Genomic DNA, 72,089 nt, shown 5'->3' with positions numbered 1-72,089 from the left:
AAACAGTGGAAACAGTGTCAGACTTTATTTTTCTGGGCTCCAAAATCACTACAGATGGTGACTGCAGCCATGAAATTAAAAGATGCTTACTCCTTGGAAGGAAAGTTATGACCAACCTAGATAGCATATTGAAAAGCAGAGACATTACTTTGTGAACAAAGGTCTGTCTAGTCAAAGCTATGGTTTTTCCTGTGGTCATGTATGGATGTGAGAGTTGGGACTGTGAAGAAGGCTGAGCGCTGAAGAATTGATGCTTTTGAACTGTGGTGTTGGAGAAGACTCTTGAGAGTCCCTTGGACTGCAAGGAGATCCAACCAGTCCATTCTGAAGGAGATCAGCCCTGGGATTTCTTTGGAAGGAATGATGCTAAAGCTGAAACTCCAGTACTTTGGCCAACTCACGTGAAGAGTTGACTCATTGGAAAAGACTCTGATGCTGGGAGGGATGGGGGGCAGGAGGAGAAGGGGACGACAGAGGATGAGATGGCTGGATGGCATCACTGACTCGATGGACGTGAGTCTGAGTGAACTCCGGGAGTTGGTGATGGACAGGGAGGCCTGGCGTGCTGCGATTCATGGGGTCGCAAAGAGTCGGACACGACTGAGCGACTGATCTCATCTGATCTGATCTGGGACTTTAAGAAAACTGTCTCTCTTCAGATCACCTGTCCTTTCAGGGCCGCCCTGCAGCCAATGACTAATAAATCTGGAGCATACAGACTCTTTCTCCCCAGCTTTGGATAACTCTGAAGGGCCATCAAGCTACAGGATAACTTTGCGTGGCCCACTGACGCCCTTGTTGGACCTGAGTATCTGCTAGATTTCCCAATCTCGCTTTCCACCTTCCTTTCCTCAGGTGTTGATCCTGAGAGCACTCCCTAATGGAAATCACATGCTAACTTCTGCCACAGAGTCTATTTCTGAGAAACCCAGCTTGAAAAAGTTCCATGTCAATTAGCTACTATTATCTTGTAAATTTACTGCTGTTCATTCAGACAACAGACACGTCAAATCCACATTAATTATGCTTATTTTGTAACATAAATTCAGTGAAAGAGTAAAAAGAAGGAAAGATGAAAACATAGAGTGGGAAAATAGGTAGTGATTACTGAATTGTAAAAGAACATAAATTAGTGTCACGAATTTAAAATTGTTTATTACTGTTTTGTTCCATAAAATAACTTGGTGTGTCAGTGATCATTTCAATAAAATTAACATTGTGTTCAGCAAAATTTACAGAGCATTCTAACAGTTGTGCCATTTGCTTTATGTTTCTCTCCTCAATTTTCTCCAATCGACAGCTCTTTGCCATGAAAATTGGGGTTTGGTTTGTTCCGGGAGCATCCTGGCCAAACATCTTTGGGGGAAAAAAATTAAGTGAATTCCCTTTCAGTAGCTTCATCTCTAAATGTGCTTGACAAACATAAGGAAGAAGACTCATCTATGTCAAGCAAGTGGGCAACAAAGATGCTGGCAAGATTCTTCTACCCTGTTTTGCTCTTGACTGTGAGCAGTAAGTAAGAGCAGAGGGAACGTGAAGGTGGCCCCCTAGGCTAATGGTGAGCTGGGATGTGCCAAAGGCCAGCAATGAGAGGCCGTGGAGCTACAGGAGGTGGACAGCACAGGAGAGGTCAGGGTGCCAACAGGAAGACTGAAAGCTCTTCATTATTAACATTTAAGGGTACAGGTTCTAGATTAGTCTGCTTGGATACAGAATCCTGGTTCTGTCTCTAGCTGTGTGACCTTGAACAAGGTCACTTAACTCCTTTGAACTAGTTTCCTGAAACTTAAAATAAGGATAAGGACAAGTCTTACTCTGTAAATTAGTCAGGATGAGTAAATGAGTTGTTACCACTAAAGCACCTGAAGCAATGCCCAGCTATGAAATTGCTTAATGAATGTTAGTGAAAGTGTTAATTGCTCAGTCATGTCTCACTCTTTGCGACCCCATGGACTGTAGTCTGCCCTGCTACTCTGTCCATGGAATTCTCCAGGCAAGAATACTAGAGTGGGTAGCCATTCCTTTTTCCAGGGGATCTTCCTCATCCAGGGATCAAACCCACGTCTCTCACATTTTACGCAGATTCTTTCCATCTGAGAAGCCCCAAATGAATGTTAGGCCTGGCCCTTCTAGACTGGGAGTTGGAGGCTGACCTCCCCAAGCCCCCAGGAATGAGCAAAGTGCATAGGAAACAGCATCAGCAATAGCAGAAGATGGCCTATCTTTTATTATATTATTTAATTCAACTGACATTAATTAGCGCCTAATAAATGGGGTGACCTGTGGGGACCCAAAGATAATTCAGACTGAGACCCTCTGTCCCAAAAGTCTAATGGCAGGTAAGGAGCATATGGTCACCTGGCTCCTGGTGCGCGGAGACCCATCCTTTGAGATTCACAGGGAAGTAAGGGTCAGGGTGACACTTCACCGGTGCATAGTCATTCTGTGCAGAAAGCCCGCCTTGCAGAGGCCACTGCTATAGGGCAAAGGGCATGGCTGTTGGAGTAAGACTGGCCTGACTTTGAATTTCATCTGCTTTGGGCAAGTTTGAGCATTGCTGAACCTCAAGTATTAGGAGCTTCATCTGTAAAATGGAATGGCATTTACCTTATAGGATTTTTGAGATAATGCAGATTAAATGCCTGCACAGATACTCAGTGAGCATTAATTCACTGAACAAACATTTGTTGAGTACCTATTCTTTAAGGTACTGTGCTAAATGATGGTGGTGGTTGTTGTTCAGTAGTTAAGTTACATCTGACTCTTTGTGACGCAATGGACTGAAGCAATAGTCTCCTCTGTCCTCCACTATCTCCCAGAGTTTGCTCAACTTCCTGTCCACTGAGTCACTGATGCTATCTAACCATCTAATCCTCTGTCACCCACTTGTCCTTTTGCTTTCAATAGTTCCTAGCATCAGGGTCTTTTCCAATGAGTCGGTTCTTTCCATCAGGTGGCCAAAGTACTGGAGCTTCAGCATGGTGGTCATATCAATCAAAGCAAAACATAACAAAACAAAAAGAAAAAAAGATCTGTATCCTAGGGTATTTTGGAAGAAACAAAAATTCAGAGAGTATGTCCAGAAAAGTTTGCTGATAATATATTAGAGTGCTTATTGTTGCCAAGAACTGTGGCAAGTTGAATGCTTTATACAGGTTAACTGGCTTAATTCTTGTATGATATGATTGTGTGTGTGTGTGTGTGTTGGTCACTCAGTCGTGTCTGACCCTTTGTGATCCCATGGACTGTAGCCTGCCAGGCTTGTATGATTAGCAGTCATGAATTGGTCACTGTGATAGCTTGTTATTGGCTTCCCAGGTGACTCAGTGGTAAAGAATCTGTCTGCCAGTACTGGAGACGCAGGAGACTCAGGTCCAACGCCTGGGTCAGGAAGATCCCCTGGAGGAAGAAACGGCAACCACTCCAGTATTCTTGCCTGAAGAATCCCATGGACAGAGGAGCCTGGTGGGCTACGGTCCACGAGGTCACAAAGAGTCGGACAGGACTGAGCGACTAACATACATGCACACATCCCTTGTCATCCGCATTTGACAGGCCAGAAGAGGCAAGACAAATAGATGGTATTCAGATGGAAACCAAGCAGGGCCCTGTGGGGCTCCCAGGCATGGAGGCCTTTCTGCCCCCCATTTCTTGTAGGCAAGACTTCAGCCTCCATGACCTTCCTTGAGTTCCAAAGGGCAGGTCTGAACAGTTGTCAATCAAGAGAAGGACAGCCAAGAAACCACCTGTGGCAAGATTGGAGGGACCAGAGAAGCACATCAAGATCTGAAGACCAACCACCTGAGATGCTGGGTCATCTTTGGGTTTCCCTTGTGGCTCAGCTGGTAAAGAGTCCGCCTGCAATGTGGGAGACCTGGGTTCGATCCCTGAGTTGGGAAGATCCTTGTGGAAGGGAAAGGCTACCCACTCCAGTGTTCTGGCCTAGAAGAACTCCATGGACCCTATAGTCCATGAGGTCACAAAGAGTCAGACAGGACTGAATGACTTTCACTTTCACCTGAGATGAGATTAAAGGAGTCCAAGCCCTGATCTTGTCGGAGATCCCACCTTTGACCCATTGTTACAAAAACCCTCATCAAGTTCTTTGGAGGTGAGACACAGTTTTACAAAGCAGAAGCCCCCGTGTCTCCCTTTGCCTGGCAAAGCAATAAAACTGTCCTTTTCTACTTCACCCAAAATTCTGTCTCTTAGGATTTAGTTCCACACCAGTATACAGAGAGGCTGAGCTTTCAGTAACAAGATTGCAGTGAACCTCATAACATAGGTCATGCTAAAGGCTTGACGCCTGTGCTGGATACTGTGCTTGTACCTCTCAATGCTCTCTCCACCCTGCTCAGTGCCCAGGAGGCAGACCCGTGAGGCCTGTACTATGGGCTCTGTGCCTGTTTTTCACTGGGCTTCAGCCACTGGTTACCCCAAAGAGGACAAAAGGATGAGCTGGGGTCAAGGCACTGATTCCCTTGATTTCCCCGCAGTGAGCTGACTGTGCTCCTCACTAAAGGTCATTGCTTTTCTAAAGGAGGCCAACTTCACATGACTCTCCGCTCTGGCTCCCAGTTAATGCTGCCTCCTCTCAAATCTCCATACATAAGGGACCCGCCTCCAGGCTGCCACCAGCACTACACTATCCCTTGTGGGTTTTCCCACATCCACAACTTTGTAAACAGTACTGTCAATGAAAAAGCTAATCAGTCCAAGAAATGGAAAATTTTATTTGAGTTAAAGTTAAGATGGAGAAACAGTGGAAACAGTGGCAGACTTTATTTTGGGGGGCTCCAAAATCACTGCAGATGGTGACTGCAGCCAGGAAATAAAAAGACGCTTACTCCTTGGAAGAAAAGTTATAACCAACCTAGACAGCATGTTAAAAAGCAGAGACATTAATTTGCCAACAAAGGTCCGTCTAGTCAAGGCTATGGTTTTTCCAGTAGTCATGTATGGATGTGAGAGTTGGACTATAAAGAAAGCTGAGCGCCGAAGAACTGATGCTTTTGAACTGTGGTGTTGAAGAAGACTCTTGAGAGTCCCTTGGACTGCAAGGAGATCCAACCAGTCCATCCTCAAGGAAACCAGTCCTGAATGTTCATTGGAAGGATTGATGTTGAAGCTAAAACTCCAATGTTTTGGTCACCTGATGTGAAGAACTGACTCATTGGAAAATACCTTGATGCTGGGAAAAGATTGAAGGCGAGAGGAGAAGGGGACGACAGAGGATGAGATGGTTGGATGGCATCACCTGCCTGATTGATATGAGTTTGAGCAAGCTCCAGGAGTTGGTGATGCAGAGAGAAGCCTGGTGTGCTGCAGTCCATGGGGTTGCAAAGAGTTGGACATGACTGAGCGACTGAACTGAACTACGATTATATCTGGGAACAGCCTCTCAGAAACCTCCAAGAATTGCTCAGGCCTGTTAGAGGTCAAAGCACAGTTGTGTAAGTTTTTGAGACACAGGGCTGTACATTAAATGATGTATTTTTGACAGTTTATATAATCCAGGTCTATAGTACAAAGCGGGTAGTGGGTCACGGGTCATCATGGCCCTTTAGAAGATTAAGAAGGAAGGTTATCTTCTAAGGAATTGTGACCCTGGATGAGATTAAGAAGGAATGTTATCTCCTAGGGAGCTCTGGTTAATGCGGATGCAGAATACACACTGACAGGAAGAGAGGACAAAACAGGCAAAGAAAATTTTTATCTCTAAATTTTTCTTATCTTGTCATGAAATATGAATTCTATTTCATCAGTCCCTTTAAAAATAAACCTATGCATTTTCCACTGCCACTCCCCCAGTCCAGGCTGTCCCTTCACTCGATGACGATATTGGTGTTCTAATTTGCTTTACTGTGTCTACTCTTTGAGGGAAGAGCATAAAAATGAAATGTTACCTTCACTCTGCTCTTGATACCCTGCAAGCTAGTCTCCAGATAACATCCAAGTGACTTTTAAAAATATGTAAATCAGATATCACCACCCACTACACTACTTCTGCAATGCTTCAAAACCCTCAGGTGTGTCCTGTGGCTGTAAATCCAGAGATCAAAAAACCATGAACATGGTGTGCAGAAAACTGCTTTTCCATTTTAGTCCATTTTCATTTCATTACGTTCACTGTGTTCCACCCACACTGACCGTCTCTCCATCTTTCAGTCATAGGCTCCTTCCTTACTCAAGGCTCCACAGCTTGGTATTTCCTCTGACTGGGACATTCTTCCTTTTCCTCTTTGTTTAATTCACGTCTACTTCTTCAGATCTCAGATCACCTTCGTTCCTCTGGAAGCCATCCTTGACTACCCAGTTAGGAGTCTTCACTTATTCAGTTCCAAGTGACAAAAAAAGAAAAAGAAATGAAGGAAGGAAAGAAGAAAGAAAAAGAGAGAGAGAAAGAAAGAAAAAAAGAAAGAGCAGTCACTCAGTGAAACTGGCGTAAGCAGGAAGAAGGCAATGAGTTGGCTGACACCTCTAAACTGCTTATTGTTTTATTGGTAGTTGATGTGATGCGAGGTCCATGTGTTTAACTGGTATCTTTGGACTCTCTCTTTCTTGGCTCTGCTCTCCTCAGTTAGCTTCATCCTCAGGTCTAGGCCTCATGTCTCAGGTTTCTTGCCTCATGCGGTGGCCACAGACGTCCCCGAATGCCTTGTTTTAACATTGCTGGTCGTTGAAGAAGTCTCGTTCTTAATGGTTCCAGAGAAAGTCCCAGTGCTCTTGTTGGTCTGAGTTGCATGAAGCATTTTTTAAAAAATTATATTTATTTTTAATTGATTGATGATTGCTTTACAATATTGATTTGTCATACATCAACATAAATTAGCCATAGGTATACATATGTCCTTTTCCTATTCAGAACCAATCTGTTGTTCCATGTCCAGTTCTAACTGTTGCTTCCTGACCTGAATACAGATTTCTCAAGAGGCTGGTCACGTGGTCTGGTACTCACATCTCTTTCAGAATTTTCCACAGTTTATTGTGATCCACACAGTAAAAGGCTTTGGCATAATCAATAAAGCAGAAATAGATGTTTTTCTAGAACTCTCTTGCTTTATCGATGATCCAGCAGATGTTGGCAATTTGATCTCCGGTTCCCCTGCCTTTTCTAAATCCAGCTTGAACATCTGGAAGTTCACGGTTCATGTATTGTTGAAACCTGGCTTGGAGAACTTTGAGCATTATTTTACTAGCATGTGAGATGAGTGCAATTGTGCAGTAGTTTGAGCATTCTTTGGCATTGCCTTTCTTAGGGATTGGAATGAAAACTGACCATTTCCAGTCCTGTGGCCACTGCCGAGTTTTTCAAATTTTCTGGTATATTGAGTGCAGCACTTTCATGGCATCATCTTTCAGGATTTGAAATAGCTCAACTGGAATTCCATCACCTCCCCTATATTTGTTCATAGTGATGCTTCCTAAGGCCCCCTTAACTTCACATTCCAGGATGTCTGGCTCTAGGTGAGTGATCACACCATCGTGATTATCTGGGTTGTAAAGATCTTTTTCATACAGTTCTGTGTATTCATGCCATCTCTTAATATCTTCTGCTTCTGTTAGGTCCATACCATTTCTGTCCTTTATCGAGCCCATCTTTGCATAAAATGTTCCTTTGGTATCTCTAATTTTCTTGAAGAGAGCTCTAGTCTTTACCATTCTATTGTTTTCCTCTATTTCTTTGCACTGATCACTGAGGAAGGCTTTCTTATCTCTCCTTGCTATTCTTCTGAACTCTGCATTCAAATGCCTATATTTTTCCTTTTCTCCTTTGCTTTTTGTTTCTCTTCTTTTCACAGCTATCTGTAAGGCCTCCTCAGACAGCCATTTTGCTTTTTTGCATTTCTTTTTCTTGGGGATGGTCTTACTCCATGCCTCCTGTACAATGTCACGAACCTCCGTCCATAGTTCTTCAGGCACTCTGTCTATCAGATCTAGGCCCTTAAATCTATTTCTCACTTCCACTGTATAATCGTAAAGGAATTGATTTAGGTCATACCTGAATGGTCTAGTGGTTTTCCCTACTTTCTTCAATTTCAGTCTGAATTTGGCAATAAGGAGTTCATGATCTGAGCCACAGTCAACTCCTGGTCTTGTTTTTGCTGACTGTATAGAGCTTCTCCAACTTTGGCTGCAAAGAATATAATCAATCTGATTTCGGTGTTCATCATTTGATGATGTCCACATGTAAAGTCTTCTCTTGTGTTGTTGAAAGAGGGTGTTTGCTATGACCAGTGTGTTCTCTTGGCAGAACTCTATTAGCCTTTGCCCTGCTTCATTCTGTACACCAAGGCCAAATTTGCCTGTTACTCCAGGTGTTTCTTGACTTCATACTTTTGCATTCCAGTCCCCTATAATGAAAAGGACATCTTTTTTGGGTGTTCTAAAAGGTCTTGTAGGTCTTCATAGAACCGTTCAACTTCAGCTTCTTCAGCGTTACCGATTGGGGCATAGACTTGGATTACTGTGACACTGAATCACAGTAATCTGTGACACTGTTTGCATTGGAAATAAACAGAGATCATTCTGTCGTTTTTGAGAATGTACCCAAGAGCTGCATTTTGGACTCTTTTGCTGACTATGATGGCTACTCCATTTCTTCTAAGGGATTCTTGCCCATAGTAGTAGATACAATGGTCATCTGAATTAAATTTGCCCATTCCAGTCCATTTTGCTGATTCCTAAAATGTCGATGTTCACTCTTGCCATCTCCTGTTTGACCACTTCCTAGCCAGCAGCCTAAGGAGCAAGGGACTGGCAGTAGTTAGTCACCAATTCCTGTCTGTCACCGGCTGAGGTCTGCTCCTGGGGTGTGCTCTTTCTCTGTTACATTTGACTTTCCCTGATGGTGCTTGCAGCCATGAAATTAAAAGATGCTTACTCCTTGGAAGGAAAGTTATGACCAACCTAGACAGCATATTAAAAAGCAAAGACATCACTTTGTCAACAAAGGTCCGTCTAGTTAAGGCTATGGTTTTTCCAGTAGTCATGTATGGATGTGAGAGTTGGACTATAAAGACAGCTGAGCGCCAAAGAATTGATGCTTTTGAACTGTGGTGTTGGAGAAGACTCTTGAGAGTCCCTTGGACTGCAAGGAGATCCAACCAGTCCATCCTAAGGGAGATCAGTCCTGGGTGTTCATTGAAAGGACTGATGTTGAAGCTGAAACTCCAATACTTTGGTCATCTGATGCAAAGAGCTGACTCATTTGAAAAGTCTCTGATTCTTGGAAAGAATGAAGGCAGGAGGAGAAGGGGATGACAGAGGATAAGATGGTTGGATGGCATCACCAACTCAACAGACATGAGTTTGAGTAAACTCTGGGAGTTGGTGATGGACAGGGAGGCCTGGCGTGCTGCAGTCCATGGAGTCACAAAGAGCTGGACACGACTGAGTGACTGAACTGAACTGATACATACGTCCCCTCTCCTTTAGGTTGTCACAGAGCCCCAGTTTGAGTTCCTTGAATCATACAACAAATTTCCACTGGCTTTCTATTTTACATATGTTAGTGTATATGCTTCCATGTTACTCTCTGCACTCCTCTCAGCCTCTCCTTCCTCTCCCCTGCCCTTGTCCGTTAGTCTGTTCTCTATGTCTGTGTTTCTGCAAATTGCTGCTCTGAAAATAGGTTCATAAGTACCATCTTTCTAGATTCCATATATATGTTTTAATATACAGTACTTGTTTTTCTCTTTCTGACTTACTTCACTCTGTATAATAGCCTCTAGGTTCACACACCTCATTAGATCTGACTCAAATGTGTTTTTTATAGCTGAGTAGTATTCCATTGTATATATGAACCACAGCTCACATGTAGCATTTTTGAACAAGTCACCATGGCCATGCTGCAGTACAGGCATTCCTGAAAGACACTGCAGGTCTGGTTCTAGACTTCCACAATAAAGCAAATATTGCAATAAAGCAACTTGTTAATTTTTGGATTTCTTAGTGCATATAAAAGTTATGTTTATACCATACTTTGGCCACCTGATGTGAAGAACTGACTCCTTGGGAAAGACCCTGATGCTGGGAATGATTGAAGGCAGGAGAAGAAGGGGTCGACAGAGGATGAGATGGCTGGGTAGCATCACCAACTCAATGGACATGAGTTTGAGCAAGCTCTGGGAGATGGTGATGGACAGGGAAGCCTGGCATGCTGCAGTCCATGGGGTTGCAGAGTCAGACACACTGAGAGACTGAACTGCACTGAACTGATACCATACCGTAGGCTACTAAGTGTGCAATAGCATTATGTCTAAAAAAATGTACATACCTTAATTTAAAAATACTTTATTGCTGAAAAATGCTAACCATCATCTGACAATGCTGAGTTCCCACAAGCTTTCAGTTTATTAAAAATGCAATATCTGGAAGCACTATAAAGTGAAGTGCATTAAAATGTGATATACCTCCACTTTCATTAGTCAGGACCAGGTCATGTGACCATTAGTGAAGTCAGTGTTGAGGTCAGTTCCACCTGAAGTGCCATTGGAAGATGAGGAAGAGAGTTTCTCTAGAAGAAAATTGAAGGGTAGTTTCTAGAAGAGGGAATGCTGAAGGGGTGAAGATAAACATTTACTCTGTTAGGTTAGAATCTTACTACACACTCTTATAGCATTATGGACTTTTCCCTCTGGTACTATTCACAGCTGTAATTTTATAGTTTTATTTGTGTGATGATTTGATTAATGTGTATTCTTTCACTAGGCTGTAAGATTCATTTGGACAAGTATGATTTTGTTTTGTTTTACCTTATTATTAAATCCCCAGTGTGTACCTGCTGCCAGTGGGAGCACAACAAATATCTTTTGAATAAATGAATAAACTCTGTTTGGATATGTGTTCTGGATATGTTTGGATAAACTATGTTTGGATATGTATTACATCATGGTGATTTTGGAGTTAGATGAATCTGAATTTCAGTGTTGACTCTATCACGAATTTGCTGTTAGAATAATTAATAAGTTGGCCTAAGATTTACTTCCCACATCTGTGAAATCAAAATAATTCATGGTTCATTGGACTATTTTGAGGATTCAATCAGGTCATGAATGCAAAGGGTTGGTATACTATAAGAACTGATTATTCTTTTCTTCCATCTGTTGCCAAGAAAACTGGTTATCCATACACCCATGGCAGAATTGCCGTATAGTTTACTCCCCAAACCAGACACTCCTTTAACTGTAACCATGGCATACATCCCAGTATTTTCTATTCCATAGGGCTCCACCCTTTAATCTGTTTCTGGAGAAAACTCAAGCTGTACTATAAGGTTCAGGGACCATCCTCCGAGTGACTGCAAGAGACAGCAAGGGACAAGTCTAGTCCAAGCAACAGGCAGTGGTGGGGTGGGAGGGTGGCGTGGGGTGGGGGTGATGGGCTGGTATGGCTCTTGTCTCTTCCAGTCGGCAGTGGCTCATGCTTGCGCTTGGTCGTGTCCAACTCTTTGTGACCCATGGACTGAAGCCCACCAGGCTCCTCTGTGCATGGGATTTTTCAGGCAAGAAAACTGGAGTGGGTTGCCATTTCCTATTCCAGGGTACCTTCCTGTCCCAGGGATTGATCCAGTCTCATGCTTGGCTTTGTACATACTCAGCAATCAAACTGATTACACAACGGTCTTTTACTTACAGTTTCTACTTCTCTTTGCATTTCTGCGCTTGTTTATAGCTTCATCTAACTGAGGGGGTCCATCCCACACCGAGTATCCAATCTGCTGTAATAAGCAGGGAAATGGGTAGGTTTCACACCAGCTTGGGTGCTAAGCACCACAGACAGCTGGTGCAATAGTCAGCGAACCGTGAGAACCTTCAGGCTGAGCGATGCTAAAGGAAAGTGTACCACACGCCGGGGAGGTTCCCACTACCTGGAGTGATGGAGTTATACTTGTTTCTCCCTCACTTTAAGGATATGGAGGTCAGTAGCTAGTAAAACGCCAGATCTGGATAAGAAGAGAACAAATTCCCTGAAAAGGACTGGTATAGATATTGAAGTGGGCAAGACAAAACACTGGAAAGCTGGCATTGTATCAGTATAAGGACAGAGCTATGAGAGGTTAAAGGTGCTGTAGGAGAGGAATAGAAATGACCTGAACAATTGCTTTGACCCAGTCTGGGCCTTGAAAGAGTTATCAAAGGAGACAGACATGAAAAATTACAATAATACAAAATAAAATTTTAATAAAAGTTTGTATAAAATTTTGTATGAGAGAGTCAACCTCTGTTTGGAAGAATTAGAAAAATGTTTAGTAAAGATTTCAAGAGCAGGGGACTTCTCTGGCAGTTCCATGATTAAGATTCTGCACTTTCAATGTAGGGGATATGGATTTGATCCATGGTTGAGGAACTAAGATCCCATGTGCCACACTGTGGGGCCAATAAAAAATTAAAATAAGCCAAATAAAAATAAAAAAGTATTTCAAAGACAGAAAAGTATTTGGGATAAACTTCAAGCAAAATGAGGTTTCTTGCATATCTGGTGGACAAGGGTGATCCAGTAGAAGTAAGAGTATGGGAGTAAGAGTATGGGGCCATACACGGCTAAGTGTTGGGCAGGGTATTTAGATATGGCTGAAAGTTAAGCTATGTTTGCAGGGATAGTAGGCATAGAGATTAGACATAGGGCAGAGTTCAAAGCCGGGTTATTCAGAGTTTGAATGTGGCAGCAGAACATTTAAGCTTTAGACTTGAGCTTTAGAGAAACTCAAATGCAGTGTCAGGATGACACATTGTCATTCCAGTCCCACATCTTAGAAAGTGACTCTCTGTGCAGGTAGTTGTTGAAGGCCTCAGATTCACAAAACAGGTGCTTTTCTCATGGGTCAGCCCCACGAGAGCTGATCTCTAGTCAATGGTTCAATGATTCACGGGTGCTATATTATTAGCAAGGTTGTCTGCCTAGAAAATCCCATGGACGGAGGAGCCTGGTAGGCTGCAGTCCATGGGGTCGCTAAGAGTCGGACACGACTGAACGACTTCACTTTCACTTTTCACTTTCATGCATTGGAGAAGGAAATGGCACCCCACTCCAGTGTTCTTGCCTGGAGAATCCCAGGGACGGGGGAGCCTGATGGGCTGCTGTCTATGGGGTCACACAGAGTCTGGACACGACTGAAGCAACTTAGCAGCTGCTCTGGTTTCTTTAAGACATAAAGCCAGTTGACCCTATATGTTAGATACACCCTTTTATATACCCTTTTATACCCTGCAGAAGGAAATGGCAACCCACTCCAGTGTTCTTGCCTGGAGAATCCCAGGGACAGAGGAGCCTGGTGGGCTACCATCTATGCAGTCACACAGAGTTGGACACGACTGAAGTGACTTAGCAGTAACAGTAGCAGTATACCCTTTTAAGATTTTACTTCTTAGTGTCAAAGATTCGAAAAAATTCAGAAAGCAGAAAGTTGGGTTGCAATGGTGAATGGATGCAACAGGAAGTGGAAGGCAGTGTTGCAACAGACAATATCTGCTACTTCTGCCTTTATTTTATTCTTCTAAGCTTTACTTTGGTAAGCACTTACTTGGCAAATCCTTTTGTTCTTCCACAGAACTTTGGCTCATGGGACCCCAACATCCTCATTTAGGCCAGGAAAAGCCTTCTGGTATACCTCTGACTTTACAGCTTACATTGATCTGGCACTAGACCTCAGATCTTCATTGCATTTGCCATGAGTGAGAGCTTTGAACACACTGCCTGACACAAGACATTTGGGCACTAAGTAGTTTGTGATTAGTTAATGTTTCACCCATGTTGCCAAGTACTTACACACACCTAAGATACCCTTTTCTATTTCATTCCTTTTTTATTCCAATTATTATTATTTTGTTAGAAATATGAGAGTAAGTTGCTGAGATCATGGCCTGTCACTCAGCTGGTAAATATTCATAAATTTTTTTATTAAAATGTAGTTGATTTACAATGTTGTATTAGTTTCAAGTATATAGCAAAGTGATTCAGCTACATATATATTCTTTTAATACATTAATATATATATATATTTTTAGATTCTTTTCCATTATAGGTTATTACTGGATACTGATATAGGTTACTACATGATACTGAGTATAGTTCCTGTGCTATACAGTAGGTCCTTGTCAGTTATCTACACTATGGAGTAGTGTGTATATTTTAAACCCAAACTCCTGACTTATCTCCTCCTCCCACTGATAGTAAATCTCAAGAACAAGAATATTCAGATAGAAAACTGCAGAGTGGGGACTTCCCTGGTGGTTCAGTGATTGAGAATCTGCCTTACAATGCCAGGGACATGGATTAGATTCCTGGTTGGGGAACTAAGATCCTGCACGCCTTGGAGCATCTAAGCCCTTGACTTGCAACTACTGAGCCCTTGTGCCGCAACTAGAGAGTCTGTCCAGCAACCAAAGATCTGGCATGACCAACAAAGATCCTGTGTGTTGCAGTTAATAAATTAATTAACTTGGGAAAAAAATCTAAACACTTAAAAATAACTGCAGGGTGATGATCTAACTCAAGAAATTTAATGTTGATAAAATACTATTATCTAATATATGTCCATATTCACTTTATGCTGATTGCTTCAATATTATCCTTAATAGCAACTCCCCTCTCCCCCTAATCTAGAATTCTGTCCTGTCTCATTACTCTGGAACACTTCTTCAACTTTTCATTGAAATCAAGGTATATTAATAATTTTTATGAATAAACACAACACAAATAATATAAGTAATGAGATGTGCTGGGGAGAATATTTTTGGTATCATTTCATAATAGGAGACCTTTGCAAGAGTCCATGAAAGAGATGATGAAGTTAAACCAACTAAAAAGATACAGTTTCTAAAATAGCCACAAAAGGACTCCATTTAGTGGGAGAGGTAAATGAGAAAGATTTGTGAAGACTCCCCAAAGTTTCTAACATGGTAGTCAGTGTGGACAATGATGCTGCACACTGCTAGAAAGAATACTGGGAGAAATCATATTGAAGAGGAAGAAGATCAATGAATTTCAACTATGTTGAGTATTAGGTGCCTCCAAAGTCATTCGAGTTATTTAATAGTAAGGTGACCAACTTATCTTAGTTTGCTTGGATCTTGCCTAGTTTTACCAATGAAAATTCATGTCCTGGAAGTCCCCTCATTCCTGGGCAAAATGAGACAGTTGGTCACCCTATAATCAGGAGGTTATTTGTGACATTAAGTCTATAGCTCAGAGAGTAGATGAAGTTAGTGACTTCATAGAGAGGGGCATATCCATGTAAAGGTTACAGTTGGAAACATTGGCAGGACTGAGACAATTCAGGGAGAAAAGACAGATGAGAAGGCTTCAAAGCCTAGACTGGAAGCTGAGACCCAGAGCGTCTCTCTTTCCAGACAGGCAATTTCCTTAGCCAAGCAATCATAAAACAAGCACGGATTTCCTTACTGTGTACAGGTTTCTCTTGCTATCCACAAGTAGAGTTCCTATGAAGCTTTTCCTAAATTGAAACGGCATAGAGCGAAGCAGCAATTACCTTACTTCACATCTTGCTAAGGGATGCACAAAATAAATGGAGAAAAAGCAAGGATGCTCACAGACAGTTCAAAGCTAGGGCGGCTTGATGCTGAGATATGAATGTAAGCTCCTGGGAATGAGTTTGGCGGTGTCACTCTAGCTGCTGAGGGCGCCCTGCTTGCCACAAAGCAAACGCTGAATGCTATTTTTGCTTTTTTTTTTTTCATGTAAAAGGAAATTGTCATCGGATTTCTTTCAGTTATTGAAAATCTGTACTAAGTGGCATAAACTGAAGGATAACTATATCGCATTATTTCTCATACCACTGCAAACTGTTCATAAACTTGCCATCAGGAACAGAAATGAAATCAAATTCATTATGCATCAAGGTGGTTATCATCACCCCTTCAATCTTTGACTTCTTTACTAGACTCAGTAGCAATTTGGGAGATGTCACTCCCTTTTTAGTATCACTCATTTTTCATTCATTCACTCATTTTCCCACATAATAAATATCCCAGCCCCTGGACTTCTTGGAGGAGAATTGAAGTTTAAACGCTTCCATGCCCAGTGCGGCTCACCTTCATGCCCCCGCCCAGTCAGGTCTACTTGCTCCGGGATTGCGCGCTCACCTGGCTCTCCCGGTCGTGTGCTTCCCCGGTCTCTAGGTCATGTGCACACACACGCCTATCCCCAGGTCACGTACCCCTGGGGTCTGTGTTACGTGATTCCAATCTCCAGGAGTTGTGTACTTCCACACTCCTATATCCGGGTCACAGGCCCCTTGGCCTCCAGATTACTCCTCCACCCCCAACTTCTGGCTCACGTGCTCCCCTACGCCTATCTCGGGATTACATTCCACGTAGCATCCCGGTCACGTGCGCCACCCCTGCCTCTAGGTCATATACCCTCCACCCTTCTCCAAGGGTCACGTGCCTCCCTGGCCTTGGGGCACACGCCATCCCCTCTCACGCCCCCCTACACACACATGCACATGTGCGCCCGAGCACACTTTCCCTGCTTCCAAGGTCACAAGCTCGCCTGGCCTCCAATCTCAGGGTCTCATGCTTCCTCCCCCACAACCCCTGTTAAGTGTTTCCGGGCACAAGGTCAAGTGCCCCTCCACACCCCATCTCTGGCTCACCGACTCCACATCAGTGTGGCCCAGCTCTGGTCAAAGGCATCTCCCCTGCTGACACCTGCATGCTGATATGTGCACCCTGGCTGCGGAGTCACCTGAAGGAAAAAGGCATATCTCTCACCCTGTTCTTAAATATTTTGCAGTTTTGAACTCAAAGACAGGCATTGCTGCCTGATGGGAGGGACGCTTGAGCCAGGATTGCAGGTCCCACCAGGACAACTGCCTAGGTTCCAGGGGATGGCTGGGTCTGCCACCATGTGGATCCCCAATTTTGAATTGCTAGCAAAACCCTTTGAATGACTCTTCTAAAGAAGAGACCATGACCCTCTAGACTGAAACCTTCGAGGATAAACATCCGGAAGACCAGTTCCATCCCTGCTGGATGGGACCTTGTGACAAACGCTAGTGAGAATGGAAAATGCGCTGCTAAAGAAAAACTGTGACTACGATCATCCAGAACTGGGCTAGTTCCGGAATCCAATGCTGACCTCTCACAGGGGGCAGATGAACCCTGACGGATTATAAGTTGCTTTCCTGAAACTGTGAGAAAGGCGCCAAGGTGAGTGGGTTTGCTGCAGTGTTGGATTTGCTCAAGTCAGACTCTTAAGAAGGCAATTTCAATTGCTTGCTGGGGTATAAGAAAGTCTGGTGTTTTGTTAGTCCTTTTTTTTTTTTTTTAAGATTTATTTATTTAATTAAAATTTTTGTTGCACTGGGTCTTCACCGCTGCGTGTGGGCTTTCTCTAGTTCCTTGCGGTTCACAGGCTTCTCATTGCAGTGGCTTTTCTTGTTGCGGAGCATGAGCTACAGAGTGCAGGCTCAGTAGTCGTGGCCCTTGGGCTTAGCTGCTCCTTGGCCTGTGGAATCTTAGTTCCCCAATCAGAGATTGAACCCAAGTCCCCTGCATTGGCAGGCAGATTCTTAACGACTGGACCATGAGGGAAGTCCTCTATTTGAGTTTCTCAGTATAGCCTTTTCTACAACATGGTCCATTTTTTGCATTAAGAAGTTCAGCAGAGTGGAACTTTGGTTGAATACAATGAAAATACATTTAAAAGCTTGCTGAGCTCTGTACCTTATAAAAATCATAAGAGCTATGATTTTTTATTATTTTTCAAAAAGAGTGCATATACCTGGACCTCGGTCTACCTCTAGATTCACTGTATTAATATATTAAACACAGCTTTGTCGTTTGTTAGTTGACTCACACTTCGGCAAAACTGTTTTGATTTATGTCAGGCATAAGTAATTTGTTGGTTCAGGGCCTCAGTTACAGATATGACAGGGCCTCAAAGGTCACATATATTGCATTCCCATTCAAAGCTGCTCCTGCTTTTGCTTCTGTACTTTAACCCTCTGAAGAAAACAGATGCTCAACTTGACACTTTGGTGTAGCACTGGAAAACCTTATATTTCCACAGCAGTTTCTCATACTTAACCTTATTTGATTCCTCCAGCTGTCGGGCGAATAGGTCAAGGGTTGCAATCATTCTCATTTCAAAAAGGAGGCACTTGAGACCCAATGTCACCAAGTGTCACAGGATGAATCAGTGGAGATATCAGCAGTGTTTATGAGACAGGTGCTGCTCACCATGCAAAGAGGGCTGCCTCCAGCCACATTTACACGTGTTCAAGTCTCTCCCACCACTCTCAGCCCTCTGTGCCTTTTCACACTTGAATTACTTTACTTTTTATTATTTTTAACTTTAAAAAGTTAACATATACCCAAGAGTAATGAAAATATATGTCGACACAAAGATGTGTAAAAAGGTTCAGAGAATCTTGATTTATAATATCTCCAAACCGGAAATAAATGTCTGTCAATAAATCAAAAGATCAATGAATTGTGGTACATCCATACAACGGAATACTACCCAGAGGTGAAAAGGACCAAACTGCTGAAAAATGCTATCACATGGGATTATCTCAAAAACATTATACTAAGTGAAAGAAGCCAGACACGAAAGAGTACATGGTGTATGCTTGCATTTCCATAAAACTAAAACTAATCTATCTCATGTCAGTTGTTGCCCAGGGCTAAGGAGCAGGTGGGGTTGATAGAAGCTTTTGAGAGTGATGGATATGTTTTATATCTTGATTTTGTAATGGTAGTTACTCAGCTTGTATGTATTTCTTGAAACTCAAGGAACTGAGTCTTAGAATGGTACATTCTATTGTATGCTAATGATTTCTTAATGAAGTTGCTTTTAAAAATTAAAAATATTTTGAAATAATAAATACAGAAAAATGTACAAGCCATCAGAGAACAGTGTTGGATTATCACAAAATAAAGTTGACCATCTTCCAGGTCAAAAACGTGAATATTGCTAACAGCCAAGAAGCCCCTCTCATATTCCTTCCCAGTTACCCCCCAAAGTAATCTCTTGACTTTAACACCACAGCTTAGCTATGCCTGTTTAAACTTTATATGAAACAAAACTCATATTTTGTGGCATGACAAGAAAAAATTTAAACATAAAGTTCTCTGCCCTTTGGCCTCCTTTCTCCCACTATGCAGTGTGTATCTGCATTTTAAGTATCAACCAGACCTTCTTTCCCACCAGCAAGAATACCTGCTCAACCATAAAGAGCAACATTCTCCCAGTTCCAACAAAATAACTCCTTAGAAGATAACATTCCTTCTTGATCTTATAAGGGACACATGACCCACCATGATGGCGATTAGATCTGAATTATGTAAACTGTCAATAATATGCCATTTGATGTACAGCCCTCTGTGTCAAGGAATTTATATAACTGTGTCTTGACTTCTTTAAAGTGGAACAGTTCTCAGAGCTTTCTGAGATGCTCTTCCAGGGTAATAATCCTTAAATTTAGTTCAAATAAAAATTTCCTTTCCTTTCTTAGTTCAACTGATTAATTTTTCATCAATATTTATGTAAGCAGAATTATGCAGTACGTAATCAATGTCTGACTTTTCTTGTTACTCATGTTTGTAAGATTCATCCATATTGATTCATGTAGCTTTCTATGTAGTATTTCACTGTATGTACATTCCACACTTTATTTATACATTACATTTTTGATGGGCATTGTGTTATTTTTTGAATATCAAAATATATTGCTATAGACAATTCAGTACATGTCTCGGTTAATTTTCTATTAGATATGTATCTGGGAATGGAATTGCTGGGACATAGGTATGTACATGTTTGGCTTTAATGCTATGCTATGCTATGCTATGCTAAGTCACTTCAGTCGTGTCCGACTCTGTGTGACCCCATAGACGGCAGCCCAGCAGGCTCCCCTGTCCCTGGGATTCTCCAGGCAAGAACACTGGAGTGGGTAGAGAATGCCAAATATTTCCCATATTTCTACCATTGTGCACTCCCACTAGGAGCAGATGAGTTTTCTTTGCTTCACATCCTTGTTAAAACTTTTGTTGTTGTTCAGTTGCTAAGTCATGTCCGACTCTTTGTAACCCAATGGACCACAGCATGCCAGGCTCCAACTCTTCTGTCCTTCGCTATCTCCTGGAGTTTTCTCAGATTCATGTCCCTTGAATCAGTGATGCTTTCTAACCATCTCATCCTCTGCTGCCCCATTCTCCTTTTGCCTTCAATCTTTCCCAGCATCAGGGTCTTTTCAAATGAGTTGGCTCTTTGTGTCCGGTGGCCAAAGTACTAGAGCTTCAGCTTCAGCAAGTTTGTCTGTTAGAGTTAAGTTTGTTGAAACGTAATACTGTGAATCATTTTAATTTTAAGCTGAATTTAAAGGTGTAGTCTAATGTTGGAACTTTACAGGTGGCTCAGTGGGTAAAGAATCTGCCTGCAATACAGGAGACACAGGTTTGATCCCTGGGTTGGGAAGATACTCTGCAGGAGGAAATGGCAACCCATTTCAGTATTCTTGCCTGGGAAATCCCACGGACAGAGGAGCTTGGCAGACTACAGTCCAATGGGTCACAAAGAGTCTGATATGACTGAGCAACTAAACACAACGAGTATATCACTAGAGCTTTAATTTGGATTTCTTTATTAATGAGTTCCAGCATATTTTCATATGTCACTGGCCATTTGTGTATCTTTTTATGTGAGGTGACTTTCAAGTCTCCTGCCCATTTTTTCATGGATATAAATTTTTAAAAATTGAGCTTTTTAATGGGAGTTTTTTTTTTCTTTAACATACCTGAGATATGACAACAAGCTTAATTGTTCTGTGGCACGTGGAATCTTCTTGCACCAGGGATAGAGCCCTTGTACCCTGCTTTGGCAGGCAGATTCCTATCCACTGTACCACCAGGGAAGTCCCTCCAATCTTCTTAAAAGGTTTTTGACTATTCTTAGCCATTTGCAATTTCATGTAAATTTTAGTATTACCTTCTCAAGTGACAAAATTCTTGTTGAGGTTTTGATTGAATTTACATTAAACTGAAAGTCAATTTAGGAAGACTTGACATCCTTTTAACATTAGACCTGCTAATCTAAGAACATGTTATATCTCTCTATTTTGTTTTTTTTTAAATTTATCCCAATAACATTTCATTTGCTGAATTTGCTACCACATATTTGATGTTTTGAAAGTGTAGAAAATTGTCTTTAAAAAAACTTATTTCTATTTGTTGCTTGGGTATCAAGATAGAATTGAGCTTTGTATATTGATTTCACACCCATCAATTTTATTTGATTAAAAAAATGATTTATTTGGCTATGTAGGATCTTTGTATGTGGGTTCTTTCATTGTGGCGAGCAGGCTCAGCAGTTGCTGCTTGTGGGCTTAGTTGCCCTTCGTCATGTGGGATATTAGTTCCCTAACCAGGGATCAAACCCACATCCCCTGCATTGAAAGGCGGATTCTTGACCACCAGGGAAGTCCTGTACCCATCAATTTTAATGAAATTTTATTAATTCCAATTTATCTATGGGCTATTTTGAATTTGTATGTTTAAAATTATATTATTTGAAATTAATCACACATTGTTTCAGTTCCAATCTTTGTAACTTTTATTTATTTTTCTTGGTGCTGTCAAAATCTTGGCTGTCTGTGCCCTGATGCCAAACAGAAATAGGGAGACAGAGTTATGGAGGAGAAAGGGGGAACACAGTAGGCTAGTGCCTCAAGAACTGGGATCCCTCTCCCTGGGAAACAGGGAGAGGTTATATAGTCAGTCAGGGCTATGTGATAAGGGTTAAGGCAGTAACAGTCTTGTGTTCTTTCTTCTGCAAAGTTTCGAAAGAATGGGCTTGCTGACAGGTTTATGACAGGGCGTGTGAAGAGTATCAGGTGGTTAGGTCTCCTAACCTTGATGAGATTCTCTGGTCCCTTTAATCTTGTCTCAGGTGGGTTCATGACTGTTCCTACCTTGAACAGCAACTGTTCTGTCTTTTGGAACTCAGAGAAGGTCATGAAGACTGAAGTTTTACCTGTAAGAAATGGGGGACGAAAAGTTCTCTGGGCCTGGGAGTCCCACAGGGCCCTGCTTGGCATCACTGACTAGTGCAACATTGAATGGAGAGCAGACATCCCTTTCTCATTCTTACCTCAGAAAGAAATCTTTCAACGTTTTACTAATAAGTATATAGTTGCTCTAGGTTTTTTTGTAGATATCAATTGTCATATTATGTAAGTCCTTTTTAATCCCTAGTTTTCTTAGAGTTTATTATAGACATATAATCGCAGATCTGCAGTCAAAGGCTGTTCCCACTATCCCTTATTTTGAATTATTTTAAAATAACTAGTTATTTTTTAATTGAAATTTTACACAGAACTGTCATATATAGAGGATAGAAGTTGAGCTTCTCCACTCACACTCCTTCCCCCTCCTCTTCTGGCTTCTGCTGCCCCTCCCCTCCCCCGCTTTCTCCTCCTCCTGCTTCTCCTTCCCCTCCTTCTCCTTCTTCCACCAAGCAGCAGCCTCAGCAGCAGCTCTATAGAACCATTGCATTAAACAAACTTGCTTTCTTCACATCCTTGCCTTGCTGTTTAAAGCTCTTGTGTGTGTATCCTCAGTCAGTCGGGTCCAGCTCTTTGTGACTCCATGGACTGTAGCCCACCAGGCTCTTCAGTCCATGGAATTTTCCAGGCAAGAATACTGGAGTGAGTTGCCACTTCCTCCTCCAGGGGATCTTCCTGACTCGGGGGTCGAACCCGAGTCTCTTGCATCTCCGGTACTGGAAGGCGGATTCTTTACCACTGCGCCACCTGGGAAGCCAAAGCACTTACATATGCAATTCAGAAACGTGGAAGAATAGGCAGGTAACGTCTGTGGAACGTTTACTCTGTACCAGGTGTGTTTGTTATTAAGGGTTTACATGGATTAACTTGTTCAATTGTCACAACCATCCTAGGAAGTACATACTATTATTAGAGATAATTTCTCAGTTTATTTTAAAAATTATTTTATTTATTTCTGGCTGTGTTAGGTCTTTGTTACTGTGCATGGGCTTTCTGTACTTGCAGCAAGCAGGGGCTACTCTTGGCAATGGGTGAGCTTCTCATTGCGGTGGTTTTCTGCCGGAGCCAGCCGGCAAAGTCGATCAGGTCCCGAGAACGTGCACGGCGGGGCTAAGAAAGAAACTAAAGCAAGAGACTACAAAGATGGGGTCGAGAGGTTCAGACACGTCACCACGAAGGGACGCAGTCTGACACCAACTTTATTCAACATCTCATATTTATACAGAAAAGCGTGAGAGAGACAAAACAGTTGACCTTTTTTTCTTGGTTAGCCTATACATCTTACAAACAGTCACAAGAAATCTTGAGAGCATGGGAATGGCTCCCTGTTATTATTTCTTACACCAGATAACATTTTTCTGTGCGTGAGAAGTTTGCACAGAACTCCAGGTGCCTGCAGTAAATAAGCGCCTAATCTCTGGGGTGGCGGGACAGAGAGCTATGTTTGCAAGCAAACCCTCAAGGACTGAGGCAGCTCCCAGAGCTGTGTCCTTCGGACAAAAGACCCCGTTCTCACGGGCAGCTCCCCGCAGTTTTCTTGTTGCAGAGCACGGGCTCTAGGCACATGGGCTTCAGTAGTTGTGGCTCACAGGCTTAGTTGCCCCCTGACTTAGTCCCTTAGTTCCCAGACCAGGGACTGAACAAATGTCCCATACGTTGGCAGGTTCACTCTCAACCACTGGAGAACTGGGGAAGTCCTATTTTCTCATTTTATAGATGAGAAGTCTGAGGCTTGGAAAGTTAAGTAACTTAGCTCAAGATCACATAACTAGCAAGTGGTGGATTTTATTCCATTATCTACCAGTCTTAATGGATAAACTAAGCTGTTCTCTAGTGCAGACACCTTTCATCTCCAACCAGTGTAGCTAGCCATGTTTGAAAACATCTCATGCTTTGAGTTCTAGGAACATCTGTTACATGTTTGCTTTTGCTTGCATAGCAGCACAGCTGGCTAAATAGGTGACGAAAGACACATAATGGGAGGTGGCAACAAGAAGTGCTGTTTATTATTTGAAAATTTGCATCCAGGATAACACATCCCTTCTAAAAATGTATTATTGATGCTAAATATATTATTCAGATGTCATCTCAGATGTGGTATTTGTCAGAAACGGAGAGAGCTGTTTTCTCAAAACACATCACACTCGATCCTAATATCAGAAGCTGTTTATGTTCATTCTAAATTACTTCGGTGGTTCAGTTTGGACCTTATCTATTAAGTATGCATTACCTTAGGTGAGTTATTTAGTTGTGTTAAAATATCTAGGGACGGAGATACTGATTTATGTTCCAAAACGTTGCAGTATCAATGACACAGAACTTGGTCTTTTTTTTCTTTTTCCTGGTAGAATTTCTGAAGGATTACTTCCTCTCTGTCTCTCTCTCCCACTCCCTTTGCCTCTTCTTTCCCTCTCCTCCTTTCTTTCACAAAAACCAATTATTGTATTTACTCCCAGAGATTCATTCTTCGGGTTTTGTTTGTTTGTGGCCGCACTGGCTCTTTGTCGCCGTGCTTGGACTCTGTTGAGGTTGACAGGCTCTGCAGCACGTGGGCTTAGCAGTTGCGGTGCACAGGCTTCTCTGATCGTGGTGCGCGGGTTTAGTTGCCTGGAGGCATGTGGGCCCAGGGATTGAACCTGTGTCCCCTGCGTTGGAAGACAGACTCTTAACCACTGGACCACAAGGAAAGTTACACATTCTTTTTGTTTAACACATCCTAACCTGGAGGTGTATAACGCTGTATATTTATTTATTTGGCTGCGTCAGGTCTTAACTGCAGCACATGGGACCTTAGTTGTACATTATGTAGAATCTTTCATTGCAGCGTGGCTTAGGCTCAGTAGTTGTCTCCCGAAGACTCCGGAGTGAGAGGGCTTCAGTAGTTGCAGTACTCAGGCTCGGTTGCTCATGCTGCTGCTGCTGCTGCTGTTAAGTCACTTCAGTTGTGTCTGACTCTGTGCAACCCCATAGATGGCAGCCCACCAGGCTCTCCCATCCCTGGGATTCTCCAGGCAAGAATACTGGAGTGGGTTGCCGTTTCCTTCTCCAATGCATGAAAGTGAAAAAGTGAAAGTGAAGTCGCTCAGTCGTGTCCGACTCTTCACTACCCCATGGACTGCAGCCTACCAGGCTCCTCCATCCATGGGATTTTCCAGGCAAGAGTACTGGAGTGAGTGCCATTGCCTTCTCCTCCGTTGCTCATAATTCTGTGCATTTAGGTGTTAGACTACAATGGCATTTTTCTATTTATTTACATTTGTGACCAACATTCTTCTCAAGACAAGGCAGAGAACTCTTCTTTCTGAGCGAGAGGTATGCTGATGGAAGCCCCCCAAAGGAAATTCCACATGACCTTATCCAGGACACAACCCCCCTTAATGCATGTGTCATTCTTGCTCCATTTCCTCCCGCCTTGGGCATTTCTAGTCTTTTTCACCCCTCTTCTACTCCTCTCTCTTTCCTTTACTCTGACAAAGATTCTTTTAGTTCCTCCCACTCTTTCTATCCTGAGTGTAGGTCAAGGCCAAGAGAAATAAAGTCCTAAAAAAATGTATCCGTTTATTACTTGATGGGAATGAGCAGGTGAGGTATATATACAAAAACAGTGCTTTGGGTGAAAATATGACATGGACGGAGGAGCCTGGTAGGCTGCAGTCCATGGGGTCGAGAAGAGTCGGACACGACTGAGCGACTTCACTTTCACTTTTCACTTTCATGCATTGGAGAAGGCAATGGCACCCCACTCCAGTACTCTTGCCTGGAAAATCCCATGGACAGAGGAGCCTGGTGGGCTGCAGTCCATGGGGTCACTAAGAGTCGGACACGACTGAGCGACTTCACTTTCACTTTTCACTTTCATGCATTGGAGAAGGAAACGGCAACCCACTCCAGTGTTCTTGCCTGGAGAATCCCAGGGACGGGGGAGCCTGATGGGCTGCCGTCTATGGGATTGCACAGAGTCAGACACGACTGAAGCGACTTAGCACTTAGCAGCAGCATGACTAATTCAGGCCTCTGCTGCTGCTGCTAAGTCACTTCAGTCGTGTCCGACTCTGTGCGACCCCAGAGATGGCAGCCCACCAGGCTCCCCCGTCCCTGGGATTCTCCAGGCAAATCTAGGCCTCTATCAGTCTTTAAAATTGGATTCTCCACAGACCACTGGCCATTCAGACCTTTCTCCTAGCTTTAGAACTATCTTTACTACTTAGATCCCTAAATAGTTCTGTATCTAATTATTTTAATGTTCTTTTAAAGAAAACAAATTGTTTTTGTTAACAGCTCATGTTAGGGTTTAACGGTTCTGCTTTGATCACAGGTAATTATTTTCATGAAACACTTGGATCTGTATTTCAAGTTATGCATACATGAGTAAGAGTCAGTCTCATTTGATTTTGTCTTCTCTGGCTGCACTTGGGGAATTAAAAAAAAATACTGCACAAGTGTCTAGGATGCTACCAAATAAAAATTATAGGGAAAACAAGACAGATTAGTAAATACAGAAAACTGACAGAAGGATACTTCTGGGTAGCAAATGAAAATCAAACATGAAGCTAAGTTTCTGGAGATGGGAGGTGGGTTATACATGAAGAAAACAAACTACTCAGCAAGAGGGGAAACCTGTAAAACAACAGAACCAGAGAGGGGGAAGAAAAAAATTTCTTCTCTGTTCTCTTAGAGTCTCCAGCTCAGCCTAAGAATTAAACTGGTCGAACAGAGTCAGACATGACTGAAGCAACTTGGCAGCAGCAGCAGCAAGACAGGTTAACAACAGGAAAACATAGGAATTTTATTAGAATTTTACATATACATGGGAATCTTCACAAGAAAATGAAAGCCCAAAGAAGTGACCCTTTAGAGAAAGAGACAATACATTTCTGAAGAACTGATAAGTCAGAGGTTTGAAGTGAAAGTGAAAGTGCTAGTCACTCAGTTGTGTCCAACTCTTTATGACCCCATGTACTATAGCCCGCTAGGCTCCTCTGTCCATGGAATTCTCTAGGTAAGAATACTGGAGTGGGTTGCCATTCCCTTCTCCAGGGGATCTTCTGGATCAAACCTGGGTCTCCTGCATTGCAGGCAGATTCTTTACCATCTGATCCACCAGGGAAGCCCAAGAGGTTTGAAATAGGGGCATACATTGTGGGGAAGTGACCAGAAGATACACAGGGGAAACCAGGGCAAGATGAAGGGTTATTCTAGTGAGTTCTGTGTGTGTTGTTGCATGCATGTGTGCTCAGTCATGTCTGACTCTTTGCAACCCCATGGAGTGGGGCCCACCAAGCTCCTCTGTTCATGGGATTCTCCAGGCAAGAATACTGGAGTGGGTTGCCATTTCATCCTCCAGGGGATCTTCCCAACTGAGGGATCGAACCCATGTCTCCTGGGTCTCCTGCATTGGCAGGCAGATTCTTTACCACTATGCCACCTGGTAAGCCATTCTAGTAAGTTTATACAGATCCAGTTGAGCGTCAGTTTCTAGTGATAAGGATGTTCTTTTCTTCCTGCTATAGGAAGGGTATTTTCTTCTCATGGGAGATTTTATGGCCTGTTTTTCAGGAGAAAAAGAGAGATCAGAGAGCCCTCCCTGCACCTGTTTTTTCTTAAGTGCCTTCAGTTCAAAATAGTCACTATGGCAGAGTGGCGTATTTTGGGATGGTGTGTCCTGAATTGTTTGGGGAGATGTCTGTGTGGAAGTCAGGGGATGTTCTGAATATCTGTTGCTCAATGTACCAAATCACCCCAAAGCTTAGTGGCTTTTTATAACGGTAGTCATTTATAATTTCTTATTGTTTTCATGGGTCAGAAATTTGAGTGACTTGATCAAAGGGTTCTGGCTTAGGTGTCTCATGAGGTCACAGTCAAAGGATGGCTGGGAGTGGTGTCAGAGACAGAGACACAGAGGAGAATCAGAAGAAAGGGAAGCCAGGCCTGAACCTTTAAAAATTTCCACCATGTATAGATGATTTGGCAGTGAATAATGAGAAGCTCTGATTGAGAGACTGAAAGGCAGTCAGGAGAGTGTGATGTCATAGTAGCAGTGGAAGAGAATGGCTTCAAAGAGGATCCCCAACAGACGCTACTGAGAGGGCCAGTATGATGAACACTGATGCACAGAACACATCTGATTTGTGGTATGGAACTTAAGGGGGACTGTTTTATTCAGGTAGTGGGGAATGGATTGAAGAAGGAATGGGAAACAAGGAAATGGAGACGAGTGTGGACACTCTTGAGAAGTTTGGCTCTATGTAGGGTGAGAAATGGGCTCCCCTGGTAGCTCAGCTGGCAAAAAATCTGCCTGCATTGTAGGAGACCCCAGTTTGATTCCTGGGTCAGGAAGATCCCCTGGAGAAGGGATAGGCTACCCACTCCAACATTCATGGGCTTCCCTGGTGGCTCAGATGGTAAAGAATACGCCTGCAGTGTGGGAGACCTGAGTTTGATCCCTGGGTTGGGAAGATCCCCTGGAGGAAGACATGGCAACCCACTCCAGTATTCTTGCTAGAGAATCCCCATGGACAGAGGAGCCTGGTGGGCTATAGTCCATGGGGTCTCAAAGAGTCGAACACCAATGAGAAACTAAGCACAGCACAGCACAGAGTGAGAAATAAGAGCTAGGCTCTTTCTCCTCAAAGGTTCATTCAAGGATTTGCAACATCAGCATCTCTTCATCTCCTAATTAGAAATTCAGCATCTCGGGCCTATTGCCAACATACTAAATTTGAATCTGCTGTTTAACAAGATGCCCAGGTGATTCTTATGTTTATGAAATTTTCAGAAGCACTGATCTGGGGTGGATTGTTTTTAATTTGTTAATGTATTTAAATACTGGTGAGAAGAATCCAGTAGAGAGGGAGGGATGGAAAATGAGAGAACATTCTGTCTGGAATTTCCAAGAAAAATGGTCCACTTAATATCTCCAATGTTGTGTCTCAATCTCTGGACTAGTGCTAGAAGGAGTAATCATAAAACCTGAAGTCTGATAGAGAGTGTTGACTTGAGGTGGCTACTTCAAGAAAAGCAAAAAACGGAAGTGCATCCTGATCCTTGAATCTAGTAAGAGAAAACTATAATTTAGGCTCAAACTTTGCAAACCTATTCCAAATTATGGAGAATAGCACATAATGTTTCAGTTTGTTTTTTTATTATGGAAATTTCCAAAATTATTCAGAAATGTAAAAAAGATTAACAATGTACTCTTCACTCAGTTAACAATCTTTTTTTTAACAAGCACTTTTATATTTTTTTGCTAGAATATTTTAAAGCAACACTTAGGCATCATATCATTTCCTCCCTAAATAATCCAATAGGCCACCCTAAAAATAATAATTTTTCATAACTAACAAAATAAAAAGTAATTTCTTAATGTAATCTAACACCCATTTCTTATTTATGCTTCTCTGATTGTCAACAAAGTTTTTTTTTTTTTCTTTCAGTTAGTTTGTTCCCAAACAATAACCATATAGTGTATTTGGGTATTATGTCTCTCAAGTATTTTTTGTTTGTTTGTTTTGGCTTGGCTTGCCAGGCCACTTGGCTTGCAGGATCTTGGTTCTCCTACCAGGGACTGAACTGGACGCCTGGCATTGAAAGCACTAAGTGCTAACCACTGGACCACCAGGGAATTCCTTCTCTCAAGCAGTTTTAATCCAGAACAACATTCCTCCCTTCTCTCCCCTACTCTTTTATGCTACTGATTTGTTTTAGAAACTGGTGAGCCGTGCTGTGGGATGTTCAGCAAAAGAATTTGAATGCATATTTCTTCATGGTGTGGTTTAACTTGTTTCTTTAGCTTCTAAATGTTCCGTGTGTTGAAAATTAGATCTAATCCCTTGAGAAGGTCTTTTTGGCAAGAATATTTCATAGGTAGTACTATGTACTTCATAATCCATCATATCAGGATGTACATAATGTCCAATTATCCCACTCAGGTTTTTTTTTGTTTGTTTTTAATTTTTGGCTGCACTGTGAAGGATGTGAGATCCTAGTCCCCCCTGACCAGGGATGGAACCCACATGCCCTGCATTGGAAGGATTGAGTCTTAACCATTAGACTTCCAGGAAGTTCCCAATTATCCCTCTTTGACAGATAACACAAGTGGATTCCAGCACTGAAAGCTTGAGTCTTTCATTATAAAGTTTCCTATTAATCATTTACTCATTTTTTAAATATCCACATATTTTTACCTTAATTAGTTATTTTATTAGAGGTTGAAAAATAATGCCTTTAAAAATTTTATGTGGAAAATGTAAAATATTTACAAAATTAGAGAAAATAATACAATGAATTTCCACATAGCTACCACCTAGCTTCACTATTTATCAGCACAGTGCCAATATCTATACCTTCCATTTCCACCACCCTAGATTATGGTTTTTCCAGTGGTCATGTATGGATGTGAGAGTTGGACTGTGAAGAAGGCTAAACACTGAAGAATTGATGCTTTTGAACTGTGGTGTTGGAGAAGACTCTTGTGAGTCCCTTGGACTGCAAGGAGATCCAGCCAGTCCATTCTAAAGGAGATCAGTCCCGGGTGTTCTTTGGAAGGAATGATGCTAAAGCTGAAACTCCAATACTTTGGCCACCTCATGCGAAGGGTTGACTCATTGGAAAAGACTCTGATGCTGGGAGGGATTGGGGGCAGGAAGAGAAGGGGACGACAGAGGATGAGATGGCTGGATGGCATCACTGACTCGATGGACGTGAGTCTGGGTGAACTCCGGGAGTTGGTGATGGACAGGGAGGCCTGGCGTGCTGCAATTCATAGGGTCGCAAAGAGTTGGACACGACTGAGTGACTGAACTGAACTGAGATTGTGTTATTTATTAAAACAAATCCCAAATGTCATAGAATTTTATCTGTAAATAACTTAAATATGTATTACTGAAGATGTAGAATTCTTTTAAAAAACTTAACTGTATTGTTCTTCTACCTAAATAGTTTTTAAAAGAATTCATTTATATCATCAAATAACCTGTGTTCGAATTTTTCTTATCCTTTTCCTTAAAAAAATTGTTCAGTTGTTTTGTCAGTATTAGAATCCAAATATGTTCCATTTATTATTGACATATGTCTTTATTTATTTTTTAAATTTAAATTTATTTATTTTAATTAGAGACTAATTACAATATTGTATTGGTTTTGCCATACATCAACATGAATCCGCCACGGGTGTACACGTGTTCCCCATCCTGAACCCCACTCCCACCTCCCTCCCCATACCATCCGTCTGGGTCATCCCAGTGCACCAGCCCCAAGCATCCTATATCCTGCATCAAACCTGGACTGGCGATTCATTTCTTATGTGATATTATACATGTTTCAATGCCATTCTCCCAAATCATCCCCCCGCCCCACCACAGAGTCCAAAAGACTGTTCTATACATCTGTGTCTCTTTTGCTGTCTCACATATAGGGTTATCATTACCATCTTTCTAAATTCCATATATATGCGTTAGTATACTGTATTGGTGTTTTTCTTTCTGGCTTACTTCTGTATAATCGGCTTCAGTTTCATCCACCTCATTAGAACTGATTCAAATGTATTCTTTTTAATGGCTGAGTAATACTCCATTGTGTATATGTACCACAGCTTTCTTATCCATTTATCTGCTGATGGACATCTAGGTAGCTTCCATGTCCTGGCTATTATAAACAATGCTGTGATGAACATTGGGGGACACATGTCTCTTTCAATTCTGGTTTCCTCGGGTGTGTGTGCCCAGCAGTGGGATTACTGGGTCGTATGGCAGTTCTATTTCCAGTTTTTTAAGGAATCTCCACACTCTTCTCCATAGTGGCTGTACTAGTTTGCATTCCCACCAACAGTGTAAGAGGGTTCCCTTTTCTCCACACCCTCTCCAGCATTTATTGCTTGTAGACTTTTGGATCGCAGCCATTCTGACTGGCGTGAAGTGGTACCTCATTGTGGTTTTGATTTGCATTTCTCTGATAGTGAGTAATGTTGAGCATCTTTTCATGTGTTTGTTAGCCATTTGTATGTCTTCTTTGGAGAAATGTCTGATTAGTTCTTTGGCCCATTTTTTGATTGGGTCATTTATTTTTCTGGAATTGAGCTGTAGGAGTTGCTTGTATATTTTTGAGATTAGTTGTTTGTCAGTTGCTTCATTTGCTATTATTTTCTCCCATTCTGAAGGCTGTCTTTTCACCTTGTTTATAGTTTCCTTTGTTGTGCAGGAGCTTTTAATTTTAATTAGATCCCATTTGTTTATTTTTGCTTTTATTTCCAATATTCTGGGAGGTGGGTCATAGAGGATCCTGCTGTGATGTATGTCGGAGAGTGTTTTGCCTATGTTCTCCTCTAAGAGTTTTATAGTTTCTGGTCTTATGTTTAGATCTTTAATCCATTTTGAGTTTATTTTTGTGTATGGTGTTAGAAAGTGTTCTAGTTTCATTGTTTGACAAGTGGTTGACCAGTTTTCCCAGCACCACTTGTTAAAGAGATTGTCTTTAATCCATTGTATATTCTTGCCTCCTTTGTCAAAAATAAGGTGTCCATAGGTGCGTGGGTTTATCTCTGGGCTTTCTATTTTGTTCCATTGATCTATATTTCTGTCTTTGTGCCAGTACCATACTGTCTTGATGACTGTGGCTTTGTAGTAGAGCCTAAAGTCAGGCAGGTTGATTCCTCCAGTTCCATTCTTCTGTCTCAAGATTCCTTTGGCTATTTGAGGTTTTTTTGTGTTTCCATACAAATTGTGAAATTATTTGTTCTGCTGCTGCTGCTGTCAAGTCGCTTCACTTGTGTCTGACTCTGTGCGACCCCATAGACGGCAGCCCACCAGGCTCCGCTGTCCCTGGGATTCTCCAGGCAAGAACACTGGAGTGGGTTGCCAGTTCTTTCTCCAATGCATGAAAGTGAAAAGTGAAAGTGAAGTCGCTCAGTTGTGTCTGACTCTTAGTGACCCCATGGACTATACAGCCCACCAGGCTCCTCCATCCATGGAATTTTCCAGGCAAGAGTACTGGAGTGGGGTGCCATTGCCCTCTCCTAGCTCTGTCAAAAATACTGTTGGTAGCTTGATAGGGATTGCATTGAATCTATAGATTGCTTTGGGTAGTATACTCATTTTCACTATATTGATTCTTCCAATCCATGAACATGGTATATTTCTCCATCTATTAGTGTCCTCTTTGATTTTTTTCACCAGTGTTTTATAGTTTTCTATATATAGGTCTTTAGTTTCTTTAGGTAGATATATTCCTAAGTATTTTATTCTTTTCATTGCAATGGTGAATGGGATTGTTTCCTTAATTTCTCTTTCTATTTTCTCATTATTAGTGTATAGGAATGCAAGGGATTTCTGTGTGTTGATTTTATATCCTGCAACTTTACTATATTCATTGATTAGCTCTAGTAATTTTCTGGTGGAGTCTTTAGGGTTTTCTATGTAGAGGATCATGTCATCTGCAAACAGTGAGAGTTTTACTTCTTCTTTTCCAATTTGGATCCCTTTTATTTCTTTTTCTGCTCTGATTGCTGTGGCCAAAACTTCCAAAACTATGTTGAATAGTAGTGGTGAAAGTGGGCACCCTTGTCTTGTTCCTGACTTTAGAGGAAATGCTTTCAATTTTTCACCATTGAGGATAATGTTTGCTGCGGGTTTGTCATATATAGCTTTTATTATGTTGAGGTATGTTCCTTCTATTCCTGCTTTCTGGAGAGTTTTTATCATAAATGGATGTTGAAATTTGTCAAAGGCTTTCTCTGCATCTATTGAGATAATCATATGGCTTTTATTTTTCAATTTGTTAATGTGGTGTATTACATTGATTGATTTGTGGATATTGAAGAATCCTCGCATCCCTGGGATAAAGCCCACTTAGTCATGGTGTATGATCTTTTTAATGTGTTGTTGGATTCTGATTGCTAGAATTTTGTTAAGGATTTTTGCATCTATGTTCATCAGTGATATTGGCCTGTAGTTTTCTTTCTTTCTTTTTTTTTTTTTTTTGTGGCATCTTTGTCAGGTTTTGGTATTAGGGTGATGGTGGCCTCATAGAATGAGTTAGGCAGTTTACCTTCCTCTGCAATTTTCTGGAAGAGTTTGAGTAGGATAGGTGTTAGCTCTTCTCTAAATTTTTGGTAGAATTCAGCTGTGAAGCCGTCTGGACCTGGGCTTTTTTTGCTGGAAGATTTCTGATTACAGTTTCAATTTCCGTGTTTGTGATGGGTCTGTTAAGATTTTCTATTTCTTCCTGGTCCAGTTTTGGAAAGTTGTACTTTTCTAAGAATTTGTCCATTTCTTCCATGTTGTCCATTTTATTGGCATATAATTGTCGATAGTAGTCTCTTATGATCCCTTGTGTTTGTGTGTTGTCTGTTGTGATCTCTTCATTTTCATTTCTAATTTTATTGATTTGATTTTTCTCCCTTTGTTTCTTGATGAGTCTGGCTAATGGTTTGTCAATTTTATTTATCCTTTCAAAGAACCAGCTTTTGGCTTTATTGATTTTTGCTATGGTCTCCTTTGTTTCTTTTGCATATATTTCTGCCCTAATTTTTAAGATTTCTTTCCTTCTACTAACCCTGGGGTTCTTCATTTCTTCCTTTGCTAGTTGCTTTAGGTGTAGAGTTAGGTTATTTATTTGACTTTTTTCTTGTTTCTTGAGGTGTGACTGTATTGCTATGAACTTTCCCCTTAGCACTGCTTTTACAGTGTACCATAGGTTTTGAAGGAGATCAGCACTGGGATTTCTTTGGAAGGAATGATGCTAAAGCTGAATCTCCAGTATTTTGGCCACCTCATGCGAAGAGTTGACTTATTGGAAAAGACTCTGATGCTGGGAGGGATTGGGGGCAGGAGGAGAAGGGGACGACAGAGGATGAGATGGCTGGATGGCATCACTGACTTGATGGACGTGAGTCTCAGTGAACTCTGGGAGTTGGTGATGGACAGGAAGGCCTGGTGTGCTGTGATTCATGGGGTCGCAAAGAGTCGGACACGACTGAGCAACTGATCTGATCTGATCTGATCTGATAGGATTTGGGTTGTTGTGTTTTCATTTTCATTTGTTTCTATGCGTATTTTGATTTCTTTTTTGATTTCTTCTGTGATTTGTTGGTTATTCAGCAGCATTTTGTTCAGCCTCCATGTTGGAATTTATAATAGTTTTTCTCCTGTAATTGAGATCTAATCTTACTGCATTGTGGTCAGAAAGGATGCTTGGAATGATTTCAATTTTTTCGAATTTACCAAGGCTAGATTTACGGCCCAGGATGTGATCTCCTGGAGAAGGTTCCGTGTGCACTTGAGAAAAAGGTGAAATTCATTGTTTTGGGGTGAAATGTTCTATAGATATCAATTAGGTCTAACTGATCTATTGTATCATTTAAAGTTTGTGTTTCTTTGTTAATTTTCTGGTTAGTTGATCTATCCATAGGTGTGAGTGGGGTATTAAAGTCTCCCACTATTATTGTGTAACTGTTAATTTCCCCTTTCATACTTGTTAGCATTTGTCTTACATATTGCGGTGCTCCTATGTTGGGTGCATATATATTTATAATTGTTATATCTTCTTTTTGGATTGATCCTTTGATCATTATGTAGTGACCATCTTTGTCTCTTTTCACAGCCTTTGTTTTAAAGTCTATTCTATCTGATATGAATATTTCTACTCCTGCTTTCTTTTGATCTCTATTTGCATGGAATATCTTTTTCCAGCCCTTCACTTTCAGTCTGTATGTGTCCCCTGTTTTGAGGTGGGTCTCTTGTAGACAACATATATAGGGATCTTGTTTTTGTAACCATTCAGCCAGTCTTTGTCTTTTGGTTGGGGCATTCAACCCATTTACATTTAAGATAATTATTGATAAGTATGATCCCATTGCCATTTACTTTATTGTTTTGGGTTCAAGTTTATACACCATTTTTGTGTCTCCTGTATAGAGAATATCCTTTAGCATTTGTTGGAGAGCTGGTTTGGTGGTGCTGAATTCTCTCAGCTTTTGCTTGTCTGTAAAGCTTTTGATTTCTCCTTCATATTTGAATGAGATCCTTGCTGGGTACAGTAATCTGGGCTGTAGGTTATTTTCTTTCATCACTTTAAGTATGTCTTGCCATGCCCTCCTGGCTTGGAGAGTTCCTATTGAAAGATCAGCTGTTCCTTATGGGAATTCCCTTGTGTGTTATTTGTTGTTTTTCCCTTGCTGCTTTTAATATTTGTTCTTTGTGTTTGATCTTTGTTAATTTGATTAATATGTGTCTTGGGGTGTTTCGCCTTGGGTTTATCCTGTTTGGGACTCTCTGGGTTTCTTGGACTTGGGTGATTATTTCCTTCCCCATTTTAGGGAAGTTTTCAACTATTATCTCCTCAAGTATTTTCTCGTGGTCTTTCTTTTTGTCTTCTTCTTCTGGGACTCCTATGATTCGAATGTTGGAGCGTTTAATACTGTCCTGGAGGTCTCTGAGATTGTCCTCATTTCTTTTAATTCGTTTTTCCTTTTTCCTCTCTGATTCATTTATTTCTACCATTCTATCTTCTACTTTACTAATCCTATCTTCTGCCTCCATTATTCTACTATTTGTTGCCTCCAGAGTGTTTTTGATCTCATTTATTGCATTATTCATTATATACTGACTCTTTTTTATTTCTTCTAGGTCCTTGTTAAACTTTTCTTGCATTTTCTCAATCCTTGTCTCCAGACTATTTATCTGTGATTCCATTTTTATTTCAAGATTTTGGATCATTTTCACTATCATTATTTGGAATTCTTTATCAGGTAGATTCCCTATCTCTTCCTCTTTTGTTTGGTTTGGTGGGCATTTATCCTGTTCCTTTGTCTGCTGGGTATTCCTCTGTCTCTTCATCTTGTTTATATTGCTGAGTTTGGGGTGTCCTTTCTGTATTCTGGCAGTTTGTGGAGTTCTCTTTATTATGGAGTTTCCTCACTATGGGTGGGGTTGTATCAGTGGCTTGTCAAGGTTTCTTGGTTAGGGAAGCTTGTGTCAGTGTTCTGGTGGGTGGAGCTGTATTTCTTCTCTCTGGAGTGCAATGAAGTGTCTAGTAATGAGTTATGAGATGTCATTGGTTTTGGAGTAACTTTGGGCAGCCTGTATATTGGAGCTCAGGGCTGTGTTCCTGTGTTGCTGGAGAATTTGTGTGGTATGTCTTGCTCTGGAACTTGCTGGCCCTTGGGTGGTGCTTGGTTTCAGTGTAGGTATGGAGGCATTTGATGAGCTCCTATCAATTAATGTTCCCTGGAGTCAGGAGTTCTCTGATGTTCTCAGGATTTGGACTTAAGCCTCCTGCTTCTGGTTTTCGGTCTTATTTTTACAATAGTCTCAAGACTTCTCCTTCTATATAGCACCATTGATAAAACATCTAGGTTAAAGATGAAAAGTTTCTCCACAGTGTGGGACAACCAGAGAGGTTCACAGAGTTACATGGAGAAGAGAAGAGGGAGGAGGGAGTTAGAGGTGACCCGAATGAGATGAAGTGGAATCAAAAGAGAGAGCAAGCTAGCCAGTAATCAGTTCCTTATGTGTGCTCCACAGTCTGGACCACTCAGAGATGTTCACGGAATTATACAGAGAAGAGAGAGGGAGGAAGGAGACAGAGGTGGCCAGGAGGATAAAAGGGGGGAATGCAAAGGAGAGAGACAGATCCAGCCAGTAATCAGTTCCCTAAGTGTTCTCCACCATCTGGAACACACAGAGATTCAGAGAGTTGGGTAGAGAAGAGAAGGGGGAGGGAGGAGACAGAGGTGACCTGGTGGAGAAAAAGGAGAGTCCAAAGGGGGAGAGAGCAGTCAAGCCAGTAATCTCACTCCCAAGTAAAAATGGGTACTGAAGATTGGGTTCTTAAAAGTACAAAATTGATAACAAATACCAAAAAGCAAAGATTAAAATTCTAGATTAGAGGTTGGATTTTCAAAAATACAATATTAAAAAAAGAAGAAGAGAAAAAAAACAAAGTCACAAAAGTTATTTTTAAAAATATATATATAAAGTTTGCTTTAAAAAATACTTTTTTTTGAAAAGTAATAGTAGGTTATAAAAATGAAAATTAAAGGAGTAATAGAGAACTTAAATTTTTTTTTTTAAGTTAAAAAAAAAGAAAAAGAAAAGAATGATCGTAAAAATAGTAAAAATATATCTAGAACTTTCTCTCTTGTTATTGTGGCCAGTGTGGGGTCAGTTCATTTTCGGATAGTTCCTTGGTCTGGCTTATATTTCTCAAGATCTATAGGCCCCTTCCTATGTAGTTGGTACGAACTACAGGGTTTTAATCTATTGCACCTGTCACTTCCAAGGTGGTTCCCTCGGTTTTAGTTTCTTCTGTTTGCTGGTCTCTTCAGTGTCTGATTTCTGCCCTGACACAAGGGGGGCGGTGGAGGACACTTTTTTTTTTTTTTTTAGGCTCACTTGTTCAGTCGCACTGTGGGGAGGGAGGGAAGCTGCAAACAAATAACACTGGCGTGTGCTCGCAGTGCCTCAGCCTCACTGGGTCTGCCCCCGCTCATGGTGCATGTACCCTCCCTGCCCACACAAGCTCAGGCTCTAGGTTGCTCCGCAGGTAACCGTCTGAGGCCAGCCCTGGGCTGTATGCACCTCCCAGGTCTAAGCCGCTCAGGTTCAGGCACTTGGGTAGTCCTCAGAGGCGCAGACTCCGTTGGGCCTGCGTTTTGTGCCCTTGCCAGGTCTGAGCAGCTCAGATGATGAGGTGTTTGGCCAGCCCGGTCACTGCAACTTAACGCCTCTCCCATCCCTGCGGGTCGGTTTTCTGGGTTTACAGCCGGCGCACCTTCTCAGGCAGATGATGATTCCTTTCGAAGACAATGGGCTGCTTTTCTGGGTGCCTGATGTCCTCTGCCGGCATTCAGAAGTTGTTTTGTGGAATTTACTCAGCGTTTAAATGATCTTTTGATGAATTTGTGGGGGAGAAAGTGGTCTCCCCATCCTATTCCTCTGCCATGTTAGGACTGCCCCTATTATTGACATATGTCTTTAGTTAATCTCTTTCAATCTAAACTTACCCCATTGTGCTAGATAATTTTATATGTCAACTTGACTAGGCCATGAAGTTCTCAGATATTTGGTCAAATACTATTCTGTTGTTTCTGTGAGAGGTTTTTTGGTTTGTTTGTTTTTGGTGGTTTTAACATTTAAATGAGTAGATGGAGTAAAGTAGATTGCTCTCTCTAATGGGGGTGGGTCTCACCCAATCAGTCGGTGGTCTGGATAGAACAAAAGGCTGTCCATCTCCTGAATAAGGGAGAATTCCTCCTACCCAACTGCCTTTAGGGCTTCCCTTGTGGCTCAGCTGGTAAAGAATCTGCCTGTAATGCAGGAGACCTGGGTTCGATCCCTGTGTTGGGAAGATCCCCTGGAGAAGGGAAAGCAACCCACTCCAGTATTCTGGCCTGGAGAACTCCATGGATCATATAGTCCATGGGGTCGCAAAGCTGGGTTATTTTTCCCCCTGCCTTTGGGTTCAAGCTTCTTCAGCTTCAGCTTCTCCTAGGTCTAGAACCTGCTGGCTTTTGGAGTAGAAGTATGCTATCAGCTCGCCTATGTTTCTGGCTAGCTGACTGCAGACCTTAGGACTTGTCAGTCAACCTGTAACCAAGTGAGCCAATTTCATAATAGTTCAGTCTTCTCTAGATCTGTGTGTCTGTCTGTCTGTACTATAGATTCTGTTTCTCTGGAGAACCTTGATTAACGCTCCCATAAATCTCCTTTTCTCCCCCCTTCTTTTTGCCCTTGTTGTTTTTTGTGTTGAAGAAACTGGGTTGTATTTCCACTGCCCACTGGAGTTCACATCCCAGTCTTGTCATTTGACATGTTTCTCTGTCCTTTATATTTCCTGTAAATTGAATCTAATGATTAACCAGATTGACATCGGAGTTTTTTAATTTCCAAGAGAGTTTTGTGAGTGGTGATGTGTGTGCTTCTGTCATGTGGTACGGAAATCCAGTTGTGTTCTTTGTGATGTTAGCAGCCTCACTGATGATCACTGACCAGATTAATTCATTAGAGATGGTAAGATGCTGATATTCTAATTCTGTTGTTCCTTTTTTCCATCTGTAATTCTATAAAGACCAAATTTAATCATCAAGTATTGGTTACTCTGAGGTAGTGTGTATAGGAAATACAGGAGTAATGATGAAATCTTTGCTCTGTTTACCAGTTTCCAAATATAATGAATCAGTTCACTAGCACCTTCCAAAAGTGACCAATTAGTTGGATTTTTTAAATTTAAATTTTAAATTTTTTTTGATTTTTTTAAAGTATCATTTTAAACACAAGGCTTACATACACTTGATGTGTTTTAATCTGTTGCAGTTATTAACCTCAGTAATGTTCAAATTTACCATTCTTGGCCAGTGAGAGCTTAGTCTAGAAGGTTCCTAAGTTCTTTTGATATGAACCTAGTAGCGGAGAAGGCGATGACACCCCACTCCAGTACTCTTGCCTGGAAAATCCCATGGATGGAGGAGCCTGGTGGGCTGCAGTCCATGGGGTCGCTAAGAGTCAGGCACGACTGAGCGACTTCACTTTCACTTTTCACTTTCATGCATTGGAGAAGAAAATGGCAACCCACTCCAGTATTCTTGCCTGGAGAATCCCAGGGACACTAGGAGGAGCCTAGTGGGCTGCCGTCTATGGGGTCGCACAGAGTCAGACACGACTGAATCGACTTAGCAGCAGCAGCAGCAGCAGCAGCAGCAGTCTCTGGAATCAGCCACTCCTCCACAGAAGCTCTTAATGAGGAATGATCTGTAGCGAACACAGTCTGGCCACTAGGGTTCTCCTCGCTCCATGTGAGCTCGGAGATCTCCTTTCCTTACTCTTGGACTGAAGAATTCCTATAGAAAGTCATTTTGCCTTACAGACAAAAATTTATCCAATGTTTAAGGGTTAGATAAGAAAGAGATTAGAGGTGGAGAGAGCTGGTGTGGATTCTGGCAGATACCTCCAGTTTATAATCCCTGTCAGAAAAATCAAGTGTTTCTGATCTGAAAATACCCTGGGGCAGAACTTAACTATGGCTTCCGTGGGGAGTGGGGACAATGTAAAGGGGACATCCCATAGTCTACCTAGGCCATCCTCAGGGTCTGCATGGCTTCAGACTGTGCCCACAAGCTAGTGTCTACTTGGGATGAAAAGAAAAAGGCCAAAGACTCCAAATTTAAAAATAAATATTTGTTGTTTCCAACAATTGCATGGCAATTAGGAAGCAAGGAAATGCTTACCAGCAAGTAGCCAAAAAACCATCACAGCCTGGTTCCTTAACACACCAAGATTATATGATTCATTTTATTCTCAAAAGGACAACTTGAGATCCTGTGGTCAGTGGGGATATTGAAGCCTTGAGACTCTCTCAGGTAAGGAGAAGAGGACATCCTGACACTTAGGAAGCAGAGATGAAATTCTGTGATATTCATCAGGGAAGAAGAAAGTGGACTTTATTTATAACTGTAAGTTAGAAAAGGTGAAAATGCTGCTCTATGTTATTCTTATTCATTTATGGCTGCTCTGGGTCTTCATTGCTGCAACGTGGGCTTTCTTTAGTTGTGACAAGCACGGCTCCTCTCTGGTTGCAGTGCATGGACTTCTCATTGTGATGGCATGGGCTCTAGGGCAAGGGTTTCAGTAGTTATGGCTCATGGACTCTGGAGGGAGGGCTCAGTATTTGTGGTGGATGGGCTTAGCTGCCCCGAGGTATGTGGGATCTTCCCAGACCAAGGATTGAACCTGTGTCTCCCGCATTGCTGGGCAGACTTTTAACCACTGGACCACCAGGGAAGTCCAAAAAAATGCTATTTTAAAAAGAGGCCGAAACATGTGTTTGAATAAGATCACAGTGTTAATCCCGTAAAATATTAAGGATTCATTTTGTTGAGACTTCAGCTCTCTTTCTGTCATTGCAACCATTTACTTTCTTGCAGAGGGACTGATTTTATCTTCGTTTATCAATCAGAACTTGCATCCGAGAACTGCCCCTTCACCCCTTCTCTGGTACACTGATTATATTGCCCCTTGCCAAGACTTTCTGATTAGGTGGCTCTTTTGCTCTTCTCATGAAGCAGGAAAACCAGTGTAGGCCGTCTTATAACCGGAAGGATCCCACTGTCCAGGATGCAGTAGGGAGTGTTTTAATAATGTTGGTCACCTCTCTTTCTTAGGTTTGATCTACAGTTAGATAGCCCAAATTTCAGATCCTTCTTCCTTATCTACAGAGCCATCTCATCAGAGGAGCTGTGATCCTCTTAGATCACCTCCAAGAACCCGGGTCTGAGGAATAGTGACTGACACTCATGCACCCGCACCATAGGGAGGGTGGGTTCTGGCATCGGATTGCGTAGGTTCAACTTCTAGCTGTCACTTACCAGCTGGGTGACCTCAGCCACGTATTTAACTCTGTTTCATGTGTTTTTGCATCCTCACCTCTAAAATGGTGATTATATTATTTCTCTGCCTTGTATGACTGCTATGAAGAATGAGCCAAACACTATGAAAAATTCTTAGCATGATGTTTTAAGTTCTGGTATATTAAAAAAAATGCTCGATGAATGATATGTTATAATTTTTTTTAATATTTGTTTATTTTTGGGTTTTGGGTCTTAGTTCACATGCTCTTCATTGTAGCTTGTGGGCTTTCTAGTTGTGGCACACAGGCTTAATTGCCCCCTGGCATGGGGCATCTTAGTTCCCTGACCAGGGATCAAACCCTAGTCCCCTGCATTGGAAGGCAGACTCTTAACCACTGGACCACCAGGGAAGTCCTGATAATTGTTATTATTATCCTTCATGTGGTAATGTAGTCTACTGAAGCAGAAACAGTTCAACATCCCTGGAGGGACAATTCCAGCCTTAGTCATTGTCACAAGTGCTGCTTTGATATTGGATTACATTCTTTTGTTTGAACGAATAACCTTTGTTTCTAGAAAAGAAGAGTTGGCTTCTCTAATTTTACTTTTCAGAAATCTTTAAGGGGCCAATTGAAGAGAAAAAAGAAAATGGATACTGTGAATGTAAGGAACACCTAAGGAGTTTACCTGGGAGTGAGAGGAGAGAATGGATATAAAATAGGTTTTCCAGAATGATCAGCAGGAAGATTCCTTAAAACAAGCATGATTATGGCCAGGGAGACAGGGATGAAGGATGAAAAAAGCAACCTGTGTCCCAGAATCTGGTGCAAGAAGAAAAGAAAAGTCAGTTAAGACTTTAGCATGAATTTTTTGTGTTTTTAGACATGATAAAATATATATAAGATCATTTTGTGTATTATGATCCATACATATAAGTCAGCTATAGTTAGATAACATTAATACAGTACAAGGAAAAGTTAGTGAACAATGTATTATTTTTTTATTCCTTATTGAGGTACAAAAGGAGGAATTTTGAAAAATAGTGTAACCATTAATTTTAATTTGTCTTCAGTTTCTGTACCCCAAATGAAAGGTTTTCTTGCCCTAACACCAGGGTAATAATTTTCTTCCAGTAATTGAGCCCACTGACAGTGGCAACATTCACATGAACTCCCTGCCCCGCCCGGCCACCACCCTGAAGAGGACAAAAAAAAGCTGCTCCTAAATACAAGGTAAGTCTCATTCAGCCCTCCTTTCCTTTGCTTGGTTCCTGTTTTGTTTTAGATAATAGACTAAGGATTTTTTGGTTTTGGTTTTGGTTTTTCCTTTGTTGACTCTTTCTAGGAACTCTTGAATCCTAATTCTAGATTGAAGCTTCCGGCCAGGGAGCACCATCACACTTTCATTCTTTGTCTTCTACATCAAAGACCACCTTTACTGGACTTTGTTATCATCTTGTTTGATTTTTCTGGTTTATTGCATTTATCTTTAGTCAGTGAGTTGAAACATTCCTTATGTACAATAAATCTCCCCAATTTCAGTGGGTTGCTTCTTGATGTTTTTAAGGTACCTATAGAGTTCTTTGTGGCTTCATTTTATATAAGAACAAACAACTACCACAGAGATGTGGGGCTTGACTAAGTTTACATATCATTAAAAAAAAGCCAGTCTTGCAGATAAGCAACTATTACCTTCTGTAACTTTAAATACATGTTATTTATATTTAATAACTGAATAAAAGATGCAAGGATAAGTTATGAGGATATAATATAACTTATTATTAAATATAATAAACACATTTTTGTTTCTAGGGTTTATATGAGATGAACATGACTACTTATTCATTTTGGTTTATGTTTAATGTGTTTGATTTCAGAGCTTTGTCTTATGAGTGAATGTTCATAGAACAATTTATACACTGGAATATGAAAGCATATATAGAATTTTTAACAGCTTCTGTGAATCCTTCATATAATTTTGAACTAAGTGGGAAACAAAAAATAGTAAATATTTTTCTTCTAGTTTACAGAACAGCAAAGACTAAAGTAACTTTTTAAATGATCTCATTAGTTTAAAAGTAGGGAATTAATTGTATAATTAAAACTGAAAACAGTTTGATTTCTGGTAGCATTGGGATTATGAATGAAATTTTCTTCATTTTATTTCAATTTATGTTAAGGCTGTATGGCTATTATATGTGACAAATAAATAAAATTAGCTATTGAAAAAACAGAGCATTATATATGATATATATATAAAGTAAATTATTTTTCAATTCTATGTTTAAAACATTGAAAACTATTAAAATGTCTCTATTTTTATACTTACATCTGAAGCTAATAATTTTAAAAAGATTGGTTATCATCATAGACAGTGTTAAACCAGGTAAAGAATCTGATTTGTCGTTAATAATTGACTAGTAGAAAGATATAGCTATTATCTAAAGAAAATGGTGAAGCATTTTAATTTAGTTGCATAGCATAGAATACAGTGAATTCTCAATTGGAACAAAATAAACCCACAAATAATCAGAGTTTTCTCCGGTCAATGTTTTAAGGAGAAGCAGGAAAAATTAAGAACGTATGTATACTGTGTGTCTATCTTCAAATTTCCAGTAGGTGTTTGGCTCCATTAGAAACTGAGGTCAGTTGTTTTGTCTAGATTTAGACAATTTTTTATAAAGTTTGAAGTTAAAGGTCAATACTGAGTTGAACAAAAATCAATTAAAAACACTGATGTCCTCAAAGAAAATCATTATTCTTTATTCACTATGAATTAAATAATATGTAGCAAGATAAACAGATGGGTTCCAAATTGGGAAAGGAATACATCAAGGCTGTATTTTGTTACCCTGCTTATTTAACTTATATGCAGAGTACATCATGAGAATTGCTGGACTAGATGAAGCACAAGCTGGAATCAAGATTGCTGGGAGAAATCTCAATAACCTCAGATATGCAGATGACACCACCCTTATGGCAGAAAGCAAAGAACTAAAGAGCCTCTTGATGAAAGTGAAAGAGGAGAGTGAAAAAGTTGGCTTAAAACTCAACATTCAGAAAACTAAGATCATGGCATCGGGTCCCATCACTTCATGGCAAATAGATGGGGAAACAGTGGAAACAGTGAGAGACTTTATTTTTGGGGGCTCCAAAATCACTACAGATGGTAACTGCAGCCATGAAATTAAAAGATGCTTGCTCTTTGGAAGAAAAGCTATGACCAACCTAGCAGCATATTAAAAAGCAGAGACATTACTTTGCCAGCAAAGGTCCATGCAGTCAAAGCTATGGTTTTCCAGTGGTCATGTAGGATGTGAGAGTTGGACTATAAAGAAAGCTGAGCGCTGAAGCATTGATGCTTTTGAACTGTGGTGTTGGAGAAGACTCTTGAGAGTCCCTTGGACTGCAAGGAGATCCAACCAGTCCATCCTAAAGGAAATCAGTCCGGAATATTCATTGGAAGGGCTGATGCTGAAGCTGAAACTCCAGTACTTTGGCCACCTCATGCGAAGAGTTGACTCATTGGAAAAGACCCTAATGCTGGGAGGGATTGGGGGTAGGAGGTGAAGGTAATGGCAAAGAATGAGATGGTTGGATGGCATCACCGGCTCAATGGACATGAGTTTGAGTAAACTCTGGGAGTTGGTGATGGACGGGGATACCTGGCATGCTGCAGTCCGTGGGGTCGCAAAGAGTCGGACACGACTGAGCAACTGAACTGAACTGAACATAAACAGAAACACAGAACCACAGCAGCATTTTGTCTTTGACATGGAGTAAAAATGAGAATTTTAGATGTAGCCTGTAGGCTCTACAAGATGTTTACTCTTTCAAAGCATGTCTCATTGCCTAGGCCAGTTTGGTTTAGCCAACATTACTATATAGGTCTTTTGCCTGGGGTAGACATTATACCAGGAGCTAGAGACTCCAAAATCTTTGAAGTTGATCATTTTCCCTCCTGTTCTCACTTCCCAGGAATCAAGCAATGGTATTTTGTTTGCGTAGCCATTTAAGCAAGTGTGAAACATTGCAGAAAAAGATATAAAACATAAAAGTCTGTTTAATGAATAATTAGAATAATGCAGGTATAATCACCCACAAGAAATAATACAAACAGTAGTGTGATCACTTCCCATAGCAAAGGATAAGATAACACTAGCATCCCCAGAACACCTACAACTAACTCCCTGTGACCTTTCCCCTTAATATCCCTTGTCATCTTCCCTAGAGGTAACTTCTCACTATGGTAATCACTTCTTTGTTCTACTTTCTAGTGTTCTTTTAAAACCATCTCAGTAGGTATTTCCTCAATAATACAGTTTAGTTTTGCTTACATTTGAACTTCATGTAAATGAACATTTTGTAAATCCTATCCATATTATTTTTTCTTGTTTCTGTCATTCAGCATTGTTAGATTCACCCATGTTGCTTCATGTAGTTGGTTTTTCCATTTTGATTATTCTGTACCATTTTTACTTACCCATTCAACTGATGCTGGAAATTAACATTGTTTTCATTTTGTGCCTCTTATAAACTATGCTTACTCTTGATATGTCCCCTGGTTCTCATATGTATACATTTCAGTCTTGAGTGTGTATAGCCAGGGGAGGAACTGGGTGGGCATATTGTTCACTTTATGTATCAGGCTGTTTTTCAGTCATTGTACCAATTCACATTCCCTCTGCAATGTATGGGAGTGCTCACCATAGAACAGGGGTGTGTGTGCTATGCTCCACAAAGCGTTCTTCAGTGGCTGCAGAAGAGGGCAGGGCAGGAGGTGGCCAGTTCTATGTTCCTACTTCAATTCACTCAGTGCAGCTGTCATGTTTCCATATTGAGCATCAGCAAACTTTTAGCGGGAAAAAAATTTGCATGAATTGAAAGGGATTGAAGATAACTGATCAGGAAGGCAAATTATATACCTAAAACATAGGTTCAGTAAATGTTTGTTGAATAATGAATAAATGAATGAATGACAAAAAAAATGAATGAATAGATTTTCAGAATTGAGGGCTGTAAGAGAATATCTGTGGGCTTCCCAGTTGGCTCAGACAGTATAGAATCTGCCTGCAATGTGGGAGACCTGGGTTCGATCCCTGGGTCGGGAAGATCCCCTGGAGAAAGAATGGCAGCCCACCCCAGTGTTATTGCCTGCAGAATCTCATGGACAGAGGAGCCTGGTAGGTTACAATCTATGGGATCACAAAGAGCTGGACATGACCGAGCAACTAACACATTCACAAGAGAATATCTAGCTCTTTCCAGCTATGGCCTCTGTTCACAGGCAAATGGGCTGTAGGGAAAGGTTATGTGAAGAGCAGGGATTTGTCTTGCTTGTATTTCTGTTTTCTAGTATCCAGAGAGGAACAGAGAGAGTCAGTGTGAGTTAGAAGAGAGAGCGGATGGAGACAGAGATATGGAAAGAGATTAGAGGAAGGAGGGAAGAAGTGAAGCAAAGGGGTCATTTTTTTCTCTACAAGTCATCCTCTTCCATTTTGCTGAGGGCATTCCCAGAGCACAATCTGAAAACCAGTGGCCACCAGAGAATCCCTTTCTTGGTCTCATCACAGCTCAGCTTCTCCACCTTTGAGTTATTTTGTTCTTGATGTTCCTTGGGAGCTTGGGTTTGTGTCAGTCTGGAGAACTTCACAACATCTCATTGATCTTACCAGCTTCCCTTTGACAGATTCTTAAAACTCCTTAAACGCAGCTGCAAGGACTTCCCCATAACTGGGTCTCAGGGTTGCTCAGGAGGCCAGGGGCTTCCAGAAGCTGTGTTCATCGTTGATGTCCTACTTGCTGATGCCCCTCAACCACAATTAGCCTGTAGTCTCTTTTAGTTCAGGCAACCCATATATAAGTATGTACGCCTGCTATATACTTTTATAATCCTTGATGCTATATTAACCAAAAAGGAAAACATTCAAGAATCCTGGGAGCCGTTTATTCCAAAAAATGATTTAACTAAAAGGAATGTGATCTTCTTAATAACATCTTTTCTGTCCTCATTTTATTCAGAGTGCTTACATAATTAAATTCTAATGGTGATGAAAGTGGTAAGCTACCTGAAAGTAATCAACACTATCTACTTTAACTTTTCTCTTTTCTTTAAGGCTCTATTTCAAGTTCTTTCACTTGTGGGTATACACATTTCCCAATTTCAATAGAGGCTTTTCTCCACTTTAGGAAAAAACCTACATAATTTTCTTTAAGGTTAACATTAATATGGAATTCAAACCCACTCATACAGTAATTCTATCATTCACATCTATGGCTATAATTGAGAATCTTGCATTATTTGATCTAAGGATAATCAAAGTGAATAGGACTATGGTCAGATCAAAGTGGGTTTTCAACACATGCAACAGCAAAACTAAATGGAGTAATTTAATACTGACTAATATAATATTCAGTATTCATGGAGTGCTTCCCTCGATTTCCTCAGACGAAGTTATTATTCCCTCTAATGGACAAATCTGAATAAAGAAACCATCACACACACACACAAAAGAAACCATCACAGACGCAATTGCGTATCAGTTTTGACACCTGGAAATTCTTACCATATGCAAACTACTTTTCAAAGACATTCATTCATTGTGTAATCATCTGTTGAGTGCCTATTAGGCCCTGTGTTTTGCACTGAGAGTACGAAAGCAAATTAAAAGAAAACCAGAAGTGATTGGTCCCTTACTGATTATTTGAGTGGCAAAGAATTGAGAGAAAGACTAGAAAAGAAGTGAGACAGCAATTAAAATTACTAGGTAGTGGGATACATGCTATGATTGAGGTAAATGGAAGGTGAAATGAGAATTTGGGATCAGATGGCATACAGCAATGATGGATGGGACTTGGGAAAACTTTCTAGAGTCCCTGAATCTGAAAAATTGTAAGAGCCAGGCAAAGGGAGATGGCAAGGACATTCTAAACAGAAGTGGGCAGGAAATGCAAAAATCCAGAAGTAAGTCTTTCTTGTGTCTTATGGCCCCAGAACTGCAAAAGGTTATTATGACTAGAGATTATATGAGGGCTGGAGAGTGATAAGAGATGAGGCTGGAGAGGTGAGTAGACACCATATCATAAAACGCCTATAGCCCGTTGTACTGGGTTGAGTAGTGTCCCCCTAAAAGGTCATGCTGGGTTAGAGTTCAGGTAGTCTTAGTGAGTCATATATTGGCAGAAAAATCAAGTTCACAGAGGGAGGAAACAGATGAAAGTTAAAAGAAAAAAAAAAGAAAAAAATTCAAGTGAAGTTGTGTTGGGAGATACAGAGTTTGAGGAAAGAGATTCCTTTGGGAACCAATTTTACCTGGAACCTCAGAATGTGAGCTTTTGGAAATAGGGTCTTTACTGATGAGGTTGGTTAAGGATCTCAAGGGGAAATCCTTCTGGATTAAGTGTGGGCCTTAATCCAATGACTGGTGTCCTTAGAAGAAGAGGAGAGGACCCAGACACACAGAGAAGGAGGTCACGTGAAGCTGAAGGCGGAGCTTGGAGTGATGCGGCTCAAGTCAAGGAATGCCAAAGATTGCTGGGAGACACCAGAATCCAGAAAAGAGGGAAGAAAGATTCTTCCCTAGAGACTTCAGAGAGAGCACGGTCCTGCCAACATATTGATTTTGCACCTTTAGCCTCTAGAACTTTGAAAGAATACATTTCTGTGGTTTTAAGTCATTAAATTTGTGCCAATCTGTTACATCAGCCCTGGGCAACTAACATAATCATAATAAGGAGTTTTAACTAACATACAGACATGTATGTCAGGTGTCAGCCTTGACATGTCCTATGACAAGATTTAAGTAAAGAAGTGACATTATTGGTACTTTAAAAAGGTCACTCTGGCTACATTGTAGAGGTTGGATGTGAAGAAAGAGAGACTGAATATGGGGATATGTTGGGAGGATCTAGGAAAGGGCAGCGTTAAGTTGTGAAGTGAGGAGGGGATGAAAAGAAGTGGCTAGATTTGTGAAATAGTATAAAAGGTAGATTTGGCAGAATTTCATCATTATTTCTTAGATATGAAGGATTTGTGAAGAGTAAAATGTCAAGAACTCTCGACATACAGTCTATCTTTCCCACAACTCGTTTGAAAAAACATCTATTCCTATCTACAGCTCCAGTTAAGGCAGAGGACATAGGCATGACATATTTGCACCATTTGAGTCAGTTTAGGTTGGTGCAATCTGAGTCTCTTCTGGTATGAACAGCAACATCAGAGAAATGCTGATGTGGGCTTGGCCTGAAAGGTCATGCTGCTGCTGCTGCTGCTTCTGTTAAGTCGCTTCAGTCGTGTCCGACTCTGTGCGACCCCCGTAGACGGCAGCCCACTAGGCTCCCCCGTCCCTGGGATTCTCTGGGCAAGAACACTGGAATTGCCATTTCCTTCTCCAATGCATGAAAATGAAAAGTGAAAGTGAAGTTGCTCAGTCGTGTCCAACTCTTCGAGAGCCCATGGACTGCAGCCTACCAGGCTCCTCTGTCCATGGGATTTTCCAGGCAACAGTACTGGAGTCTTAGTGAGCCATATATTATCAGAAAAATCTAGTTCACAGAGGGAGGAAACAGATGAAAGCAAAAAGAGAAAGAAAAAACTCAAGTGGGAAATACAGAGTTTGAGGAAAGATACTCTTTGAGAGCTGATTATCATTCTTACAAATGCCTTCCATGAGATTATTCTTAAGCATGTGATAAATTTTCTTTTGCAAAATCCAGTGGTTTTTCCATTTTGTAATCACACTATCTCATACTGTCATACAAGATCTCTGGCATGGATCACTGGATAGATGGCAGTATGATTTATCAAGAGGGAAGAATGGGAGGGAAAACAAGTTTTGAGGAAAAATAATGAGTTCAGATTTGGACACATTACCTTTAGGGTGCTTTTATAACAGGTAGACAAGTCCACTGTGGACACAGAAGATCTTATGAGAATGTTTTGGACTAGAGTTCAGCTCTGGAAGCCATCACCCCATAAATATTAATTGGCATCCTTTTCTTCCAAGGTAAGTGGAAAAAGAAGGCTCAGAGTGCTAGAAAGTCTGACATCTGAAGGTCTTCCATATTCCAGAAAGAGGAATCCACAGAGGAGGACAAGAAATAATAGCTAGAAACGTAGAAGAATAGTCAGAAAAAGTGTGAGGGTGGGGTGGGGTGGACTGTTAGAAAGTTGAGAAAGGAAAGTACTTCAAAGAGGGCAAGAGCATCGTCAGCTGCTGGGGTGAGTACGTAGTGTTTTTTAATTTATTTATTTTTTTAATCCAGGAAGAAGCCACTGGTGACTTTGGCAAGAGGAGACTTGAGGAAGTAATGGGAGCAGAGGAAGACTATGAGTGGAAACTACGGATGACGTTTTCAACGGGCTGGCTGTAATGGGGAGAAAGACGTTGCGGTAACCAGACGGGAACACAGGACAAAGGGAGGTATCTATTTGCCTAAGATGGCGGAGACTTAGACTGAGGGAAGAAAGCTGGTAGCATTTGATGCTAATTGAGAATCATTAATTAATTAATCAAGGTCTCTAGAAACGTTGCAGAGATAGATGCAGTGCCCTCTTTCATTGTGGTGAAAGGGAATGGGAATAGAGTTTTTTTTTTTTTTTAAGGCAAGAATGCAAATAAATTTGTTGACAAGAAAAGTAAAAAGCGGAGGAATTTTTTCCTGATGATTTCTAATTTGTCTCTGCATAGTAAAGTGAGGTACTGGAAGTTAAATCTGTGCTGAGGAAACATAACGGAAAGGTAATTTGGAACTGCAAATTACCTGAGAAATGCCTTATCCACCCTCCAGACTAATTCCAAATGTGAAACAGGTGTGAGTACTTAGGAAGTGACCTGTAGAAGGGAAAACAACTTCTGGGGTCATCAAAACTATATAAACTCTAAATGAGTTCTTTGTAAAGATCAGTATAAATGCAAACACAGATGTGTGTGTGTGTGTGTGCACACACATATGTTTACACGTACATATGTATGCATATGGGCTTCCCTGGTGGCTCAGCGGTAAAGAATCCGCCTGCAATGCAGGAGCCACAGGAGACTCAGGTTCAGTCCCTGTGTTGGGAAGATCCCCTGGAGGAGGGCATGGAAACCCTCTCCAGCATTCTTGCCTGGAGAATCTCATGGACTGGGGAACCTGGCAGGCTATAGTCCATAGGGTCGCAAAGAGTAAGACATGACTGAAGCGACTGAGCATGCCAGCATGTGGACACATACCATTTTAAGTTTGAAAAAGAAAATATAATAGAGGTCAAAAGAATTATACAAGAATATCTTGTGTAGTCCATGGTAATAAACTGAAAATGTGGAGGGAACAAATTTTTTTCTGGCAAAATATAAATAACTGAAAGTTAAAAAAAAACCCAAATACCAATATCATAGGAAGTATTAGACAAGTTAAATCTACTACTTAAGAAAAGGTTCCAGCCTGTCTTTTCTGTTTGAACTGTATTTTAGAGTAACTAAAGAGTTGATAAGGGAAGATTCTTCTTTGTTGAGGAATTTTAATTAATAAATGCAGAAGGAAGGATACAATAAGAAAGTCACCATTTTTATAAACCCTAATAAAACAGTGGCTTTAAGGCATGCTCATTAATGGCTGCTAAAACTATGGGGTGAAAGGTTGGTGGGGACTTTATAATGAATAGGTCAGACTGTCAATAGTGGAATTCATGCGCCAATCTCAGTGTCATTGTAAGTGGGACAACTAGGCATTCAGGACAATCATCGTGTGATGTAGTATGCAGAATACCTCGCCACAGATGAAGAATCCTCCATGAAAAAAAAATTGAGCTTAAATATAATCAAGCCTTTATCTGATTTTCAGTCTACAAAAAATGAGAAAAGAGGAACAAGTTAAGCAACACTAAAAGGAAACAATGGGCTTCCCTGGTGGCTCAGATGGTAAAGAATCTGCCTGCAGTGCAAGAGACCCGGGTTTAATCCCTGGGTCAGGAAGATCTCCTGGAGAAGGGAAGTCTAGAATCTGGAATATTCTGTAAGACAAATAATCATTTATTTCAACAAATGATATGGCAGGGCAGAGAGGGGGTGGTTGAGAAGGTAAGAGGGAACTTTTATAAACTGAGAGAATCAACATACAATGCTGTAGATTTTGTTTGGATTCTGATTCAAATAAATGAACCATAAAAGGATCTTTTTTAAACAATCGAAAAATTTTTTGTTAGGTGTAATAAGGTGGCTGTGGAAAGGACACTAGAGTGGGGACTTACAGAAAAGGAAATGGCAGTAGCAGTAACAGAGGAAAATATAAAACAGAAGAAGGGTATTGAATGAACCACTAAAGATAGTAGGTAATATACTGCAGAGTATGGCCAGTTCAGTTAGGTACACTTAATGTCTCAAAAATACAAATATCTTATTTGTTGATACTGTAATCCCATGTTCAGTAATTTTGTAATAGAAAATTAGTATAAAGGGATACATGAACCGGGATGTTTATTGTATCATTTTTTGGTTGTAGCTGAAATTAGGACTTGTATTACATCCATCAACAGGCAAATGACTGAATAGTTTGCAGTCTGTCCATATAATGGAATATGCAGCTATTGAGAAGACTTAACTTAGTGTTAAATATATTGATCTGGAAAGAAGTCCATGAAACAAGTGAAAAAATGCAAGTTTCAAAGTAAGGGGCATGGATTATTCCATTTATTGTAAAGCATACATATATAAGGAGAAGAAAAAAAATCCAATATGTGTATATTTCTGTGTCATTGTCTAGTTATCAGAAGAGAGATATAATATAGTTTTATATTTTATTATGTGATTTTATGTATGATTAAATATAAAATATTAATTGTGATGAACTAGCATGATTAATTGGAGAAGGCAACCACACCCCACTCCAGTACTCTTGCCTGGAAAATCCCATGGACGGAGGAGCACAGAGTCGGACATGACTGAAGCGACTTAGCAGTAGTAGCAGCAGCATGATTAATAGTGGTGAAGGAGGTACAAATTTGCTAACTAGAAAGAGAACTTGGAAAAGTCTAGGTTAGGAGGTGTGATGACTCCGGTTCTACAATTGTTTGAAAACCAACTGGGTTCAGCTATTGTCTGGGGCCATGGCTGCGGCTGCAGGACTGAAGAAGCGTTGGTCAGGTGATTCTCCTGGGGTCCATTAGCAAACCAGAAAGATACAAGGATCCTAACAGGAATCTAAGGAGTAAAGGAGAAATGTAGTTTTCAAAGTTACAATCCCAGCATCATGAAACAAGGAGAGTTTGGAACTGAGAGACAAGGGCTTAATAACTAGTACCACATGTTTGCACGTAATTGTGTGGATATGCAGAAAAATGTTAAATGATACAACTCAACCCTCAGTACCTCAGAGGTAAGAAGAGACTGGGAACTTTAAAAAAATAAAAAATAACAACTCCCACGTACTGAACTATGGATTACAGTGTGGATATACTATTTATGTAGTGATAATTTTTAGAAATACACATAACCAATGAAGCGGAAAAATTTTTTTAAAAATTAAAATTAGAAGTAGGAGTACCCTGGAGTGTGCTCTTGGGAGAGAATAGATCTGTTTCTTCACAGAGCTGTTAGTGTCCTTGAACCTGAGAGGCAGCTGCTTCAAGGGACTGGTTTGTACTGTTAAATACACAGCTAAATTTATGCTTAATTTTCAAATGTATCTACACTGTGGCAACTTCTTAATGATATTGAATCTGGATGATGGGCAACTGGAGGTTCATTGTGCTGTTTGTTCATGCTGTTTTTGTGTATGTTGACTTTTTTCTTTAAAATATTTATTTATTTGGCTGCATGGGGTCTTAGTTGTAGCATGTGGGATTTTTGTCGCAGCATACAGGATGTTTTGTTGCGGCTCTCTATCTTCTCTCTAGTTGTGGTACTCAGGCTCAGTTGTTGTGGCCAAGGGGCTTAGTTGCTCTGAGGCATATGGGCTCTTAGTTCCCTGACCAGGGATCAAACCCACGTCCTCTGCATTGGAAGGCGGATTCCTAACCACTGTACTACCAGGGAAGTTCCTAGGTTGATATTTTTTCCCAGATGAATACCAACAAAAGAAGATTCTGATAAAAAAATCATGATTTATGTTACAATCATAGCCCATGAAAGGAAGAAAACAGATGTATTTTTCCTAACTCCAAGAGATTTGAAGAATCCATTATACTTTTTGAATTAATTACAATAAGATCAGTTACAATTTGATGAGTTTAATTCAAGTTGAACTTCATGTAATAAACAATGAGGAAATAAAATTTCTCAAAACCAACAAGTAAAGCAAGCATCATTATCTTCAAAATTAGGGATAATTTTATAATAAATTATTGTAGTTAAAAATGAAGAGATAGCTGGTGAACTTCTTAAATGTACACGAGCCAGAAATTTCATCATAATAAGAAACATAAATCTGTCAAAAAGGGACTTTCACCCCCACCTGACTAATGTTTACATTTATAGTTGTCCTCAAAACATCTGATTGGTTCATAGAGTCTGCCTTTGATCTTTATCTCTCTAATAAGCTGCAATGATCAGCTCAATATTTTATAACCTTAAAATGTCTGTGTCAGCATCTCATCTGCCCAAGGTTCCTGTTATTGATATCCTGTTATTGTATTTATATATGGCACCTCTTCTTTTATCTGGAATTCAATTTAATCAAAGCAGAATCAAAGATATTTGGGTATTTTTATTTATTCCTTTCCTCTGCGTTAAGTCTGTAAATTTGAGAATCTTAAGAATGGAGGAGGCTTGGAAGAGATTATTATTATGTGAAGGAGACTGCCCATTTTTGTTGACTCCAGATAGCGCCTTCAGGATCGTCAGAGAACTAGTTAGTTTGGTTAAGTATCAGTAATATGTGTGCCCACAAGAGGCCAGGAAGTGGGTCCTAATCAGACTCCAGAGCCGTGTCTACCGGGATGTAGAAGGCAGACTGACCCTCAATGGCTGTGAAAACCCTTAGGGCTTTAAGACAATTCAGAGGAAATGTGGAGACTTCTCGAAGGAGATACTGAGGTTCCCTCTAACAGCGCTTATGGACTGTGGACTGCACAGTGCTGTGATCCTCCAAGCATGTGGGCCACCTCCAACCGAGTACACTGGTGAAGGACAGTCAGTGTCCTCTCCTGAGTCTGTGGTGTAGGGGAGCCAAGGACGTGGTAGAAGTTTGAAATAGCTGCCATGAGGAATGGGAGAAACATCTGACAGAAGTATTCACTGGAGAAGTTTTGGGCTGTGAGGAAGAATAATCCAAGGTTGGAGGACCTTAGCACATGATTTTCTCAGCAGCCCCAAAGCAACCTGCGTGCAGGGACTGAGAGGATGGATGGATGAAGTGATGAGAGCCATAGGGGCAAAGATGGTGAGCTCACGGGTGAGACTGAACTGATGCGACCTGGCCTCTAGCCTGAGTAACGAAAAGAAAGAAGACAGAAGGGAGGAAGGTTAGGGGGAAACACAAGAGACAATTCAGTGTGAGGGGGTTACTTGACTAGATCAAAGGCCAAGGGGTGGAGTAAGATGTGGAAGAACTAGAAGGCTGTGGTCAGTGAGCAATTCACTGGAATTCATTATATCACAGGTGGGGCACATAGATGTGCAAAGGTCCCCAGGTGTGCCCATGGGAGGAGGTAGTTGTTAGGGAACAAAGGTCAGTGAATATATCAAGCCACGGTGAAGCTAGAGTTTTGGATGACTTATCCATGTGTGTGTTAACACTGATGGCAAGTAGCAGAGAGAAAGACTCTCTGGTATGAATTTAAAAATACCAGAAGATTAATAGATAACAGGTCACTTTTATTTGTTTATTTTTTTGAAATTTTATTTATTTGGCTGTGCCGGGTCATAGTTGCAACACTTGGGATCCAATTCCTTGATCAGGGATCGAATCTGGGCTTCCCTTCATTGAGAACAGAGTCTTCACCATTGGACCACGAGGGAAGTCCCCAGGCCGCTTTTATTCGGGACTATCAGTCCCAGCCTCTGATCTCTAGCCACTGGTTTTTGGAGTACTGTAAAGGAATTAAAGGACCTTGGTCCTCTATTCTCTGAATATTCCCCACCACACCCACACCCATCTCCCCCCTCACACACACACACACACACACACACACACACATCCCAGAAGCCTCTCTCATTCTAAATTAGCAGAGAGTAGTGGAAAGTTCTTAAATATAAATCTCTCATTAAATCAAAAGAGAAAAAAGTGAAGATGACAATAATTTATGTGGTAGATGAATGGTTTATAGAATTACGATGAGTCAAGAAATCTGGATATTTATTGCAGGTTTACTTTGTGCTTAGCTTAGAGTTTAAGTGTAAGGGTTTTGGAGTTCAACAGTCCAAAGACCAGATATTCTGCTTAATAGCTGCGTGAGCAAAGCAAATTACCTCTGGAAACTTCAGATTGTTGTCTTAAAATTATGATCATACCGCCTACTTCATAGAATTGCTACGAGGATTAAATGAGATGTTCCTTATAAACTATGAAGTATTTGGGAGAGTAAGTGCTCAACCTCTGCTCAGTATTATCATCCTTCTCCTTCCTTGTTCCTGGGTTTTTTTTCCGCATACTCCCCTTTCCTCATTCCAGAATGAAGAGAAATTCATCCACCCGTGTGTCAGGGGATGTGATGGGTTCAACTTATACCAATACCAGAGTTGTTTCTCTCCCCAGCTTGTGGTTCAGTGATACTGGTAGCTGAGATCCACCACAGTGGGAGTATTTATACTATGGCAATTGTCAAATACTTGAGAATAGGGCTTTTGAAGGGTCTGGTTTTCCAGCACACGACTGCCTTTGGGTTTCTGGCTGGGTGTTTCCCTGTCAGCTCAGGAGCTAGATGGCAGGCTGGTGTGCAGCTCCTAGGCAGTTCCCAGCCTCTTGCAGATTTTCGTTAGTGAGACTCTGCTAGCATGAGATATCTGCTATCTTCTCCTGCCTCAGTGCCTCTATCACCTTCTGACTGCTGGACTCTGGGAAACATCACCATTGCCAGATCCCTGTATTTCACAGCCCTTTCCTGATGTCTCTACAGTGTTCACTGGTGTCAGTCGCTCAGTCATGTCTGACTCTGTGACCTCATGGTCTGTAGCCCGCCAGGCTCCTCTGTCCACGGGATTCTCCAGGCAAGAATCATAGAGTGAGTTGCCATTCCTTTCTCCAGGGGATCTTCCCGACCCAGGGATTGAACCCAGGTCTCCTGCATTACAGGCAGATTCTTTACCATCTGAGCCACCAGGGAAGCCCAGTGTTCACTTAGGGGACCACGAAATCTCCAGTGTTATCCCAGCTTATGCCTAGTTTTTTTTTTTTTTAATTATAATTTTATTTTATTTTTAAACTTTACAAAATTGTATTAGTTTTGCCAAATATGCCTAGTTTTTATCACAGAATTTAAATATTTTTGAAAGAGAGGGGAGGAAGGACTAAGAGCACTCCAGATCCCTCAAACACAGCTCCAATACGAGGAAAGTTTGGCCACCTAATTTTCTCATTTCTTCAGTTTTTTATTTTTTCCTTCAGAGGCAAAATGCTGGGCTTTTCCACCTGACTTTTTCCTTGCAAGTTTGCCATTTTCCCCAGCGGCCTAGAAAGGGAGAGCAATTGATTAAACTTTTCTAGGTGATTCTATCTGACTTATCCTTACTGGAGTTTTCCCTTTGCTTCTGGCCTATAGATTAATTGTCAGTTTTTGTTTTTATTTGGGTGTTCATCTTCTTTCTTCTTCTTAAGTATTTTGATCAGAAGTTGAAAAAGGTTATGTCAGAATCTGCTGGTTGAATGTCATTTTACACTGGAAATCATCCTAAGAGAAACTCAATTTTGCTTACAAACTTTATGTTTGTTTGGTTCCTTTTCACACCCTGCCCCTCTGCAAAGTTGTTATTAAATAGAATTATTTTGCATTATATTTCCTTACAGAAAGTACAGAGAGCAAGGACAGGATCCAATTCAATTTTGAGTTTCTAGGAATTTCTTGGACTGTACCACAGTACCCTGTCTAAAAATACTCCTTCAGTATCTGCAAATAAATGAACAGAATTATGATCCTTGAAGGAGAGCTCAGAGCCAGGACGTACTCAGATACATTAAAGTATGTTTTCAAAAATTACATTTTGGAACCATCTTACACTGTTGGAGAAAGCAATGGCACCCTGCTCCAGTACTCTTGCCTGGAAAATCCCATGGACGGAGGAGCCTGGTAGACTCCAGTCCATGGGGTCGATAAGAGTTGGGCACGACTGAGCGACTTCACTTTCACTTTTCACTTTCATGCATTGGAGAAGGAAATGGCAACCCACTCCAGTGTTCTTGCCTGGAGAATCCCAGGAACACTAGGAGGAGCCTAGTGGGCTGCCGTCTATGGGGTCGTACAGAGTTGGACACGACTGAAGCGACTTAGCAGTAGCAGCAGTACACTGTTGGAGGGAATGCAACCTAGTACAGCCACTATGGAGAACAGTGTGGAGATTCCTTAAAAAACTGGAAATAGAAATGCCATATGACTCAGCAATCCCACTGCTGGGCAAACACACCGAGGAAACCAGAACTGAAAGAGACACGTGTACCCAAATATTCATCGCAACACTGTTTGTAACAGCCAGGACACGGAAGCAACCTAGATGTCCATCAGCAGATGAATGGATAAGAAAGCTGTGGTACATATACACAATGGAATATTACTCAGCCATTAAAAAGAATACATTTGAATCAGTTCTAATGAGGTGGATGAAACTGGAGCCTATTATACAGAGTGAAGTAAGTCAGAAAGAGAAACACCAATACAGTATAATAATGCATATATATGGAATTTAGAAAGATGGTAACAATGACCCTATATGCGAGACAGCAAAAGAGATACAGATGTATAGAACAGACTTTTAGACTCTGTGGGAGAAGGCGAGGGTGGGATGATTTGAGAGAATAGCATTGAAACATGTATATTACTATATGTGAAACAGATCGCCAGTCCAGGTTCGATGCATGAGACAGGGTGCTCAGAGCTGGTGCACTGGGATGACCCTGAGGGATGGGATGGGAGGGAGGTGGGAGGGGGGTTCAGGATGGGGAACAAATATACACCCCTGGCTGATTCATGTCCATGTATGGCAGACCAATACAATATTGTAAAGTAATTAACCTCCAATTAAATAAATTAAAAAATAAATAAATCTTAAGAACATAAAAAAAAATTACCTTTTAACCTCAATAGATAAAACCTGTATGAATTTTTAAAATCCCCTCCAAACTAGTGGCTTTAACAAGAAACAAAGCCCCAGTCTGAGGATGTACTGGATACCATCAATAATTTCTGGCAGAGAAAACATTTTATCAGAAGACCTTTCTCTACCAGAAAGACCTGTATTTTAGGGTCATCCTTAGGAATGTGTTATACAGTTGATAGTGGATATTTTCTGAATAAGAAAGTGGGCAGAAGAGGCAGTGAGGAGGCTGACAGTGATTATTTACAGGCTGCTCTTATGCTGGGGATCTCTGTGGACTGTGTGTGGGTGCTGGGAATCAACAGGGGTGAGTCTACACCCCTCTTCCTGCCTCTCTTGTCAATGGGCAGTCTGGAGAGTGAGTAATATCAGCTTGATTTACTTTACCTGTATGCCGCCAGGTTGTGATTAGCTGTCACAGGGAGTAACCTCTCTTGTCTGAGTGAGTCATCAAGTTGTTTTATTTCTGGAGCAGTAATACCTTTCCTTTCCATGTGGGGAGAGTCAGGTGAGCATGAGTGTTGGGCTTTGTTAAACCAATCAGAATCCTTTTATATGGCAGGAGGCGCCAGCCTGGGTTCATCAGGAGCAAGGCATGCTAAAGTAAGCTCATTTACTTCCTTACAAGGGATTGTAGTAGAAAGGTGATAACTTTTGGTAATTACGTGTTGGTTAGTGAGACACCAGACAAACATATGATATCCTTAAACATGAATCCAGGAAATGTGATATGGAATATAATACAGTGGATTATGTAGATTTGATTTTTAGCTAATTTGATAACAGAGGCCAAACATTTCTAATTAATCAACCCATGTTGGCTTAAAGGGTTTTTTTCCCAGTGTGTGCAGTTTTATGCAGGATTCATGAATTATAGTTTGATAAGCTACCTCAACAAAGACAGATGACTAAAAGCTGAATGCATGGATTATAGGCTGGGTGAAAGAATCAAGATCTCAATAGACTACATGATAGACTTTCAAAAGATAAAATTTGGCACGGATTAATTAATGTCTACACTTAAATTTTAAAGAATTAACCTCACAAACAAAAGTTGAGGGAGATGTAGAACAGAACAAACTTCTTAAAATATAAACCAAAGAGTTTTGTTGATTTTAAGCTTATGCTACCTAATCGTTTGCTGCTGCTGCTGCTAAGTCGCTTCAGTAGTGTCCGACTCTGTGCAACCCCATAGACGGCAGCCCACCAGGCTCCCCCGTCCCTGGGATTCTCCAGGCAAGAACACTGGAGTGGGTTGCCATTTCCTTCTCCAATGCATGAAAGTGAAAAGTGAAAGTGAAGTTGCTCAGTCGTGTCTAACTCTTCGAGGCCCCATGGACTGCAGCCTACCAGGCTCCTCCGCCCGTGGGATTTTCCAGGCAAGCAAAATGAATTACTAGATTGTGTTATTAAAATTATAACAAAAGAGGAATGGAGGCCAGTCTTTTCTGTAATGATCAGAACACATTCATGCTTATTTATTACTATGACTCAGGTCATCATTCCAGAAATTATGGGAATCTAAAAATATGCCTGTTTTTTAATAACCACAGCAGAAGATAGGAATTGAGGTATCATAAGAGAGGTAAAGGTATAGGTGAATTCAGAGAAGCCAGGGATTATTTCTAGGAATAGAAATTAAGAAACACTCATTGAGGAGAAGGCATGCATATTAAAAGCTGGAGGAGAGAACACGGTCACATCTCTAGTGTCTGAATCTTATGGGGTGTAGCCATCAGATACATGGCACATGACTACAGAGGACCAACCTGAAGTGTCAGAAACAAAAGGAAACTAATCGGAAACCCCAAGTGTAGAAATGGTAGAGAGAGTAGGTGAGTTGGGCTGAGTTTGTCAGTGACAATAGTTTAAAAGAAGATTGGAAAGGTGAATTGGAGCCAGATATTTGTGCCTTGTTAATATCAATGGGAAGCAGCCACAAGTCTTCAAAGAGGTCCTTTCCTCTCAAACAAGGACTGAATTTCCCAGCTTTGTCTCTGCTCTCTGACCACCACATTCTAACTCTGGATTATTATTCTCTAGCTCGAGCCATTGGGGGTTCTATACCTTCTGTCTGTATTCTAGCCAAAACCAACCCAAATCCATCTGTGTGTTATTAATATTTGTAACAACTACAGTTCATGCAGAATGTGTTTGCATTTTACAGAAGTGATTTGAACAACTAATCAACCATAAAGGGAAGATAGAGTAGAAGGAAAAAGATTGAGGCAGAGAAAGAGGCAATGAAAGTTAGACTTAAAGTTGTACTTAGAGGAATATAGAGGAAGGAGCACTTTTAAGAGATACGTGTAATTACCTCTGGAGCAGGATCTTACTTACTAAAAACTATACACATCCCTGTTTGAGTTAGGAACCAGGTAAGAATGATCCCCAGGCTTTGCAGGTGGCTCAGTGGTAAAGAATCCGCCCGTAATACTGGAGACACAGGAAATGCAGATTTGATCCCTGGGTCGGGAAGATTCCCTGGAGAAGAAAATGGCAACCCACTCCAGTATTCTTGCCTGGAAAATTCCACAGACAGAGGAGCCTGGTGGGCTACAGTCCGTGGGGTCGCAGAGTCACACACAGCTTAGTGACTGAGCACGCAAGAATGATCACCATCTCCACAATAAATTAACTCCATCAATCAAAGTGGAAAATAATTAGAAGGTTAAAATTTGAAAAGGAAGAAGCAGAACTCTCTCTTTTTTTTTTACGCTCCCAGCCACATTATGTAGCATACAGGATCTTAGTTCCCTGACCAGGATCAAACCATGCCCCTTGCAATGGAAGCACCTAGTTTTAACCAGTGGATTATTTCCAGATTATATGATAGTTTACCTGAAAAAAATAAACCTCTAAAATTGAAAGCAAAATGAAACAAATTAATCTAAACTGTATATCAAGTTGATGATACAGCCATAAAGAAAAAGGGATTATTTCAACTGTCTTTAGAACAAGGACTCTGACTATATATCCTTAGTGAGATACACCATAATACTGAAAAATAGGGCAAAGCTATCTTGCATTTTACTTAGTAATAACTATGGTATTGCTCCTGATGTCATAGTTTTGAAACTAGCTCATGTGTATCACAGGGCAAAACAAAAAAATTATGTTTACATTATTAGGAACCAGTATTTTCAGTGTGAGAGAAGAGATATAAATATAAATCCAAAGAAATTTTTAAACGCCTGTGTCATTCTCATCAAACTAGACAGGGAACTTCGTCAATTTGCTAAGGCACACACAAAAACAACAACAGTCAGTGTGGCTTTAATGGTGAACTATTTAACATTTCTCCCGTAAACTGGGGACAAGACAATAATATGTATTTTTACCACTTCTATTCACATTGTACTGAAGATCCAGCACTAGAAATTGTACTAGAGATATTGTCAGTGCAATAAAACAATAAAAAGAAATAAAAGGCATTCAATTGGAAACGTGAACATGAAAGTCGCTCTGTCGTGTCTGACTCTTTGCGACCCCATGGACTATAGAGTCCATGGCGTTCTCCAGGCCAGAATACTGGAGTGGGTAGCCTTTTCCTTCGCCAGGGGATCTTCCCAACCCAGGAATCAAACCTAGGAAGAAGTAAAACTCTCTTTACTCACAGAAAATCCAATTGAGTCCACAGATAAGTGATATGTTTGAATTTAGCAAAGGTATCTGGATACAAGGTCAATAGGAAAAAATATTTTTACATATTAGCAACAATCAACTAGAAAATAAAAATGTTAAGACTACCATTTATGACAGTACAAGGTAGTAGATACTTAGGAATGACAAAGATATGCAAACTTCTACATTGAAAACTACAAAACATTGTCAAGAGAAATTAAGGAAGACCTAATTAGAGACACCATTTCAAAGATTGGAAAACTCAGTATTGTTAAGGTGACAATTCTCCTCAAATTTATCTATTAGATTTAATACAATTATATAAACTCTCAATAGGTTTTTTATAGAAATTCACAAGTGATTTAAAAAATTTATAAGAAAAAAGCAAAATATCTAAAACAGTTAATCTTGAAGAAGAATGGATTTGCAGGACTAACCTGCCAGACATCAAGAATTAATCTAAAATCTTGTTTACAAGAGTAAGTCTATGTGCTATTGGCACAAAGACAGACAAATCAGTCAATGAAACAGAATAGAGAGTCTGGAAATAGACCCAAGTATGTGTGTTTACTTGATTTCCAGCAAAGTCACCAGTGCAATCCGGTGGGAAAAGAATGAATGTCACTGGGACAATTTAATATTTACATGGAATAAAAAGACCCTGGTAACAGGCTCTTCATTATAATGTGCTCAAAAAGCAACTTGAGATTAAATCATATATATAAATGTGAGAGGTAAAACTGTAATATTTCTAGAAGAACACAGAAGATAGTATATTCATGGATTTAGGGTAGGCAACAATTTATAATTAGGACACCAATGAATTAACCATAAAAAAGAAAAGTTGACAAATCAGCCTTCATCAAAATTAAAAGCTTCTGTTCATCAAAAGCACCGTTTAGAGAGGGAAATAAAATCATGTATCTACAAAGAGAATTATACTGGAATATTTATGGCTGTTTTACTCATAACAGCCCCAAATGGAAATGGCTCAAATGTCCATCAACAGAAGAATGGAGAAACAAACCACATGTGTATTCACTTGGACAATTCTTTCAACTTTTTGGGCAGAAAAACACAGGAAAAAAACAAACACAATGGGGTACTAACCATGCTTTTGAATTATTCCTGGATATTTAGATCTGGAATGCATTTATGAACTGGCAAGGACACACATCACATTATATAAAATCATTTCTATTTTATCTTTTATATATAGCATGGCTGAGTATTTTTAAAATGAGTATACATATTTTAATAAATCATGAATTTCGCTTTATCATATGGTGTAAAAGAAAAAGAAACATATGTATATCCTGTTACTACAGCTACACCTACGTTCTATCCCATACAAACTTAGTATTTTCAGTGAGGTTTTTGGGGTATATGTGGAATTGTCTGACTTTTTCATAATTGCTCTTAGAATTCATCTTACCAAATAAGATACTTATCTGAAAGACTTGGGAAATACAGAAACAACTGTCGTCATCAGCAAGCGGGATGTATTTCTTTGCTATTTAAGTTGGAAATTTCTTACATTGCTAAAACTACTTCTAGAATTTGTTTAACGTAAAAACACAGGCAGTATAGTTCACAGAAGTAAATGTGCAGTGACTTGAAGTATTTAAAAATGAAGGTATTGCATGGCTTTCCAATATAAAATATACAAAGACAAAATTTTTAAAAAAGGAAGATAAGGATAAGAACTGACTGTGGGAGACGAGGCAATGACACCAGTCAGAGAAAGCACAGCGCTTTAAGGTTGAGTGAACCCGTGCCAACCGCATAGACAAGGCTCGAAATGCTAGCTTGGTCCACAGGCTCCTCTAAGAGGTTCCTTCCCTGAACCATCACAGAGGGGAGCAGCCCCGGGTGGGGCCCCTGCCTCAGCACTGCAGTAGGTTGTCCCAGAGGAATTGCAGTGATTTTTTCTGGACCCATCAGATGTCTCCTGGGGAGACTGGCACATTTCAAGAGATAGCCAAGCAGCTGGCAAATTGTGGAAGTTAAACTCACGTAAGAGAAAACATGCAGATGCCACGAAGAAGGGGAAGACATAAGTAATCCAAAGCCGTCAACGAGCAGAAGTCATGAGCGCTGGAAAGGATAGGGGGTATCAACTGACAGGAGTGAGAAGCAGAAACAGGTTCTAGTTGTGTCGACGATGCTCAGATAGTGCTTACAGCGTGCCAGAGAACTGTCCTAAGTATTTGTATATCAACTCACCTAATCCTGAATTTAAGGCAGATACTATTATTCTCATTTTCACAGATGAGAAACTGAGGCAGGAAAGCATTAAGTATCTTGGCGTCTGGTTCCAGGGGTCCTCCTTTTAGCTATTACACTGTTCTGCCCCACCACATGGTCCCACCAGGATGGGGGAGGTGGGGGTGGTGGGCGGGGGTGCTGCTGCAGAGGCAACCTGTGCACTGCAGCGTGGAGGGTTCGGGGCCAGCTCTAGAGCTGTTTCCGTATTTTTCCCCATGAGGCCTACCTGTGTGACCTCTCTGAGTTTTTTTATGAAGTCTAGCTGGAGGCCTGAGGGTCTTAATTCAAACCAAGGACACACTTGAAAGACTTACTTTTAGAAAATAGTCAGAGAAAGAATGGCCTCCAAGAGGGAGAGAGTTACAGTGAGAGTCAAGACTTGAAGAGCAAGCAGGGACCACATTAGAAAGGGCCTTATAAGCCATGTTAAGGTGTTTGAACTTTATCCCCCAAACAAAGGGTGTTATAGAGGTGTTGTCAGTAGGGGAGGTGGGGAAAGGATGATGATGAGATTTGCATTTTTAGCAAGATTCTCCTGGCTGACTTTGTGGAGGAGGGAGTTGGGAGAAGCCGGAGTGTTAGAGGCTGATGCAGTCTTCTAGGTGAGGGGTGATGAGAGCCTGAATTAGGGAGACTGGCAGTGGGGATAAAGAGGTGTGGGCCAATTCAAGAGATATTTAAGTGGGAGCTTTCAAGACTTGGTGATTTATTAGGTGTGAGGGATAGGGAGAGGAAAAGCTGAGAATGATAAGCTGGGAAGTTGGGTAGATGACAGTGCCACTCACCAAGATGGAAAACACAGCAGGAGAGAGTCTGTCAGGCAGGGCGGGCTTCAGGGGCACATGAACTGCACCGTCAAACAGGGCTCTGCTCAGAGGGGACGCGCGACTGGCTCAATGATCTGCTGCTGCTGCTCTAAGTAATATTGAATAAGGAATTTGACACTTTGGATTTGCACTAGGCCCAGGGAAGAATCCAGTGAAAAAAGAGGCAAATTCACACAAGAGAGGCCATAATGGATGGGGCCAAGTTTGGAGGGCAAGAAACAATTCAAACCAAGGACACAATTGAAAGACTTACTTTTAGAAAATAGGCAGGGTGTTTCTTTGGGACAATAGAAAATAATAATTTATTACATAAAGACATTTGGAGGTGACAGAGAAAACTTGATGGAATCTTCAGATGGTTTCCACATTCACAGTAAATCATGAAGTGAGGTGATTCAAAGAGAGTGAAAACTTGACTATTTCGTTTAGCTCCGAATAATACTTTTTAATGAGTTCAGAAGTTTTAGTGGAATATCAGTTCAGTTCAGTTCAGTTCAATCACTCAATCACATCCGACTCTTTGCAACCCCATGAATCGCAGCACGCCAGGCCTCCCTGTCCATCACCAACTCTCGGAGTTCACTCAGACTCACATCCATCGAGTCAGTGATGCCATCCAGCCATCTCATCCTCTGTCGTCCCCTTCTCCTCCTGCCCCCAGTTCCTCCCGCCCCCAGTTCCTCCCAGCATCAGAGTCTTTTCCAATGAGTCAACTCTTCACATGAGGTGGCCAAAGTACTGGAGTTTCAGCTTTAGCATCATTCCTTCCAAAGAAATCCCAGGGCTGATCTCCTTCAGAATGGACTGGTTGGATCTCCTTGCAGTCTATATGGAATTATTTTTTCACCTTTCTTTACAAGGAAAAAGTTATATAACCTCTTTATAGAAAAAGTTTTTCTATAAAGAAAAAAAGCAATTAAAGAAGAAAAATTATACTTATGATCTTGTGACCCTATTATAACCAAGATCAACATTTTGATGAATTTCCTTCTGGCCTTTTAAATGCATTTTTAAAAATCTTAATATACTCAAAGTGTATGAATAATTAATATCTGGCATTTTTTTAACCTTTTTTACACTTATGAGTCTTCTCACCCCTTCCTCCTGCCCTGTTACCCATGATGGCATATAAACTTAATATAGCAGCCATGGGAAGGGGGCAGCATAAAGTCGATAAATAAATTTATTATAATTAGACAATAAGTCTCCACTCATTCAACATTGGTTCCAGTTTTCCAATGATATAATAACTCCAGGAAAAAAGTACTTTCATACCTATCTTCTGCTTTAAGTATAGTTCTTCAGTTCTTCTGAGTATGGACCATTTGTCCAAAATAAATTTAATGGGTAGAATTGCTTGGTCATAAACTATAAATGGTTTCATGCTTTAGTAATATATAGCGTTAATTCAAATACAAATTATTTCTCTTCACCAATAATTAAAATAAAAACAACATATCTTTTTTGGCTTACCATCAGTTTGGCTTACCAAATTAGCCAAAAAATAATGATAATAAATGAAAATATTTACATTAGTCAGTTGTTATAAAGTTTCTTGTGAAGCAATGTGACAGAAAATAGCAGTGACCATAAACATTTTTCTATCCTGGTTGCAGTATATTTCAAAGTGAAAGTTAGTTGCTAAGGTAGTGTCTGATTCTTTGCGAGCCCAGGGACTATAGCCCCCCAGGCTCCTCTGTCCATGGAATTCTCCAGACAAGAATCCTGGAGTAGGTAGCCATTCCCTTTTTCAGGGAATCTTCCCAACCAGGGATTTAATCTAGGTCTTCTGCATTGCAGGCAGTTCTTTACAGTCTGAGCCACCAGGAACGCTCAATATATATTTCAAATATATTTCAAGGACATTGCCAAATCCAAGCATGTTTAGCACAGGTATTCAGGATTTTCCCTTCTGGAAAGAGGTGGTCTACGTAAATGTTCCAAACTTGAAAACAGTGGAAATGAGCAGCCTTCACCTGGCTATGATCATACTAAGTTAGCAAACAGGACATTATATTGGAAATTCTATGTTTAGAATTAACATAACAGAGATTTAGTTATTCATCAAATATAATGAAAAAGCAAGAAAATTTTTCTTTTCAGACATACAACTTGAGCAAATTAGATGAAATTTCTGCAACTTCAAAATTTTTTTTCCCCTGGGCTCTACGTTTGTCTTTTTCATTTCTAAATCAAACATAAAGTATTCAGGGTATACAAACATTAAATATATTTACAAAAATTTAAATTAATGTTATAAAATAAAAACATTTATGTATTTTACAGGCATTATTTTCTATAAAATTATTTTATATTTTTCATATGTAGAAATGATGGTTTTATGTATCAGCTTGGCTCAGTTATTGTAGACAGTTATTCAACCACACTAATCTAGGTATTGCCATGGAGGTATTTTGTAGATGTGGTTAACACCTACAATTAGTTGGCTTTAAGATTACCTTCAACAGTGTAAGTGGGTCTCATTGAATTAATTGAAAGGCCTTAAGAGGAAAACCTGAGGTTTCACAGTTAAGAAGAAATTCTGCCTCAAGTCTGTAGCTTCATTTCTGCCCCCGAGTTCTAGCCTTGGTGGCCGGCCCTTTGGATTCAGACTTGACAGCCTTGACAATCACATGAACCCATTCCTTGAAATAAGTCTCTCTGTCACTTGGACCTTGACTAATACATCATGTTTTTAATGTAAGATATTTTTTCTTCTAAAGTATTCAAGATTACTTATTAAAAGTACAAAGCCCAGTACAAATAATTCTAAATATAAAAAATTTAAACTCAAAGTATTTAAATAAGATTGTATTTTATTTGTTCAACATTTAGTTAAGTCTTATTAAGTACGTTTATAAAAATAAAGCCATTCACAATTCCAGAACTCAGTGTCTGTCTAATTGCACTGTGAAGAATTATTGTTATTCTTCATGCTTACTACATTCAGATCTGTTGCATCAGTAAGGTTCAGTTAGGAAAACAGAAATTACAGCAAGAACTTAGGAATTGGTAAACAGGTATCCTCGCACTAAAATACTGAAAAAGAGTCATGAAAGTAACATCGGCGCTAGTGGTAAACACCCCTCTTGCCAGTGCAGGAGATGTAAAGAGACGGGGGTTCAATCCCTGGGTCAGAAAGATCTCCTTGAGAAGGGCATGGCAACCCACTCCAGTATTCTTGCCTGGAGAATTCCTTGGACAGAGGAGCCTGGTAGGCTATAGTCCATGGGGTCTCAAAGAGTTGGACACAACTGAAGCTACTTAGCACACACAAAATAACATGAAGATAGTAGCTGCAGAAGCCACCAGCCTGGGGCTCGGAGAGCAGAGGAGAAACTAAAGCTCGGAGGAGGCACTGGATAGCTGAAGTGCAGACTTGGAACAGGGAGTCTTGTCTGGCCGGTAGATGCTGCGATGCTTGGTCTGGGACTGCCACCACAAGCAGGACATGAACCAGCTGTCGCTGCCACATTGAAGGGCTGTCGTGGAGATGATGCTGCTAGAAATACCCAACAGACACAAAAAGGAGCAAGTCTCTGCCTTCTCTGGCCTTGCCGTCTAGCTGCAGTCTTGCCTATTGGCAGAAACTAGGAGTATCACTTGCAGAGTCCCAGGAAGGGCCTCACACGGCAAAATCTAAGAGGTGGTTTGGGATCTGAGAGATGGCATTAAATCAAAAAGTGAAACAAACTTGTTTAGTGTTACAAAAATTTCCTCTGCCATTATACGTGACTGTTGTGAATATAATATTGTTAGTTCTCCTAGCGCAATGAACTGGAACACAAAAACAGGAAGGTGTGGCACTATTGGGAAATACTTCACGGTGGAAGAATTTATTGCCTTCAAGCTGAGACAGATTTGACAAGGTAACAAATTTGTCTTTTTTCTAACCTAAGAACTTGGGCTGCTCAGATCTGCCCTGAATTCCAGAGATACTGGCCTTCGGTGTCAGCAGTGGAGCAACCCGCAAATCTTCATGGCATTTTGACACAGCTGCCTTTTGTTTTGAGGAGAGAGGGTTAGCCAGGGGAAGCAGTATTCCTCTGGGGTCTGGACAGGAGCCCATGTTTAGGGTTAGAGGTTGTGCTGGGCCAGTGCTGACGGTCAGATGACAAGTGGCAGGCCTGTGCTCTGATATTCGTGTATGTGTTTATGGTATGCAGGGTTCGTGGTGCGCAGAGCAAGGCTAAAGCATGAAGCCCAGGGCAGAGGTACTTCTTGTCCAGATCTGAGAGTAGTATTGCTCAAGTGTGCCCTGGACCTAGAGATGACCATACTAAGTGAAGTAAATCAGAGAAAGACGAATATCATATGATGTAACATATGTGGAAACTAAAATATAATGCAAATGAATTTATAAAACTGAAGTAGTCTCACAGATATAGAAAACAAATTTATAGTTGCAAAGGGGAGAATTGGTGGAGTTAAATTAGGAGTTTGGGATTAGCAGATACAAACTACTATATATAAAATAAAAAAGCAAGGTACTACTGTATAGAACAAGAAACTATATTCAATAGCTGTAATATAAAACAATATGAAAAAAATTAAAAATTATTAATGCTGTGTCCATCTTAATGTTGTGATATATCAATACCATAATTTATTTAAGTAATTCTCCATTGGTAGACACATTTTTCTATTATAAAAGCCCTAATTAACACCTGTACTTCCATCTTTGTAAATTTGTACTATTATTTCCTTGGATTAAATTTTTTAGAAATAGACCTGTTAAGTAAAAGACCATGTATGTATTTAAGAATATAAATACATGTTGCTGAG

The 72,089-nt window shown here is 40.7% G+C and overlaps 1 long non-coding RNA gene across 1 annotated transcript; it reads left to right on the top strand.

The window, feature by feature from the left end:
• Positions 1–36,991: 36,991 nt before the first annotated feature.
• Positions 36,992–52,008, top strand: LOC147350387 (uncharacterized). Its single transcript, XR_015148807.1, has 3 exons — positions 36,992–37,153; positions 43,499–43,597; positions 45,240–52,008. It is a non-coding gene; the product is annotated as an uncharacterized LOC147350387 (long non-coding RNA).
• The last annotated feature ends 20,081 nt before the right edge of the window (positions 52,009–72,089 follow it).

The sequence above is a fragment of the Bos grunniens genome, chromosome 20 (assembly GCF_055505025.1).
Source record: "Bos grunniens cultivar Pamir isolate PY7600 chromosome 20, Bosgru_T2T1.0, whole genome shotgun sequence".
NCBI classification, from domain to species: domain Eukaryota; kingdom Metazoa; phylum Chordata; class Mammalia; order Artiodactyla; family Bovidae; genus Bos; species Bos grunniens.
Note: the sequence above shows the minus strand (reverse complement) of the source record. Positions and strands in the feature narration are given on the sequence as shown.